General features: G+C 35.5%; 9 protein-coding genes across 19 annotated transcripts; 6 read left to right on the top strand and 3 right to left on the bottom strand.

Annotated features, from left to right (window-relative positions):
• Positions 1-121: 121 nt before the first annotated feature.
• LOC112795839 (mediator of RNA polymerase II transcription subunit 33A) lies at positions 122-6,782 on the bottom strand. 6 transcript variants are annotated; one of them, XM_025838020.3, is made up of 12 exons: positions 6,291-6,782; positions 5,927-6,037; positions 5,371-5,718; positions 4,891-5,210; positions 4,713-4,804; positions 4,035-4,401; positions 3,683-3,893; positions 3,126-3,240; positions 2,863-3,024; positions 2,100-2,748; positions 1,814-2,020; positions 122-1,527 (listed from the first exon to the last, which is right to left on the bottom strand). In XM_025838020.3, the coding sequence occupies exons 1-12, from the start codon at positions 6,584-6,586 to the stop codon at positions 410-412; spliced, it is 3,996 nt and encodes a 1,331-aa protein (XP_025693805.1). In that variant the 5' UTR covers positions 6,587-6,782; the 3' UTR covers positions 122-409. The 6 variants fall into 6 exon arrangements, with proteins under 6 accessions (XP_025693805.1, XP_025693807.1, XP_025693806.1 ...); XM_025838022.3 differs by having other exon boundaries at positions 5,371-5,609; positions 6,144-6,730; XM_025838021.3 differs by having other exon boundaries at positions 6,144-6,729.
• A 10,112-nt stretch (positions 6,783-16,894) lies between these two features.
• Positions 16,895-19,072, top strand: LOC112795838 (endo-1,3;1,4-beta-D-glucanase-like). The gene is made up of 7 exons (XM_025838018.3): positions 16,895-17,170; positions 17,353-17,374; positions 17,798-17,921; positions 18,021-18,111; positions 18,229-18,318; positions 18,411-18,511; positions 18,761-19,072. The coding sequence occupies exons 1-7, from the start codon at positions 17,023-17,025 to the stop codon at positions 18,899-18,901; spliced, it is 717 nt and encodes a 238-aa protein (XP_025693803.1). The 5' UTR covers positions 16,895-17,022; the 3' UTR covers positions 18,902-19,072.
• A 907-nt stretch (positions 19,073-19,979) lies between these two features.
• LOC112795837 (endo-1,3;1,4-beta-D-glucanase) lies at positions 19,980-22,236 on the top strand. The gene is made up of 7 exons (XM_025838017.2): positions 19,980-20,340; positions 20,439-20,460; positions 20,675-20,801; positions 21,165-21,255; positions 21,563-21,658; positions 21,734-21,834; positions 21,915-22,236. The coding sequence occupies exons 1-7, from the start codon at positions 20,190-20,192 to the stop codon at positions 22,053-22,055; spliced, it is 729 nt and encodes a 242-aa protein (XP_025693802.1). The 5' UTR covers positions 19,980-20,189; the 3' UTR covers positions 22,056-22,236.
• Positions 22,237-22,517: 281 nt separating this feature from the next.
• On the top strand, positions 22,518-25,370 carry LOC112795836 (small ribosomal subunit protein uS8z/uS8w). The gene is made up of 4 exons (XM_025838016.2): positions 22,518-23,405; positions 23,973-24,110; positions 24,215-24,375; positions 25,067-25,370. Exons 2-4 carry the CDS (start codon positions 23,978-23,980, stop codon positions 25,163-25,165), a joined length of 393 nt encoding a protein of 130 aa, XP_025693801.1. The 5' UTR covers positions 22,518-23,405; positions 23,973-23,977; the 3' UTR covers positions 25,166-25,370.
• Positions 25,371-30,617: 5,247 nt separating this feature from the next.
• Positions 30,618-36,047, top strand: LOC112795833 (mitogen-activated protein kinase 15). The gene is made up of 10 exons (XM_025838012.3): positions 30,618-31,568; positions 32,451-32,859; positions 32,995-33,122; positions 33,213-33,272; positions 33,617-33,766; positions 33,850-34,005; positions 34,092-34,303; positions 34,789-34,890; positions 35,011-35,171; positions 35,286-36,047. Exons 1-10 carry the CDS (start codon positions 31,545-31,547, stop codon positions 35,573-35,575), a joined length of 1,692 nt encoding a protein of 563 aa, XP_025693797.1. The 5' UTR covers positions 30,618-31,544; the 3' UTR covers positions 35,576-36,047.
• Positions 36,048-36,182: 135 nt separating this feature from the next.
• Positions 36,183-38,504, top strand: LOC112795834 (guanylate kinase 3, chloroplastic). Of its 5 annotated transcripts, none has more exons than XR_003198975.3 (3): positions 36,183-37,482; positions 38,242-38,292; positions 38,386-38,504. XR_003198975.3 is itself a non-coding variant. In XM_025838015.3 (2 exons), exon 1 carries the CDS (start codon positions 36,634-36,636, stop codon positions 37,480-37,482), a length of 849 nt encoding a protein of 282 aa, XP_025693800.1. In that variant the 5' UTR covers positions 36,183-36,633; the 3' UTR covers positions 38,159-38,504. The 5 variants fall into 5 exon arrangements, 1 of the variants encoding a protein (XP_025693800.1); XR_003198974.3 differs by having other exon boundaries at positions 38,371-38,504; XR_003198973.3 differs by having other exon boundaries at positions 38,159-38,292.
• Positions 38,505-41,283: 2,779 nt separating this feature from the next.
• Positions 41,284-44,427, top strand: LOC112795830 (uncharacterized). Its single transcript, XM_025838008.3, has 2 exons — positions 41,284-43,623; positions 43,726-44,427. Exons 1-2 carry the CDS (start codon positions 41,566-41,568, stop codon positions 44,149-44,151), a joined length of 2,484 nt encoding a protein of 827 aa, XP_025693793.1. The 5' UTR covers positions 41,284-41,565; the 3' UTR covers positions 44,152-44,427.
• Positions 44,428-44,565: 138 nt separating this feature from the next.
• LOC112795832 (elongation factor Tu, mitochondrial) lies at positions 44,566-47,700 on the bottom strand. Its single transcript, XM_025838011.3, has 12 exons — positions 47,433-47,700; positions 47,210-47,285; positions 47,043-47,135; positions 46,889-46,963; positions 46,705-46,809; positions 46,517-46,607; positions 46,187-46,392; positions 45,923-46,006; positions 45,761-45,826; positions 45,611-45,673; positions 45,252-45,492; positions 44,566-44,874 (listed from the first exon to the last, which is right to left on the bottom strand). The coding sequence occupies exons 1-12, from the start codon at positions 47,603-47,605 to the stop codon at positions 44,804-44,806; spliced, it is 1,344 nt and encodes a 447-aa protein (XP_025693796.1). The 5' UTR covers positions 47,606-47,700; the 3' UTR covers positions 44,566-44,803.
• Positions 47,701-49,233: 1,533 nt separating this feature from the next.
• LOC112795831 (uncharacterized) lies at positions 49,234-54,362 on the bottom strand. 2 transcript variants are annotated; one of them, XM_072233877.1, is made up of 15 exons: positions 54,167-54,350; positions 53,436-53,517; positions 53,142-53,245; positions 52,746-52,872; positions 52,304-52,398; positions 51,907-52,030; positions 51,717-51,797; positions 51,199-51,297; positions 50,680-50,838; positions 50,525-50,585; positions 50,358-50,428; positions 50,231-50,275; positions 49,980-50,129; positions 49,759-49,887; positions 49,536-49,675 (listed from the first exon to the last, which is right to left on the bottom strand). In XM_072233877.1, the coding sequence occupies exons 1-15, from the start codon at positions 54,202-54,204 to the stop codon at positions 49,673-49,675; spliced, it is 1,368 nt and encodes a 455-aa protein (XP_072089978.1). In that variant the 5' UTR covers positions 54,205-54,350; the 3' UTR covers positions 49,536-49,672. The 2 variants fall into 2 exon arrangements, with proteins under 2 accessions (XP_025693795.1, XP_072089978.1); XM_025838010.3 differs by having other exon boundaries at positions 49,234-49,887; positions 54,167-54,362.
• Positions 54,363-68,627: the final 14,265 nt, after the last annotated feature.

The following is a 68,627-nucleotide window of genomic DNA, read 5'->3' as shown; positions in this document are numbered from 1 at the left end:
TGAAGACTAGTTTGATCGACTCAAGTACAAGCTTAGCTATCAATTTGATCACCAATATAGTTAATTTTACTCTAGTATGGACGAATATAAGTCATGTCAGAGAACTAAAAAGACAAGTGTGTGCAAAAAGTCTGTGAAATGCACTTAAGATGAGCATTATGTTATAACTGATGCATACAATTTTGATGAAGACTAGTTTGATAGACTCGAGTACAATCTTTGGAGTTTGGACATGATTGATGCATACAGTTGGAGGTTAAAATAAAAGTTTACTCGGACTATAAGATGAGCAAATTGAGCATAAAACTAATCAAACAAAACTGTTAATACAGAGCTGCACAACTTTATAAACATGAAACTAATGTACAAATACCCTAAGATGGTGCCCTCGCGATGGAGAAAAGGTTTCTCACATTCCACTGTCAATTATGAGTTCAGCTGCAGCCCCCATTGTCCCTACACCCCCAGCACCCAACAAAGACAGAGCAAGCTCTTCCTCATTCAACTGCCTCAACCCATTGCTCAGTCTCTTCAACACACTTACATCTACTTCCAGCACCCAGTTTGGAGTGCAACCAACCATCAAGCTCACGAAGCCTGACACATAGGCACGCCAAGTAGCCGAATCGCAGCCAAGCGATATCTTACCATCAAGTGCACTGGCCAGAAACTCCATGTGAACTCCCAAGACTTTCTGACGTCGCTTCGAAGCAGATGATGACGAATCAACACCCCATGCAAAGGCTCCACATAGAACTGCAAAGTATGCAAGTGCATATCCACCAAGCATTGAAACCATTCCATCGGAGTTCTCCTGTTGGTTTGTTCTGTGAACTGATATAAACCATGAAGGCAGAGTTTCCTTTATTAGTAGTTGAACCAGCATCAACCCTCCTGATAGCCATACAAATGAAGCACCAAGCGCAGCCGCAAGCTTCACCCGAGACATTGATGCAGCGAGCGATACCTTTCCATATTTCATGCCATCTTTAGTTGCTTTCAGCTTTTCCAATCCCCCCCTCCGCTGTGTACCACATGCAATGTCTCTCACTGAGTGCATCAAGATTGAAACAATTTCTTCTGTCAAGAAAACCATATCTCTGATTGACCGATATGCGCGTAGATATAGGATTCCAGGAGCAACAGGACACATCCCTCCACAGAAATGTGACTTATATCCATGGCCAAGGAGGGCACCAACGCCGCCACTGCACGAGATAGGGGAGTTGCTCATGCCAAGGGTAGCTGTGAAGCAGCTTTTAAGAAGTTGGACTATGGCATCATTGTTGTGGAGTAAGACGGTTCTAGAAGCCGAGAAGATAAGGAAGTCAGTCCAACGTTTCGCCTTTTGTGTCCACAAGGAAGCCACAATTGGCATGCAAGGCCATGGACAACCTGCAGCAAGACACTCCAATGTTTGGCCGGCCAAATTAAGAAAGCGCTCTGATGTTCTGTCGACTTTGTAGGTAATGGTAAGGCTTGTGAAGGCAGCCAAGGGCAATGGAAGGGTGGCAGGAGAGCTGTCCCCTGAGGAAATGATGAGAATTGGTCACAAACTCATTGCTAAATTACATTTGATATTAGTGTTGGAAAAGAAATGGCATGCAATTTGATATTAATCTCAGTTTAAGTTTAAGCAATGTACTAAAGATGAGTATGATGAATATAGATTATAATTAATATATATTGGATAAAGATGCAGTCTGGAACTGTAAAACATATAGCATGTAATATAAACAATTTCTCTTGAAAAAATGCATCATAAGTCAGGGTTTTCAAAAAGGCATTCAGAATATAGGGCCATGAACAAAACCTGAAGCAAGGCTAGGCACATCAACACCGGTAGCAGCCAAAATTTTCTTGATCTGCTCCTCAACATTCAGTAGATTCGCAGCAGGGCTTGGCCAATCAGTTCCATTCATAAATGCAGGTTTCCAAACACCACGAGTTACTTCAGCAGAGAAGTAACTTATTATGGTAGCCAGAGATGCAGGAAGAAAATCAGCCAAATCTTTAAGCCCTGATGTTAAGAAGAACATTATGTTATGACACTGAATTAAAGTGTTAGTTAAGATTATGTGATCTAATAACTGACATACCTGTTGCCAACTCACGCGGAGATAACCGTCCATGATCACATGCTGTGAGAGCAGCATCAACTACAAAGGGAATGGCTTCCAGAATATCCCAAGCAGGCAACTTTGGCCAGGTATCTTCACTTCCAGGCCCAGAAGAGCTACTGCTTCCAGATGTAATAGAATTTTGGTTTCCTCTGTTAATCTTTCTAAACATCATGTTGAGAAGCCCCTCAACTATCTGATGAAAAGGGGTCCCATGAACAAGACCAGACAATGTTGCAGCAATGCATGCTTGATGCTGCCTATACCAGACTTTCAATTTTGGAAACGAGTCGACAAATACAGATTTAGGCGATGATAAACTCGCTATCTCTGAGAGCCTCCTCCTGTTTCTATTCTTGTGGACATTGCCAGCTGACATTAGGTGGTTGTTTCGAACTAAGAGTAGGTATTCAGGAGTTAGTTGAGAACCAACGGTGGGAACATCTCCAATTCCATATTCGATAGGAGGATGATTGAATCTCCAAAGCTTCAAGAGAAGAATAAATGCATTTGAAAACACAGCATGGGCAGATATTTCTTCCCCAGATGTTAGTCTCCATGAGATATTAGGCACACATGACCCAAAAACTTCACAGATAGGCATCAACGAACATGCAAGCTGCGGAACCTGATGAAAGAATTGACATATGCGAAGACTGAGTGTTTCATAATACAGCACTTTCAACTATGTATTTTGAACAGCATAATCATAAGATCATTTCCTGTATGTATTTAAACTTACCATGCCATGAAGTGAAAATATTTGAACGCAATCAACAGATGCAATTCCAACAAAGAGTACATTGAGTATTGGAGCATATTCAATCAGATGGCTGTTTCCTTCAACATTCTCTTCCGGAACTGGTGGAGATAGTAACCTGAGAATGAAATGAACAGTGTGCTCCTGCAACAAATAGAGATCCAAATGTAATTAAGGAGGATGTGCTTTACACACTGAGAAAATAATAAGGTTCTAAAGATGCTTTACTGTGTAACAGAATTTACCTGTATATTGTATCCCCGAATCAGGGATGCCCCACAAAGAATGGCAGCAGCAGATATCCTTTCATCTTCTGATCCCCCGATCGCAATTTCAAATATTTTCTCCAGTTCTGCTAAGCTTCCATCAAATCCAGGAGCGTAAATTCAGTTGCTTTTACCTTTTGGTAATTTACACAAAAAAGAGCATCTGACATACCTGGCTTCAGGAAAGAAAAAGAAAAACTGAAGACCAGGCCATGGAATTTTAAAAAGGGAATTTAAAGGCCACCAACTCATAGCCACCCTTAGTATATTACAATTTTAGTTCAACATGGATTCGTTTTGTACTAAGGAAATTATCTCAGGTTTCAGCATGTCAAATTCATCCATACGGTGATTGATGGATTAGACATGAGATTGAAATAAGAAAATCCTTAAATTTTTTGATAATAGTCACCAAAGGCTTACACAGACAGGAGTGCATTACATACTATGCTATAATAAATTTTCTGAGATGTGCACCAAAAGAGGTATATTACTATATTCACCAATTCACTGGGCTAAAAATACATAGAACATACCTTGTAGCAGGACTTGAAACCAGAGCATTAATCATCATCGAAGTAAGTGGTGCTCCCTTCATAAATGATGACCAGCCAGGTACTTGAGCTGGGATACACTGAGGTATTTGATTGATACATCCATTCACATAACCAGGCCATAAATAGGCAGATGTGTCGAGTAGATTTCGGGCAATACAAGCCTCAACTATCAAATGACGCATGTTTCCAGCTGAAAAAGAAGAACAAGGAATTCTTATTAAAATGTATGCCATAACTAATGCATTTTGTGAAATTACAAGTTACTCCAGTTGCTAAATAACTGAAGAACCATGCTCAATTTCTGAATTTCATTGAAAGTAAGACCACTTACCACAGTCATTTGGCATCTCTGTCATGCTGAGGCAGTCAAAATATTCACTCCCTATTGTGATGCCAGAAACAAACAGCATTGCTTTTGCAGCAGCTTGATTTGCAGCGGAAACAACAGATTTAGGCGGTGTGAGCAAGCTCTGATAGTCACCTAATACTTGGAGACTTGAGACTAAATCATTCCGACACTTTCCTGGAATCTTTTTATCTTTCCAGTGATCTGTAGGTTCACTATCTGTTTCATCAACTGGTGTCCCTTCCACCTCCTCCTCCTCAATGAGATCAGCAACAACAAGAGGTATGATACACAGGAGCATGCATAATCGAGTATCAAGATGAGGCATTGGGCCCTCAATAGGATCTCTTTCCTGTTGAAAAAAAAAATTGAGAATTACACTAGAGATCCATACCACTTGGGCGATTTTCTTAACTACAAAGATATAGTAATTGTATGTCCTTTTTATTATAGCTGAATCTATTGGCCAATTGCTAATAGCTAAACAATCCTAGATAAATGAATAAACATGTGTTGGGCAAGTAATGTTAGCATTAATAAAACTTATGATCTATTCCTGAAATATAAGGCCAAGAATCTGATAACGAAATTCAGAAGTAATAGATGTACAAGTTGTTTTGAAAAGCACATGAAAACACATTAGTAGCAGAGAAAGTGTTCTACCCTCTGAACAAGACGAAGAGTTGCTAACCAAAGGCCTAGAAAGGTATCATGCCATGAGGTACCGTTTACTGCTCGGAGTGTCTTTATCAAACCTGCAAAACACATGATTTTCCATTTCATTGGTGTCTAAAATTGAAGAAAAAATAATAATATTTTGTCAGATTCAAGTAGTTCTTACCCCCAATTACTTCAATTGCACTTGTTGCACTAACTTGATAGCCATCCATAGCATCTTCTAGCACCAGATCAAGAGGAATCCAAAGAGCAGAATGACTTGCACCATGACAGAGTGAAGCTGAAGAAGAAAGATATTCGAAATTCATAACTACATGAAACTTTTGTTGTGAACTTGTTCTGCATTCTCGAGGCAAGAAAATACGAGTATCTGAAGTCAGTTGTAGAAGTGCCTCAGGAATTAATGTTCTTGATTTTCTCAAAATTAATGAATTTGATGCCAGCAGCTGCAGCCTCTGAACAAAAGTTAACCAATGTGCAGGCCTAATAAAAAGGAAGAAAAGATTAAGAATCACACAGAACACACACACAGAGTAAGAGGAAATTTCGGAATGGATAAATAATTTGAGTCCACTTGATGTGCTATAAGTTAAATTAGACTGCAAGATGGAGAATAAAGAGAATACAATATAGAAATACTTACAAATTTTGGCTAGCCAAGTAAAGAATCTTCGAAGAAACTTTATCCTGCAAAAACTGACCAATCATCTCAACAGCCATAAGAGTATTCACAGTTTGCAACTTCTCATAATGTTCATTCCTTTTGTCATTATAACTATCATGCTCATCCAGTTCCATATCTTGATATACTGTGGCCCATCTAGACTTCTTTTCAGGAGTAAGTTCCAGCAACCCTTCATCATCCAACGATGCATCAAGCAACTGCCAGACAATCGAAAAAACAAATTCAACCACCAGAATGCCAGGCTCACTTTGTGATATGCCAAATATCTGGGAAAGATGAAGAACATCATCTACAGATTTCATGACCCTGTCCATACCATGAGCAGAAGAATCAACAAAGAAACGAATGGCTTAACTGGACATTACCCACCCATTATTATTAATAGTTCATATCTAATCTTTATAAGGAATGGCCAAAAGCCCAAAAAAAGTAAAGAAATCTCATTGGCATGTATACATTGGCCATACTAACTAATTTTCTGAAAGAGATAAATGTTATATAGACTGAAGCTTACTTTTGATAATCAGGCCTCTTTATCTGAGATTTAAGTTCAAAAGCATGTCTTCGGAGGAATTCCAAGTATAGTCTATATGCTGCAGGTTGGACATGTCTACAAGGAAGAACCCTGCAAAAAGAATAAAGATATCAACACCATAAATGAAAACACTAATTTCCTTTTATCAAATAAAATTACTGAGAAAGCTAGTAACAAACTGGAAGCTCATACTTACAAATTCTACAAGCTCACCATTTGAATCAACATTCGCATGCACAGAAAATGAAAACATAGGGGTATACGTTGCAATGGAAGAATGTTTAAAAAGTCAAAGTCAACAGAATACGGCAAGTTTTGAAAAGGAGGAAGAAGAGTTATTGACCTGAGAGAAAGGAGAGCGAGGAGAAGCATGGGAGGAACGATCTTAAGAGTCAAGGCTTTATCTAGAAACTTCCATAGAATGGGGACATTGTTGTCCCAGCAAATGTACGAAACGAGAAGCTCCGCCAGCTCCACCGACGGGAGTGCCTCTCCGGCGGAGTTCAAGTTCGAGTACATCTGAATCGCCCAAACCAGAGGGTCACTTCCTTTCTCCTGCGCCGCCTTCGTCAGCTCAACCACCCCGTTCCACGTAGGGCTGCTGCTGCACCTTCCTCCTCCGCCGCCGGAAACCTCCATGCTTCGCAGTTAGCAGCTTACCGCAGTTCAAGTGAAAAGCACAACGGTTGGAGGCTGTGGCGTTTTGTCGTTTTTTTAAAGTCAAAACGGCCAGGGGTAAAACGGGGATTTTTAGCGCGGGTATCTTGTATAATATTTTGTATAAGATAGCAAGACTCAAACATGCCACCTCTCAAATAAATATAGAGACTATGTCATTTGAACTATAATCCGTTAAGTATATAAATATATATTAAAAATAAATTAAATTATATATATTTATACATAAATATATTAGTGATTGATTTTAATTATTAATTTTATATCTAAATAACATTTTTACACAAATTTTATTCTTTATGAGGTCAGATTGTCAGACAGTTAACTAAATAAATAAATAAGACCACATCACCAACTTTCTTAAATAATTTTTTAATTTATTGAAATTTTAGTTTATGCCTTCTCATTTTTTTATTCTTTTTCAGAAAATTTATTTTCCTTCATAACGTATACAATTTTTATTTATATATTACTTAATAGTTATTCATTTGTCGTTTTTATTATATCTTCTCTTTTTTAATTATTTTAAAGTGATAAATTAATAACAAAATACTCGTTTTCCATGATATATATAAAAAATATATAAGGAGAAAAACTCTTAATTGTATTACTTAGATTAGATGCTGTTTTTGGATTTTGCTTGTTAATTATTATCCGAGTGAGATGATGGTAGTTGTTGAATGAAATGTCCACTGAACAGTGAACAGGTTGGCAATTTCTATTTTTGAGTTTAGTGTGTTAGCGTGGGCATTCCCTTAGCACAATTGTATGGGCAACTTCTGAGAATACATGTAACATGCTAATGACATTCCCTAGTGCTAAAGTATGCAACTTTTCGAAATTCAGATAACAAAGGTTTGGTGAATATATGGTTAGTTATATATGATCATACTTTATTTGGGTCCACCTATATACATGGAGTACTATTTATCCATATTTGGATATGAATATATGATATAAGATGAAGGCTCACGTAAAGTTGTTTTTTAAAATTGATAATTAAAAATTATTAAATAATAATTTAATTAAATTTATTAAATTATTAAATAATTTTTAAATATTAATTTTATATGAAAATAACTACATACGAATTTATGCTGTAATTTATACTTCAACCTAAATAAAATTCACACAATAGTAAATACATTAGTGTGTGTATTGACCTAAACTATTATAAGATTATGTTCATCAAATATAAGATGGAGAATATATGATTTATCGTGTGATTTTAGTTCAAATGACATTGTGAATTTGAATCTTTTTTATTAAAAAAAAAAAGAAAAAAAAACAGGCAAGTTGGTTGGAACTTCCACTGAAATTGAATATTTTTTTTTTCTTTATATATTTATATTTATCTAAAGTTGAAGTCTTCCATGATGGGGGTCTCCAAACTAAAGTGGTTAGGTTAGGTAGAGATGATGACTTGGTAGAAATATTATCCCCACCAGCCAAGTAGGTCCAAAACATCATTTTGTTTCATTTTCTTTTTCCTATCCCCACTTTTCCCTTAAGATAAATAAAGAAATTAAAATAAGTTCTTATATAGCGTTCTTATATTTTAAATTTTTAATATTAACTAAATGTTTTTCTTTTAATTTTATATTGAACGTTGATTTATTTTTAATCAATAATAATATAAGAAAGCAATTGTGCATCGTCAGTGACCAATCTCAATCATTTACTAGTGGAAAAAAGAACTCTCTTTTATATATATATATATCCCGCTTTTTATTTTGTGTGTTGCAGTTCAGGTGATGTTTTTTAATAATGTAAAAATTTTGTGCATTTTGTTTTAATATGAATACCATAAATTTGAGAATCAGATTTGTGGTATATTTTTTTTAATTTATAAATTTAAAGGTTAGATTTATATTTTAATGTTAAAAATATAAATCGATCTCTCTAATTTGTTTTATATGAAAAAATAATTGTATTTTTATCTATAAATTTGAGACTCTATTTTTTTTATCACAAATTAAATCCTAAGTTTTGTATCCTAAATAAATATGAGCTTTTGATTTGAGAATTTTAATTTTAAAAAAATTTTATCTTTATATCTATAAAAAATACACCACTTCTTTATAATTCGATATAACATATTCTGAATCTCTATAACTAAAAAAATTAGCCTATATATCCACCATCTTATTTTTTCCAAATTATATTGACTTGATAGAGTTATATTTGGTAGGTAGAATAGTGGCTTGATCAGTTAGGAGCTAAATTAGCCTTTTGGAAAACTATGTAGGGGCAAAAGACTTTGTGATTCAGCACCTATATATCCAAACAAATAAAAAATAATTATCGAAAAGTATTTTGGTTAAATAGATTAAAAATATGTTCTTTTAATCTTATAAAGAAAGAAAATTATATATTATAAATAAAGAAAAAAAATATCATTTCAATATTCTACAAAAAACATTTTTTTTTAAGAATGTTTAATTTGTCTCGTTAAAAAAAGGGGTAAATACGATTTTGGTCCCTTAAGTTTAGTGCCAGAATCGAATTCGTCCCTCTTGTTTTTTTGCCATTAAAGTCGTCCTTAATGTTACATTTGTATTTAACTTCGCCCTTAAAATTTTTTTCGGACATAAATGCCCTTTGCATCGTTAGGGTAGTTAGAAGAATGGTTATATAAAAATAAAGGCAATAGGCATATGTTAACCCCCAAAAAGAAGGGCAAGTTGGTTGATTCTGGAACTGCTACCGACACCACCGTCGTCGACGTCGAGGAGGGAGAACGCCATGGTTGTCGAAAGCTCGATGTCGTCTCGGAGCAAATCTCCCTCGCATGGTGTGTTGCTGCTCTGTTCCCATGGTGAGAGGCCGGTGCTGCGTACCTCGGGGACCAAGGAGAACTACGGGCGCAGATTTTGGGGCTGTGTTTATTATGGGGTTTGTTTTTCTTTCTTTTCTTCTGAGTTGAGTAATTTGGGTTGAGGAGTGGAGATTGAAGACGGTGATTTTGTGTAGGTGCATGAAGGCTGCAACTTCTTTCGTTGGGCAGAGCCGGAGACAGAGGTGGAAAACCCAGAAATTGCAAGGATGAAGAAGAAGGTTGCCTCCCTGAAATCAAGGACGAGAGCGGCAGAGTGGAAGTTAATGGTCGTTGCTCTGTTAGGGTTTGTTGGGTGGGCTGGGTTCCTATTTCTATTGCTGCATAATTTTTCTATGTCTAGGCCTAAGTGTGTAATTCCATTGAACCTGGTATGAAAAGGGTGTTTGGGTATGATGCTGTTGTTGTTGTTGGTAAATTCTTTTAGGGTTGGTTTTGTTGACTGTGTTTTGGTGAGAAGTGTTTTGGTGGTAAGTTATTAGGTGACAATGATGTACCTGGTATGAATGTGTTATGTTGAATTGTTTCTCAACATGTATAAATGACAATTATGTGAATTTGATTTCTGCTTGGTAAATACCTGTTTTTCATTACTGACTAATTTCCTAACAATATAACAAACCTGAATCAAAGACAATCTCATGTGAATATGGTAAATGTCATAATAACATAGATAATAAAAAGTGTTTCAGGCACATGGGTAATCCCAAAAGGGTTGGCTGGTCCAATCCAGCAACCAAGTACAACACATAGATGCTCATAGACAAAGTTGACAGAAACATAACATAGCAAGAAGTAGCTAACAAGTCACACTGCACTTTTCCAGCAAAGTTCACAGAAACATAACCCAAAATAAGACAACATGCACAAAATACCCAACAGAAGACACAAAAGACAACATAACCTAAAATAAAGCATATCCCATTTTCCTTTTCCTAAAGCATTCCTCATTTTCTTGGAGGCAACTTTGCCATTAACTTCAGTTTCTTTGGAGAGATGTGAGGTGCTCCAGAGAGCCTGGAAGAGAAGTGACCAACAGGTTGGCTTGAAGATGTGGTAAGGGTAGGCTGAGATGAAGGAATAATTGTGGTGGCTGGCTGTGATGAGGATGAAGGAGGTGTTGAACTTGTTGGGCTGGCAACCTTGTTGGGCTGTGGAGCAGGTTGGGTTGATGAATTGGGCTTAGTAGTTTCCTTGGGCCTGCCTCTAGGCCTTTTGGGCTGAGCTGCATTGTTGGATTGGGCTGTAGAGGGTGGCTGAGTTGCTGAAACAGCTTTCCTTTTGGGCTGGGAAGAGGCAGTCTTCCTTCCTCCCTTGGCAGGTAGATGGTTTGTCTTGGTGCTTCCCTTCTGCTGCTTTCCTTTGTTCTTTGACTGCTGGGTCACACAAACAAATACAATTTAATAATGGGATAGCAACAATAGCTGAGACTATAATTAATAGAAGAAAGACAAATTAAAAATCATACCAACTCCTCAATAGGTTTAGGGCATCTGCTTCTTTTGTGCCCAACAGATCCACACAAAGAGCACCTTTGCGTCTCTCCCTTCCTTGATAGTTGAGTGCGGCTGCTCTGCTCTTCATCTCCAGGAGCTGCTCTCCTCTTTTTCACTGGCCTGTGACTAGGCCTTCGATAGAGGGGAGGCATAACATCAGGGTGTGCAGTCCTCTCCCAAAGATCTACTCCATTCAAGGGATGTATGATTGAGTCATAGCACCTCATGTAAGCTTCTCTCTTATAACACCCAGCCACAAAAGGTTCTATGTCTAGTCCCTTGAACTTGATGCAACTGATAGCATGGACACAGGGTATACCACTCATCTGCCAAATTCTACATGAACATTCATGGGATCCTAAGTCCACCGCAAACTTCTCTAATCCGTTCACCACTTCATACTTCGAAGCTGTAGACCAGTATGGTCTCCAATCCCCAGCTGACCTAGATCTCTTCTCCAACCTGAATCTAATCCTAGGAAGAGTGTCCCTAAATAATTTTGTGCAAGTTCTCTATTTTCTGCCCACCTAGTCATTAGTTTTACCCTTATTTTCTCTAACATGGTGACTATAGGTTTCTCTCTAGCATCAACAATGGCAGAATTAAAGCTCTTGGACATGTTATTAACCAATGTATCTACCTTAGAGTTATAAGTGGACCTAGATCTAGACTAATACCTAGGAGGGATAGCAATTAGATACCTATAGGCCTCCTGATTCACAGCTTTCACCTCGGCCATGTGCCTCTCCCAATCCCTCCAGTGAGTTGCCTTAGCACACTTCCACATCAGTTTCTTCAATTGTAATCCTGGAAACCTCTTTCTGAAGTTGCTGTACAAGTGTCTCACACAGAACCGATTATCTACACCAGGTATAACCTCCTCATATGCTGGCAATAGACCTTGCACGCATGAAATCAAGGAAATTGTAATTAGGGAGAATTGAATGGAAGTGATTCACTCTATAAATTTAGTGTACTTTGCTTACTTTTTGTTGGTCAGACATGAAGGTAGATCTTCCCATCTTATCCAGCCCAACATCAGATGCAAGCTGACTTAGAAACCAACTCCATGAGTCCTTCGTCTCGGCTTCCACAACCGCATACGCAATCGGCAGCATTTGGTCATTGGGATCCCACCCAATTGCAGTTAGCAGCTGTCCTCCCTGGGGTGTCTTCAAAAAGCAGCCATCTAGGCCAATGAAATCCCTGCAATGCTGGAAGCTCTGCTTGCATGCTTCCAAGCACACATAGATCCTCTGAAAGATGCAATAACTGGTCCTTGATGATGCTGGTGCTTCACTGTCAAGATCTGGGGACCTCTGCACTTGTATGCGAACGAAGGATCCTGGATTTGTCCTCATCAGCTCCTGTCCATAATCGTAAATTCTTTTATACTGCTCTCGGAAGGTTCCCTGAATTTGATCAAGTGCAATCTACTTGGTCTTAGTGGCCAGTGACTTAGTGACAGTCAAGTTCCATTTCTTCTGTGCCTTCGAAACCAACTCCTTTATTTTCACCTTCGGATTTGACTCAACCTTCTTCTTAAACGCCTTGCCGAGCCATTTCGAATGTAAGATCCCCACCCTGTGTGCTTGTGTGCATGTGTGTGTCAAGTTCATGCTGCGTAGCTGCCAAGTTTCCTCACCCCTGACCTTTGCAGCATACACCCAGAAAGGACAATCACCCGAACAAACAGCCCTAACCCTCTGCAAGTCACACTTCCTAAACCTGATTGACCTTGCCGTATGCACAACATAAGCAGTTACAGTGTCCTTGAACTCATCCCGAGATGCATACAAAGTGCCAACTTTCCATTTGTATTGACTCATATCTTTCTGAAGTTTGTGAACTGGAAATGTGAAGCCCTCATGCTCTGAATCAGACCCAACCTGGTGATCGAAATCTAAGTCATTACTGTCTCCTCCCTCAACATTCTCAAACTGCTCATTTGCACAAGCATTCTTATTCATAGCACTAGGTTTTTTACTCATCACATTCACATCTTGAAACCCACTTACCTCAGGATCAACATCATCATCACTATCAGTAAAGTGCACATCATCTTCACTATCGTCCTCTTCCCCAGATGGATTGTACTTCGAATCGAGACTGCCACTGTCATTAGATTTATCATACCCAACTTCATTGTCGTCCTCTGCCCCAGAGTCAGCAGCAAATGGTTCAGATTGCTTTTCCCCCTCATCTACTCCCCCATACGGAACCAGCTCCTGCCCTTCACTAATGTCACCCATCCCATCTTTATCCCTAACATCAGGAAACATCTCTTCATCCTGAACCTTATGGACAACATATAAATCTACATGGTCTCTCAACTCTGCTATTCGACACATCTCAATGGAATCCGCATCAGTTTTAAACAATTTCAGATTTTTCTCCATATCTTCAGTAACTGGATCCTTGAACCATAATGATGGAATATTCTCCTCGACGTAACCAAGTTGCTTTAGCTCAGCATACGCTTTAAATACAGACCACCGATCACCGTCAATCTCTTCTATCACCGTTGTTTCTCCTCCCACATACTCTAATGGACCGTTCTTATACGTAAACCATCCTCCATGGTAAACCTTCACTCTAAAATAACCCATCCTCTTCTACCACACCCTGAAACAGAGTACAACAACACATACACATTAATATAGAATATGAAATAGACGGACCTACCTAATCCCTACTCTCCACATACATGGCCTCATTCCAACGATAAACACATCCCCAAACCCTAAGTTATCTAACCCGAGAATACCTACTACAGCGAGAGCTACCAAACTGAAAAGAAGGAACAAAAACATACCTACTCAAATCCTATCGGTAATGCTCCAGCGACTCCTCACGTCCCTTTCTTCCAGTTCCTCGATCTCGCCTCCTATCTTCAGTTTTAGTCCATTAAAATCTACGGTCTTCTCCGATTCTGGGTTAGGGCACAATGTATTGATTTCCTTTACGAAGCCTTGTGAATAACAAACCAAGCGTTGTGAATAAGAAATGTTAAGGGTTTCTCATCCAAGGAAAGAAACCAAGCGTTTCCCGCGAAATGAAAAGAGTATAATTGTCACTAAAAAGAAAATTTAATTACAAAGGACGAACTTAAATACAAATGCAACATTAAGGACGACTTTAATGACAAAATAACAAGAGGGACGAATTCGATTCTGGCACTAAACTTAAGGGACCAAAATCGTACTTACCCCTTAAAAAAATAATTTGGCTAGAAAATTTAGCATACATTAATGGAAAATAATGTTATTTTGGTATGTAATATTTAATGTTATTATATCATTTAACCAAAAAATGTACGTGTTGATAAATTTATCAAATGATATTAGAATATATTTTTAGATAATAAATAATAAACGTTATTTTTGTATTAAATTATTAGATATATTTTAATAAAAATATAGAGAATTAAGACATATTAAAATTTTCAAGAAATTAATATTTAAGATTTATTCTGATATTTATAAAATATCAACTATCGACTATACCCCACCAAGAAAATATTCTTGATCAAGAAAAGGAAAACTTTTCTTAACTACTACTCTAGAGTTTAATGGTAAAAAATTTAAGTCACAAAAATCTTTTAATATTTACTCATCAAATTATGTTTTGAAATTTAGTTATTACTTTCACGTGCTTTTATGTAATGGATTTGAGTAAATAGTAATTGAAAATTAGAAGTGAGACCGGACAAATATACTTGTTTGAGAATTAATTAAAAAGTAAATACTAAACATAAAAGAGAGTGCTTCAACATGTAACATGGTTAACCTATGGTTTTCAATTCTGGTAAATAATCAATGAATCATAACCTCATATATATAAATCTATTAGGATATAAGTTTGGTGACATAAGTCATTTCCATCCTTAACAAACTTACACCATATGAACATTATTACACAGCTGTGATGATCTGATTTGAAGGTGAAAAGGTTAATTAGGATTAAATATAGACAACGAGGAATCATGAATACAAAAAAAAGAACATATGGGCCAGCCATAATCTAATAATTATCTTGGCCTGAGTGATTCCTAGTTCAATGCTAATTAACCTTATTATGAAGAAATGAAATAAATTTAAATACTAAAATTCGGTTTCTAATCTAAAAAATATTTTTTAAATGTATCACTTTAACTAAATTATTTAATATAATATTTATTTATATTTAATTATCGTCTTTACATATAAAAATATTTTTACATAAATAACTAACTATTTTTTAGAGGACCATGCTTAATTATAAGGAAGCTACTTAGATAAAGATGTTAAAAATATTTTTTTAAAAATATTTTTAAAAAATTAAAATTTAATACATATAATCAATTAAATTATATTATTTTTATTAAAATTAGATTGTACAAATCAGTTTAACAAAAAAATTAATAAACTAAATTTTGAATCGATATAAATTAATATTTTTTAGAATTTTTAAAATTAATATATATAATAAGAGTATTTTAGTCATTTTATATAATAGGAGTATTATAGTTATTTAAAAAAAATATTAATTTAGACCAATTTAAAATTTAATTCACTATTTTTCGATCAAATTAATTTGTCTAACTTAATTTTAGCAAAAATAATACAATTTAAATGATTATATATATTAAATTTTAATTACTAAAAAATATTTAAAAAAAAGCGTTTTATACATCCTTATGGATAACACCCCCATTTATATTTAATTAGATCCAAACATACATTACTTTTCAAAGGATAGTGCTTTGCTACCAAACTAAGACGGCAAAGGCAAGCAAGAATAATTGCGGAAGAAGAAGAAGCCGCCGCCAATATATTTAAAATGTGAAGCAAATAATCTTAGCCATGACACACTATATATGATGAAATTTATGTAATTAAATAAGGGCGTATAGACATGGTGTGTGACATTCAGAGTTTCATACTGACGATATATTGTTTGATAGAAAGCTATTAATTAATACACATTATTTGGGAAACATTAAGCTATGAAGGATGATAGTTACGTTCATCGTTTTTTAAATATTGAGCACTTGATATATAATACTAACATAGTCAATTAAACACCAATGAGGTTTTGGTTTAACACAAAAAATCATGACCTGTTGTTAGGTGATATTTTTTCTGTTAAGCCACGTAACCAAGCCCAAAGCATGGCCCTTGGTTCTGTCATATCTAGCAACACATCGTCTTGCTTCAGTTTCTTGTTCGCCATTTATTTGTCACTTGGCAAGGAATAAAACAACATTCTTCTGCTTATTATTTTAATGTTTTTTTTTATAAATTATATATATATATAGAAATAGCAAGTGTGAAGAGTATAGGAATTAGTCTCAGATTGAAAAACAAATGAGATGTTTATAAAATGAAAAATTTATTAATTTAATATTTGAAAGTTTTGAGTTAAATATGGTATTTTTTTATTCTCTTACTTGATCTTTTTCCGAAATGTCGATAATATTTTTGTTTTTGTTGTTTAAATTTTTATTTGTTCTTTTATTGTTCCACTTTATTTAATTGAACTCTTTTATTAAAAAAAAAAGTTTGAAGTAAATTTTAGCGTAAATCATAGCTCCATCTAAAAGGAGATAAAATTTCTGCTTGCATTAAGTAGGATTCAAACCCCCAACACTTGCTTAAGTCAACAAGTGACCTAACCACTCAACCAACCGAAGTTGGTTTGCCCAATAGTTTCTTTATTACTTTTTTTTTTACGGATATGGTTTCTTCCATGTTCACCTTATTTTTTTGGGTATACGGGCCTTCGTTTAACTTTATTTTGGGCTTTGCTTTTACTTCTCCATTGTGCATCCCAAAAATAATAAACCCGTTCGTTCACTGAAAAAAACACGCGTTCTAACTCCAATATAATTGGATTGTTTTGGTCAACGTATAAATATTTTCTCTGTTGATAATCAATTTTTTTAAAGAAAATGTAAATAAACAACTATATTTACATTCTATTTTTGGTCAAATCTTTGACATTTTGATAGGATATTGACGTTGACGTTGACGTTGACTGTGTGATATAATAAAAGTAAGATAACCGTTTCATGAGAAAAAGCCATGGCGGAATCAGCGTGTCTTGAGAATCCTAAAATCACAAGCCTGATCTCGAGAGTTGGAAGTTTGCAAGAACTGGGAGGGGTAAGATGCTACATCACTGGATCCGATAACTCTAAACGTGCTCTCATTTTTGTTTCCACTGTAGTCGGTAATCCACAATCCCATCATCTTCAATTATTATGGATGTTCATGTTAATTTTGATTGATTGATTATATTGCTTACAATTTAAACTCATGATCATGTTTAATTACTGGTTGGTAATAGTTTTTGCTTCAAGATTAATTATGGTGGAGATTCTGATGCTTTTGTTCTTTAAATTATTTTTGCAGGGTTTGAGTTACCTAGTTTAAGGTGGGTGAAATCTTGTATACTGTTTCAGTATTTCACATTTCCTCATTTTGTTGTTTGGAAATTGTTCTGGATTAAGTGGCTAAACATAATCTCTAGAACATAATTGCAGATTGTGACTAATGATCTTATGAATGTAGTATGAAGGAAATGGGTTGTAATAATAAAAGGAAATTATAGGAAGGAACTAGATTGGGGAATTCTAGCAGTACAAGCTTACAAGTTCTTTTGAAATTTCAATTGATTACAAGGAGTATTTTGGAATGATTAATATAATAATATCAGGTAGTAAAATGTACATATACTTTGAGTCTGTGAATTTAGAACTGTATCTCCTTGCTGAACTCGTTCAACTAAATAAACTAGTTTGTAGTATTCTCCTTTAATTTTCAGCTGATTTAGATTTGACATTTTCTCATTGCAAAGGGAACTAGCAGACAAGGTAGCAGCAGCTGGATTCTTGGTTGTAGTTCCTGATCTTCTGTATGCTGACTACTTTAGTTATGATCCTCAATTTGATAGAGAAGGATGGTTGAAGAAACATGGAGAGGTTAGTTGTAACTTTTACCATTAGAACATGTTTATTATGTAAAGCAAAATCCAAAAGTTGAATTTTCTGACCATGCTTTTGACATGTTTGTACTTTTAGGCTAAGGGATGTGAAGACACCAAACCTATTATTGCTGCTCTAGAGAGCAGAGGTGTTACTGCCATAGGTGCTGCCGGTTTCTGCTGGGGCGGTAAGTCATCTAACTTACCAGAAAGCATTAAGATCTCTTATCTCTTTCGAAGAAATTTTCGAAAGTAACCATTATATAGATCGCATTGAATAATTGAATGTTTCAATTTTGTTCCAGGGGGTGTGGTTACAAGATTAGCAGGTTCTGGTAACATTCAAGCTGCAGTTGCATTGCATCCAGCTCGAATTACACATGATGATATTAATGGTAGACTATTGTTTCTGTCATTCCAATTCATAGAAGGAAAAGATATACCATGGTGATCATTCTAAATTATAACGATGTTTTCTTTTTCTCAGAGGTAAAGGTTCCTATTGCTTTATTAGGAGCAGAAGTTGACCAATTTTTACCACCAGAACAGTTGAAGCAACTTGGAGAGAAGCTGGCTTCAAAACCAGAGGTGATAACTGATCTTTCAGCAAAAAATGTGATTTTCTAACTAAATAAGCTATATAACAAAATCCCCTAGATGTTCAAACATTTATTGTTAAGAACTTCACTCAACAAAAAGCTTCAAAGGACAATGAAGCATTTTGTTTGCTTAGTAGATTACCATTTTCTCACTTTTTACATGGATATTCTGGCTACAATATTCATTAGCAGAAGTATGGATGACCAAAAGTTATTCATTGTTTATAATTTTTTATAGTTTGAGAGCTATGTGAAGATATACCCAGGAGTTGCTCATGGATGGACTCTGAAATACAATGTTGAAGATGAATCAGCAGTAAGGAGTGCTGAAGAGGCTCATCAAGAAATGTTGGATTGGTTTACTAAGTATATCAACTGAAGTTTATTGTAACCAGTGGTAGATAAATATAACTATAAATCTTTGTTATTACTTACCAGTAATGTTGTTAGAAACCCTTTATAGTTTCATGAGTTCCATTCTTATTTGCTTATATTCCATCAAGTGGGATGTATTCGATTTGATAGATGGAAATCAAGATTTGATTGAAAATTCTTGTACTAGTGATTTCTAAATTGTTATAGGAACTCAATTAAACGTTTTGTAAGGATCTTTAGCTAAATTAAAACTATATACACAAAAAAAAACCTAAATTTAGCCTTTATAAACTAGATCAAATCATGAAATCAACCTTCTAATAAGGGATCAAAGTCCCTATTATGTTGATTAATTCCTTTCAGTTTCACATAACTAAATTGCAGTTTTATATTTTTCTTTTATACCGGGGAAAAAAATTGGTAGAAAATAATAATATTTCAAGTCTTTAGCAATTGCTTTTTCACTCAATCCATGAACGATAGACAGAGACACAAAATTGTGTTTGAGACATAGATAGAGACAATGTGTCCAAAGACACTGAATTAGTGTATTTTGTGTTCATTCTGACAGGAATGACACAGAGACACTACCAAGAGACACAACTTATTCTTTATTTTTTCTTTCATTATTCTTGTTAATTTTTTATAATTATATTTTTTATTATTATATTTTTAATCTCAAATTTTTTGAATGAAAAAATTGAGAATAAATTGAATTTTATAATTTGTTCTAATTTATCACCAAATAGAATATAAGAATACAAAAGTTTGTGTCTTTGTCATTTATGTCTTGTTCTTAGTGTCTTGTCAGAAACAAATGCAGTCCAAGGTACATGTAACATATTGCTCAATTAATGTTGTATCCTTTACAACCTATACACAAAACATTTTCCCTAAAGAATTGAAGATAAATAATCTGGATTAGCTATTTGTTTGTTATTTGGAATTTGTTTTCTGAAAGGATAAAACTAAAATATTAGGGACAGAAGCAAAAGATATTCCTATTTTAAGTTTTACAGAGATAAAAAAAAGGTTTTATAATCATGAATTTCATATATAATACTAAAAACTTATTGGTACACCTCTTTCCATTTTTGTTTCTTTTCCAGCACACATTAATATAAGAAATCTGACTATATAGAAATGAACAAAGCAATGACGTATTCAGTGACGCTCTTGTTTAGTTAAGAAAAATCTTACTAAATAGAAATGGCTTTTATATATAGTGCCTCCCATTCCCTGTTCTATTAATTAGCTTCATCATTAATTGTTTAGCATAGTTTAAAGTAGAGATGTCAAGTCCTCAGTGTTTTGAGAATCCACCAAACCTGAACTCAGGTGTCCATGGCTCAGGGAATATCCAAGAACTTGGTGGTGTTAAATCCTATGTCACTGGTCCCCATGATTCCAAGTTGGCACTTATACTAATCTCTGATGTATTTGGTAATAACATCTTCAATTTCTTATCCTTTTAACTTGTTTTCTTGTTTAGACTAATTGTCAAGTGTGTCATTATTTACATATATATGAAATTGTTTCAGGATATGAAGCACCAAATCTAAGGTAATTGAAAGTTTTCAGCACCATGATTTTTATTTGATCAAGCAGATGACTAAAGAATAGAATTGTAAGCTTCTAACTTAGTTGCAAGGAATGAACAAGTTTTGTCCAACAAGGATCTTAGCTTTTATGGTTTGGCCTTTATCAAATTTGCATGCTCTTATGGAACTAACTAGTTGCAATTAGCTTTGAGTTTGACACTCTTTCACTGATAAAGGAAACTCGCCGACAAAGTGGCGGCTGCCGGATTCTTGGTTGTTGTTCCTGATCTTCTGTATGGAGACTACTTTGATCTTGAAAATCCTCAATTCGACCGAGCTGCATGGCTACGAGCTCATGGGACGGTTAGTCTCCTACTCATACGCGTGCAATGTTGTTTTTCTCATCTATATCGAACGGATTTGGATCCTCTAAAGTTTGAAATTCACTTTAGAGAGTAAAGTGTGATCTCTCACCATTTATTTCATAGGTGGGACCAATAATAAATATGAAAGAGAAATTATTCAAGAGTAGAATATCAGACTTTACTCTCTAAAGTAAAATTCAAACTTTAAAGAATCCAAATTCGTATCGAACTCTAGACTTTTAAATTATAAGAGTTCTGATATCATATTATAATGTTTCTTAACTCTATCACTTGATATATAATGTTTAACTATTACAACTTGCTTATGAAAATATGCAATCTTACTATCTTTTCCTCATAGGATAAGGGATGTGAAGATGCTAAACCTTTATTTTCTGCTCTAAAGAGTAAAGGTGTTACAGCCATAGGAGCTGCAGGCTTCTGCTGGGGAGGTGACACATTTTCACTCTTTATCAATTAACAAAATAAATACTTTATTGGTGGAAACTCAGGTGTAGTCGACTTCACGTAAAGTTTATAGCTGAGAGCAGTTAGATAATTCGACTGATTTGACTAAATTTTTATCTATCAGTTCTCAACTATTAACTTCATGTGAAGTTGACTGCAACTGAGTTTTCACCTACTTTATTAGTCTCTTAACAAGAGATCTTGAGTTCAAAACTTTAAAAATAGGAAAAATTAAGACTTAATAAGAAGGGATTTGGAATAGAGTATAACTATAGCTTTAATTTGTTACAGGGGTGGTGGTTGTGAAATTGGCAAATTCCAGTGACATTGACATGAAGGCTGCAGTTATTTTGCATCCTGGTCCAATCCCAGATGATGAATACAGTGGTAAACTAAATTTAATTATATTATTTCTATCTTAAACAAATATTCATGGTGACAAACTTCTTCATTTATTTTCAGAGATCAAGGTTCCTGTAGCTCTATTGATGGCTGAAAATGACAATTGTTATACACCAGAGAAAGCAAAGCAAATTGGCGAGATGTTGTCTGCAAAACCAGAGGTGAGAATTTTAATTTAATTTCTTAGAAAACTCTCTCTCAATGAGAAAATGACTTGTGTATGTGAATATTGTGTAAACAGTTAGAGAGCTTTGTGAAGATATACCCGGGTGTGTCTCATGGATGGACAGTGAAGTACAAAGTTGATGATGAAGGAGCTGTGAAGAGTGCTGAAGAGGCACACCATGACATGTTGAATTGGTTTATCCACCATGTCAAGTGAAGATATTAAAACAAGAAATCGATTGGGATTGAGGAGAGAGTCTTGGATTTTTCTACTTAGAGTGGTGATCAATCATTAGAATAAAGAATAATGCTCTGGGATTAGCTTTATAATATGTTACTATTGTATATGTAATTTCTTGAACAAAATAATTTTCAACAGAAGAATGTTTGCTACCAAACGTCCAAACCATTGTTTTTGGGCACGGATGCATGCAACAAAATTTTTTTTCAACTATACTAAGTGTATATCAAATTAGTTATATATATAGAATTTATTTTAAAATATAAAACATATATTAAAAATATTTAAAATAATATATATATATATATATATATATATATATATATATATATATATATATATATATAATGTATACATAATATTTTAACGAGGAGTGCTAGAGGACCAGCAAATTTTGTAATTTGTAGTCATCAATTAGCTATCATTGATAATTTTAATGGTGTGAGATTTAATCCAAGAATGTAAAATTACTCACTTTACTTTTACTAGTTAAGTGTTGGCTAAATTTCAATAAAATTACTGGCCCTTAAACTTTTTCTATTTTTATTTTGGCTCTCTTATAGCATGTAACATAAATTGCCAATTTTACAAGAAGAAAGAAATAATCCTCATAATTATATCTTTATAAAAGGACCTAGTATTTTATTTATGTAGTGTCTTTTCGGTTGATATGTTTATAGTTTTGGGTAAAAAGGTACATGTATATTAAAATTAGTCGCCAAAGTCAGTCTTTAGTAAAAAATACATGTTAAAATATAAATACACATTAAAAATTAAATTAAACTACACAAGTATTTATACACAAATATATTGATAGCTGATTTTAATAGCTGATTTTAATGTACAAATAGTATTTTTTATATAATCACCAAAAAAAATAGTATTTTTTGTATAATTTTTTATCTATAATTGTGAATTTGTGATTAAATTTTTTAGAAAGACATTACTCGAATATTAAAAAATAAATACATAAAATTGTTAAATAAAAACTAAGATTCACCAATATTAGCAAATAACAGAATAAGGCTTTTCCGGAAAAAAAATAATTTTAATTTTAAAAATAAACGAACAGATGCATTTATTTCATCTTTCCATTTAGAAATAAAAACAAAATTTGGAATAAAATAAAAAATATTTGAATTTTTTAAATAAAAATAAAATAACAGAAAGGCCCATTAGGGTTGAAGCCCAAGAAGGCCCAAAACGTGTGAAGCCTCTTAAAAACCCTACGCAGAGTCCCATGCTCGTTTTTATACTCCGACTCTCCCAAATTTCGTTTCCTTCTTCTGCACCCGGCGCCGTTTCTGAGGTTTCTGTTTTACCTTGGTAAGATCTCTCTTCCTCTTCATGATCCGTGCTATGCTTACAAGTATTGAATCTCGTTCTACGTTTTCTTATATTAGTTTAATTTCACTTGTTATTTTATAGCCTATGATGCTAAGAAGGACGAAGAAGCCATTTATGGCGTTCGATTGTTTTTGTCACTATTTGCTTGTTGTTTTTATGTTGCATTTAGCTTATTTGAGGATACGCTATTATAAAAACCCCGCCTTTGATTTGAATCTTAGCTCTCTATTTTTTTTAAATTTGTTTTATTTTGTTATATAATCATGTTGATACATGTACATGTTTAGTTTCGTGATTTATGATACTTATAGTCTTACTGAGCTGATTAAAGAGCTAGTGTCTAGTGTGACATATCTTGTGATAAGGGATTAGTTACCGTTAAGATGGAACTTACAGTTTTAGATTGTTATGTAATGTTGGACTGTGCAATTTCAAACCTTTTGCTGGGAATGTTCCTTTCTTTTTTTCAATTTTAAATTTGGCTTTTGGTCTGCACAACCTTGGTTTGTGTCAATATGGTTAATTTTTTTATGAAATTGTTAACAGCGACAATGGTGAGGGTTAGTGTCTTGAATGATGCTCTCAAGAGCATGTACAATGCCGAGAAGCGAGGGAAGCGCCAGGTCATGATTAGGCCATCATCAAAAGTGATTATTAAGTTCCTTTTGGTGATGCAGAAGCATGGTATTTCCCAATCTTCTTTACCTCTTACTGACCACTATTGGATTCTTAAGTTTGTTTTATTTTATTTTTTTTATCTTGATTTGTTATACTTTTATGCCTGCTAGGGTACATTGGCGAGTTTGAGTATGTTGATGACCACAGGGCTGGAAAAATTGTGGTTGAATTGAATGGAAGACTGAACAAATGTGGGGTTATCAGTCCCCGTTTTGATGTTGGTGTCAAAGAGATTGAAAGCTGGACTGCTAGGCTGCTCCCTTCAAGACAGGTCTGCTTTTGAACTTTGGTTAATCTGTTTTGGTTTACTTGACATCTTGCTGTCCTTTGGTATCGTTAACAAAATACGTGAGATGAAATTGGAGCCTTTAAGACTTGTAGAGTTGGATCCAAGTTGCTTCTGTTTTACAAAATTTAAATTCACTGAGATAAGACAATCATGTGTTTTCACCTAACAACTTAAGTATTTTGGGTTAGATTCATGAAAGTTTTAGAAGTTAATTTGTGAAAAATACTCACAACTATTGAGTTCAATTTTGCATTATTGTAATTGTGAGTATTTTTTGTTCAAAATGTTGCTTAATATACATACATTATACAAATGAAGCATTGGCACTTTAGAAAGCATCCCATATTTGTAAATCTTTATTCACTATCCTTAAGTTGGTTACTTAGGATGAACCTTAAATATAGGCATATGGACAAGACCAATTTTCGTTTTCCATAGCGATGAAAATTGTCTAGTATCTTGGATTTGCTGTAACAACCAAAAGATCTCGTGTTCGGTGCTAAACGATCAAAGCTCCTAGCTTGAGATACTTATCCCTTTATAGTTTTGCGATGTAATACAATTTTGTGGTAAAATGCTTATGTCAATTAATTAATAATTTCCCTAGATATACTTTGATCACGTGTTTTGTATTGTTGCTCCTAACCATATGTTGTTTACAAAAATGTTGCAGTTTGGGTACATTGTGTTGACTACCTCTGCCGGCATCATGGATCATGAAGAGGCAAGGAGAAAGAATGCCGGTGGTAAAGTGCTGGGTTTCTTTTACTAGGCTAGTTTATTTTTGCAAATTGCACTTATTTCAGTTTTTAAGACTCACATGCTAAATGGAAGATATGCTAATCCTGTGTTAATGCCAAGTATATCATAGCAGGAGCTATTTTTCTTATGTGCTTTTGGTTTTGTTTAAACAGAAAACAATTTTGCTGCTTTATTTAATCAGATTTTATTATATTATTAAGGCTTATTACCCGGAATATTTGCCAATATATATTTCTGAATGATGTGTTAAAAGGAGTGTACTTCATTACCATATTACATGATTAATATTAATACACAATTTCTGTATTTTTTTTTTCTAAAAATAAATGGCCATTGATTTGAGCTCCAATATTTCTTCAATTCTGAGAAATATAACGTGCAAGGTGCAAGATTTTTAAGATTTCAAATAATCTGAGACAAACTCATGAACAGAAATGGTCAAATAGAGGTAAAGAAAATAGTTGTTTCGTATCTATTAAGAGGAAAAAGATAATAAAGAAATGTCACATGTTCAGTCACGACGTATACGTGATCAATTGTGTTTTGAAGTACATGTGGTTCCAACATTGTGGTTTGGACTTTGAAGCAACAGCATCAAACAACACAACATTTTTTCTTCCTTTTCCAAAATTGTGGACTTCACTAAGAGATGGAGATAGATCTGTTCTCCAACTTTGGAAATTCGAACTAAAGACATTTCATTTTTCGGAAGCATGAAAGCAAAGGGGACAGGTAAGGTATCTTGAGTGCTTGGCTGAAAAGAGGTTTGGGAATTTATGGAAGTCATCATCATAAGCGGAAAATAATAGTTCAAAGGAATTTATGCATCATGATCATGTCTTGTGGCCTGTGGGAACTTTTCATAAACGTGTATGGCTATAAAAAGTTAAAATCATAGGGATCTTGCTTGGCATGATTTAAATAGTTTAATTTTGATAAATTGATAGTATAAAAAAAATGCAACAAATGGAATATTATACAACCACCTCATAAAATTAATAAAGAACGGTGTATATATTTATAGATATGGATGAATAGTGCAATGTGATTTAGTCACGGATATATAAGTCCAGGTGATAACAATATGATAAAATATTTGCATGGATAATAATAACCTGTAAGCTCTGAAATAAAAGTCAATAAAAATTGGCACACTTTTAATGGTGTCTTTATTACAATAATAGTTCAAGATCAGAGTTAGACGGTTGAGTGATAAACTTGGTTGAGTTGATAGCAGCTAGCATGCATAAACAAAAACATGAGAGTATTTTGAGAAGAGACCTAAATGCAATTGACAATCACTTCGGAACTCTATGCCACTTGGATCAATAAAAAGGTCATCAGTAGCTTTTGATTTTAAAAACAGAATAAGATATAAAAAATAAAAATATAAAAATTAATGTTTTATATTTTATTTAATAATAAACTGAATATAAAAGAATAAATAATAAAAAATTATTTTTTTATACAAAATTTAAAATAAAAAGTATAATTATTAAAATTTGATATAATAATAAAAAAATTATGTTTTTATTTAATATTTTTATATAATATTTTTATTAAGGGTAAAGTATATTTTTTGTTCCTAAAATTGACTAAAAGTGTTAAAATTACTCATAAGTTTCAATTTATTTTAATTTTATCCAAAAAATTTTTAATTTGTATTAATTCTATCCCTAAGTATTAACAGCGTTTAAATCACTAACAGACGTTAGTAACGTGACAAAAAAAAAGTTCTGATGTGACCATTAGTATCTAAGTCATTTTTAAAACTTTTTTTAAATATTTTTTGTTTTTTTGTTTAAAAATTTATATTACAAAAATTAAATGAATAAAAATCTTAACTTGAAATCCTAAAATTTACTTTTTCATCTTCATCTTTATGTTCATCTTCTACACTCTCTGTAAAAACAAGAAATTCTAACTAATGGCTTCCCAAGGTTCTATATCATCACAAAAAAGCAGTTGGCGATGACACACGCTTACATGCAATTGTGGTGAACCTCTACTGAGATGGTCGAAAACATCAGAAAATCCCGGCCAGAAATTTTGGGGCCGCGTATATTTTGATGTAAATTTCAGTGCTTTTATTTTAATGTCTTCATGGTTTCTTTAAGTTTTTTTTTATATTGCAAATTGGGAAAGAGTATACTTTTTTTGCTTGGGCAGATGGAGTTGCATAAACAAAAGAGACTTAAGTTGTAAGATTGAAGATGAGAATTTTCACCTTAAAGACTAAATTAATTTATGCTAAATGCAAACTGTTGGTGACTGTTATTTTTAGTGTTGTGGGTTGGTTTATGATGATTTTAAAATAATTTGGATTTAAAATTGGCATTAAGACCCTATTGTCACAAATTATTTTACGTGATACAGACAAATTCAATTAATGAGAGACAATTTCAATAGTGCACAAATTAAAAATTGCATGAAAATATCCATCACATTAGTCATTATCAAAATAACATAAGTCATTAATCAAGATAATTTCTAATTAACATAAGTTATAATCATAGTGAAAACTAAATAACATAAGTCACTAGCAAAATAATTCAGTAACAAAGGAAGAGTTGATCTCACATAATTTAATACAAAATATTAACATTTTTTATTCTTCCAAAAAAAACTAAGCACAAGATGTGATATAACTAAGATCCAGTGAGAGCACTTTGAGTTTGACTCTCTTACGACGAGGGTTGTCCTTGTATACTTGAAGTTGAGTTGCTCTTAAACATTCTAATTGGTTTTGATGGCTGGAATTTTTTGTATCCTTTTGATTGGGTGTTAGGCCTTGTAGCAACAGTGACCAACCTGGATTGGCCATCTTATGCACTGACCGAATAGATTCAGCATTTCCAACAGTGTTGTTTTGGACTAGTAATGTTATAATAGTTGCAACAGTTCTAGCATTTTTGTGCTAGATTGGCAATGCTAAGAAAGTTGTAACAGTTCCAGCATTGATATTTTGGACTGACAATACTAAGAATGTGGCAGCAATTGTTTTCTATCATGGACATCAACAAAAAACAGCAACAATTACAATATGATGAGGTAAATAACACAAGAAACAGTGCTAAATCTGGAACCATAATTAATGAACAAGTACTCACACTTGGCCTTTTAAAAAGGTAGTCTTGCTTGTTGCAATGAAAGTATTTTTGTTGTAATCCGAGTTTAGATGTGCTTGGATCCTGTGGTTCTTCACCCTCCTCTCTTACTCTTTTCTTCTTGGACCTTCCAATGGAGGCATCACATCTGAATGAGTAGTTCTCTCTCACATAGTGTATCCATTACAAAGGGTAATTATGGGGTATAACAAGTCACATAAGTAGCTTTAGTGTAACAGCTTGCAACATATTTTTAAATATCATCTTTAATACAATTAATTGTACTAACTTTATATGAACAAGATATATTAGTCATTTGAAACTTTTTACAAGTACATTTTTTGTTCCGAAGATCTATTACAAATCGATGTAAATTGAAAATTTTTGAGATAAAATTAAAACAAATTAAAATTTAAGAATAATTTTAAAATTTTTAAAAAATTTCATAAATAAAAAAATATATTTTACTTTTTTATTTATATCTTATTTATTAAACACAATTTTATATTTTTATGTTTGTGTATGTCGTGTCATTATAATTGTAACTTTGTTGAAACTAAAGACATAATGACTGATCCTTAGTTAAAGCAAACAACAAAAGTTTCCATGGTTTAATAAAGGAAAACCGAAAATGACACAAACAAAAATCTCGTTCCCTAGCCATAAGTCCACAGTACACTTTCATTTTTTTTTCTCCTCCTTTACAATGTGAGTCCTTCGATAGTAAGTTTCCTTAATTTCTTATTGAATTTTTCTGTGTTCTTTTTCCAAACTTAATGGAAGAAGTGAAATTATAGATAACTTAAAATTTAAAGCAAATGCTTACATCATATATATAGAAAATTAAGTAAATAAACAAAAGAGTTCATAAGGAATACATGCCACGGAAAATGATGTGCTAATACAAGCAGTAATAATATTATTTTAAAATCCATTTAGCATTTTATGGAAGGGAAATCACATTATTTGACATTAATTAATAGCAACTTAATTGACTCATAATGACTAGAATCACGGTTGTTTACTTGTTTGTTGTTTTCCCTAACCCTTCCAACATGAAAGGGACGTAAAAGGAGACATCCACATCAGAATATCACTTCTAGCTTCTAAGCAAAGCAGGAGGATGCAGTTTTGTTTAAGGAAATATCACGCTCTATATGAACCACAAACACTTTGTTAAGTTGTTGTATCTGTATGTCGAACACATTTTAGACACAATATTTATCAACATTCGTCTGACACGTGTGTCTGTTGTATCTAATTTGTCTTAATAAAAATAAAAAAAAATTTTCCGGACACGTCTTAGACACACTTAAATACTATTACGTGTCAGTGTGTCCAATATTATTTTTAACATATATTCTTAAAATAAATTTAGATATAGTATATATTATTATTTATTAAAACAAAAAATATTTTAAATACTTGATATAATTAAAATAAGACATTAAAAATTTTAATTTATATTTTAATATCAATAAAATATCAAAATATCATTATAATTTGTCTAAAAATACTTTATATTTTATATGTAAATGTATCCCGTGTCATGTAAGATTTTAAAATTCACATGTCGCCGCATCCCGTATCGTGTCGTGTCCCATGTCGTCCGTGCATCATAAAATTTCACACTTAATTTTTTTTTAATGAAGAACCAATCACTATTATTGCTCTATCTACTAGATTAATCACGTCTATTGTTGTAAATTATATCACGATGATCTAAAAATAATTAAGATCTTACATTCTCAAAATTAATCAAGTTAAATATGACAACTCAGCCTTCATGCACCAAATAATTCAGCCTTCAGCATGCACTTCTGCTTTTGGATTTATAAACTAAAAAGTTCCCATTTAATTATTGAATTACCATTTGTTAATTAAATTCTAGTTAAATTTTATATAAGGATTAACTATTGACAATGAATGTCATTAACAAACTCCCAACACTCTCCTCAAAAAAATCCTCTCGTACTTCTACCCTATCCAATAATTTATTTTTTTAAAATATAGAACAAAGTAAATAAATAAAGGAAAAGTATAAGGTATCAATATATTATCTGTCAACTTCTGCCAACTCTTATTTATATTTATGTTTCATAAGAGTGTGTTCGTAGATGTGTCTAATAATTAATATATTTTAAACACATATATAAAGAGACACATCCAGAAAATATATCTATAAAGACATTTCTATTAAATACAGTTATAAAAAAGACATTTTTATTAGATACATCCACGAACACACTTCCATAAAACACAATTATAAATAAGAGTTGGCAGAAGTTGGCAGATATGCTGTTGATAACGTAGCGGAACCGATAAATAAAATAGAATAAATCACTAAAATTGGTCAAGGTTCATCGTATTCATATAACAAAATAAATAAATAGAAAGAAATCGTGTGGCAAATATGATCCTCTCAGTCTGCAATAATGGTTTCCAAGTTTCCATTTTAAACCACATTTTCGAATATTAAACATTATTTATTTATTTATTTATTTTCGTATATTCGTCCCTTTATTTTATTCTTCTCTCTACTTTCTCTTTCTGAGCTCACCACCACATCCCTTCTTCTTCTTCTTCTTCTTCTTGAAGAAGTACATGGCTTCTCTTCAATTCTCTCTCTGAGATCCACAAGTTCTTGTCTTTCCACTCCCAATTTCCCATTCCACAAAACCCCACTTTCGAGGACCTTCTCTTCTTTTCTCCCATTGTTCATAAGCTCATATATATTTATCCATTTCCCTTTTAGTTGCGTTAGTGATTATCGCCACAGTAGATTCTCTAAAAGATCAGTTTTTTCCGCTGATTTTCCTTGCAGCAATTCATACTCCAACCTGATCTACTACTTTGCCCTTTCCAGCTAGATTTTGAGACTTCCAACAGTATTTTTCCCCCTTTGTTTCCTCTTCCACTTTTGTTGGATTCTGACATAGTCGTATTCTAGTTCATGTTCCTGTTTTCTCAATCGTAGTTGTTGTATTATCTGCTGAAGTTTATTGGGTATGTTTTCTTATTGAGCTCTGTTGGGGTTTGAAGTAAAGGTTTTTCCTTTTACTTTTCTTTTATCTTATTTATTACTTCTTTGGGATATTTCTTTGCATTTTGATCATTCCCTCTTGATCTGGGAGTTCTAGTGCAAGTGTGGTTTTCCCTTTTTTCTGGGGTTTTGAAGTGGAAGTGGGAGTTCGGGTGATTTGGATTATACCCGAGAGAAGGGGCTGGTTGATGCAGCTTTTGCTTAAATAATTAAAAGTTCTTTTATGCTCAGTTTTGAAGATGCTGCCTGATCAGAGAAAAAAGGTAAAGTTACTCAGCTCATATGTATATTTAGATTTACATGTATATATCTTAATATGTTTTGGATTGGTGTTTTGTATTTTTTGGGGAGGAATTTAGTGGATGTTGAGGGGTAGGGAATGATATGTGTGGTGACTTGTGAATGTATCTATTGCCTATGTATGAATTTATACTCTTTTGGTGATTGAAATTTTGTTCTTTTATACAATCTAGTATTCTGTTTTTACTGTTTTAGTTGTGTGCTGGATATGGGGCTTGTGTGTGGTTAATAAATAATAATTGGTCTTGCAAATGTTTATGCTTCCCTGCCATATGCTAAATACTTTAGTTGGTTTATGAGAGGTCCTACAGAAAGTTTGTTTTCCACATAATTTAAAATGTTGTGGAGTGCTATTTTGGTTCCTGTGCTGTATCTAGACTATTGCAATGGATTTTCTATGTCTTTTTTTGGGGATGTTTTAAATCTTCATTTTAATATGCTAAATCACTGATAACAAATTCCTATTATCCAAGTTTTAATCATATTATGCAAGTAAATACAATGATATTAGAGTTAAAGATGCCGAAGTACCCAACCACCTCCATTTTTGCTAAAGAGTGATCAAGTTTAACATATCCTGGGTGGTAATATAAATCATTGTGTAAATTTACTACATGGAATGTGGATATGACACTGAGAATTTGGAGCTACTAGAACCTTTGATGTTTATGAATAGGTCCGAACCTCATAAAGTTCTTGCAAATTTATGATATAAGTATTTGGACTAGAATACCTCTATTTCAGAATACAACATGCATGCATCGTGTGGAATGGTTAACTCTTAGCACAGCGTTTGGTTTTTCTTACTATCTTTACTAAATAGTGTTTGTTTTCTTTTAATCAAGTCATCTGTGGAAGTAGACTTCTTTACTGAATATGGTGAAGGGAGCAGATACAGAATAGAGGAAGTAATTGGTAAAGGAAGCTATGGTGTTGTTTGTTCTGCATATGATTCTCACACAGGAGAAAAGGTCGCAATTAAGAAAATCAATGACATATTTGAACATGTTTCTGACGCTACTCGCATTCTTCGTGAGATTAAGCTTCTTAGACTCTTACGTCATCCGGATATTGTGGAGATCAAACATATTTTGTTACCACCTTCTAGAAGGGAATTCAAAGATATATATGTTGTTTTTGAACTCATGGAATCTGATTTGCATCAGGTCATCAAAGCAAATGATGATCTGACACCAGAGCATTACCAGTTTTTCCTCTATCAGCTTCTCCGAGGCTTGAAGTATATACACACAGGTTCTGTTCTTTACATATAGTTAATGGGTTTGTTTCGGATTCTTCTTGTAGCATATTTGCTTTTGTTATTGCATAAAACTAGTTGCTTAATTATGAGCATCACAGCTGATTTCAAACTTCTCAATGTTATTGTAGCAAACGTTTTTCACCGAGACCTAAAGCCAAAAAACATTTTAGCAAATGCTGACTGCAAACTGAAGATTTGTGACTTTGGTCTTGCTAGAGTGGCTTTTAATGATACACCCACTGCCATATTCTGGACAGTATGATTATTCTTTTCCTTGAAACCTTCACCTTTAACATATCTTGTCGTTTTACTTCATCACGACTGAGTCCATTTTGTTTGCTCACAGGATTATGTTGCAACAAGGTGGTATAGGGCCCCTGAGCTGTGCGGATCCTTTTTTTCGAAGGTTTGATAAATGTTATCACTTCTATTTAATATACTTGATATATTTATATGACATTTACAATTGCTTGATCCAGAAAGTCTGGATGATTATTTCTTTGAAATAGATTAACCAAAAATTCTAATACATGCTAATACAAAATTCTTCTTCTAAATCTAATTTAAAACATTTTTGTATGCATCCTTATTCATATTGCTGTGGTACTATTCAATTTGCATTAAAAGCAAATATTAGATTGATCATGTTTGTGAATAAAAATGAATAGTGTGTATCTACTTGTGTGTCTTTCACTGATCTGTTATCTTTCACTCGGTAAATCACTATTGCCTGAACCATTTTCTTTTCAGTATACACCAGCTATAGACATATGGAGCATTGGCTGCATTTTTGCAGAACTTTTGACTGGAAAGCCTCTTTTCCCTGGGAAGAATGTTGTCCATCAATTGGATCTCATGACTGATCTTCTTGGAACACCATCTCTTGAAGCCATTGCTAGAGTCTGTTCTTCAGTTTCGCTTCCTCTTTGCAGTCTTGTGTGTTTTGGTTTTTACTTAATGCAACCTTGGTTGCATATTAATAGGTAAGGAATGAGAAAGCTCGGAGATACTTGAGCAGCATGCGCAAGAAGAAGCCAGTTCCTTTCTCCCAGAAGTTTCCTAATGCAGACCCCCTTGCTCTTCGTTTATTAGAAAGAATGCTGGCCTTTGAGCCTAAAGATCGGCCTTCTGCTGAAGAGGTTGAATTCTGAATTTCCATCCGTCTTTGGTTCAGTTTCTTTGGTAATCTTTTATTAACCTGGTATCTTGTGTATGATATTGTTAGGCGTTAGCGGATCCATATTTTAAAGGCTTGGCCAAGGTTGAGAGAGAACCTTCTGCCCAGCCAGTTACAAAGATGGAATTTGAGTTTGAGAGACGCAGGATAACAAAGGAAGATGTACGAGAACTTATATACCGTGAGATTCTAGAGTACCATCCAAAGATGTTAAAGGAATTTCTAGAGGGAGCAGAGCCAACAGGTTTCATGTATCCTAGGTATTGTTGTCTATGGCTGTAGCCGAACTTTTGTTTCATCCTTATTCTTTGCATTTCGTTAACCACTCAATACAATTTTTTATAATGGGCTATTCTCTAAATATCTCTATGTAACAGATTGAATTATTAACCATAAGCCATGCCATATTTGCTGGCTTTTTCTTAGTATTTAATTCCCCATGCAAGTGGACTTTGAAGGTAGAAGTTCTTTTGTAAATAATTAATGCTGAATGAGTATTTAGAGTTGATAAATCTTTTTTTCTGTTACTTTACTCGATTGTATGTTTGTTCAAATGTAATAACCAAAGTTTTGTGCTTCATGGGATTGTAAATTTGACTTTTCAATCTGTTTCTATTTTGGTTAGATGTCCTTTGTTCATTTTTTATACCCCAATTGGTCCAACATGTCATGTTAACCTTTGAATTTTGTTTTCCCTTTTGTGCTTTGGTGCTGTATTTTTTTACCCTAACACCTTTTTCATCAGTGCTGTGGACCACTTCAAGAAACAATTTGCATATCTTGAGGAGCATTACGGCAAAGGTGGAACTGTTGCTCCACCGGAGAGGCAACATGCATCGTTACCCAGGTATCTTAATCTTGTTTATACTTGGGAAATGTTGATTTGGATATTGTAGTTTTACCTCGTCAGGTCACTCGTTCAGCTGCTCTTCAATTGCCAACTCTTCTGACTGAACTCTGCTTGCAGACCATGTGTGTTGTATTCAGATAACTCGGTACAGAATACGGCTGAGGTGGCAAATGATCTATCCAAGTGTTGTATCAAAGAAGTTGAGAAACCACCCATGGATAGGAGCAGCGCTGTCCCTATGACTCGCCTTCCTTTGCAAGCTCCTCAAAATATTCAAGGTGAGATAACTGACTTTACCATGCAACTTTTGTTTCTACATGGTCAAATAAAACAGTTTGTACCAAAGAAATAGATCCTGCATGAAGGTTTAATGTTTCTTATCCTCTCTTCAGGTGCTGCGGCAAGGCCTGGAAAAGTTGTTGGTTCAGTAATGCGCTACAACAACTGTGGAGTAGCAGTAACAGCAGAGACTGAGCAGCGGAGGGTTGTTAGGAATCCAACTGTTTCAGCTCAGTATGCTGCTTCGAGCTGCTCATATCCGAGGAGAAGCAACCCTAGCTGTAAAAATGAGAGGGCGGAAGATGATGGGATTGAAGGCTCGAACGGACTGCAGCCAAAGCCTCAATACATGGCAAGAAAAGTTGCAGCTGCTCAAGGAGGACCCGGTGGTCAATGGTATTGAACATTGGAGATGATGAACATGTAGCCAACAACAACTGCATTGCGCTATGAAGCTCTCATATATATTTATATCTATAGGTTCATGTCCTACACACTTGATCTTTGATTATCTTAAAACAGCTGAAGAGCTTTAAGAGACTCAAGATTTTAAGAAGTTTGTAGCTCTTAGGTCATGCGAAATTTGCATAATGAATTTGAAAGTTAGAAGGGGTTCTGCCCATGATCCAATTGATGGTTTACTTTGCACTCTAATTGGTTGATTACAGATAACTGAAGCCTGAAGCTAGAGTAGTTGCATCACTGCAGAACAGAAGTCTTTAGTTTTGTATTATTAGTATATCATTCATTTGGCACAATTCCAATGATATATGTATTATTTTAATCTAATCTTAGTCAAGATCAAGGTACCCTCTTATGTATGTTCAACAAAGTGGCTAGAGAATTTTAATTCAACAAATGCATTCTCTTCTCAATGAATGACTTTTTATTTTGGTAGCGAGTGAATATTTCTATATGCCTAGTAAATGTAACCTTTTTTATGTTATCATGCATTCGATCTTTGATCGTCAAATAACCACAAAATAAAGAAAATAAATTACTGCGGGAAATATTATTTTATTTGGTTTTTCTATCAAAGCTCTTGGAGTTTTATTGAATCCAACAAAAACCCAAAAGAAAACTACAAGGACTTTTCCTAATAATAAGAGAGAATAGAAATGCTTGTGAAATCTAAAACTAATTCTAGATAAGATGGGGTTTTTTTCATAAATAAAAGAAAAAAATTCATATTTCGCCAAACATTATTTTTAAAAATTAATTCTCCAAATACAATTTTTTTTGTTTAGAACAAGTTTAGACTTTGGCGAGGTGGTATTTGGGGAAATATAATTTTTTTTTTAATTTTTGAAAAAAATCCCAAACGAAGATGATAGGGAATCTAAGAAAGAGAGTGAGTAGGAAATACCTGTGAGGGAGGGAGGCAAGCAAGCAAGCATCACGTTTGCTGCTCTTTACAGTGAGGGACAATTTTGCCCTTGACTCTCCTAAGTCCCCAATCCCATGTTCCGAAGGTTGTTGTGTACCTCTCTCCCTCACTCCCTCCCCACCTTCCCACTAATAACCGCCAAACCCAAACCCACGCGCCTCTCCATCTCCCTCACGCGCCTCTCCATACCCGCGCGCCACTCTTACTCATCTAGAATGGGCGACACCAACCGGATCCCTTCCATTGACAAAGCCGACCGCTCCGAACTCCTCCGCTCGCTCGAATCCTCACTCGGATCCTCATTCAGCTCCGAACCCCTCCGACCCCAACCGAATCCGCTCATAATCGTCATCTGCGGCCCCAGCGGCGTCGGCAAGGACGCACTCATCCAACGCCTCCGGGACTCCCGCCGCAACCTTCACTTCGTCATAACTGCCACCACGCGCCCAAAGCGCCCTACCGAAGTTCACGGCCAGGACTACTACTTCGTCTCGAAGGAGGAGTTTCTCTCCATGGTGGAGGGCGACGAGCTTCTCGAGTACGCGCTGGTGTACGGTGACTATAAGGGTGTGCCGAAACAGCAGATCAGAGAGTTCATGGCGAAGGGTTATGATATTGTGCTTAGGGTTGATATACAGGGCGCGCAGACGCTGAGGAAGGTGCTAGGGAAATCCGCGGTGTTTATTTTTCTGGTGGCGGAGAGTGAGGCGGCGATGGTGGAGAGGCTGGTGGATCGGAAGACGGAGACGGTGGAGTCGCTCCTTGTGAGGATAGCGACGGCGAAGGAGGAGGTGAAGCATGTGAAGAATTTTGATTACTGTGTAGTGAATGCGCAGGGGAAGCTTGAGAATGCGGTGAAGCTTGTGGAGTCTATTATTGATGCGGAGAAAGCTAGGGTTAGACAGAGGAGTGCCGTCATATAGGTATTATTACTAAGCAAATATGCAACGTTTGCTTTCTTGCTTGTGTTTTGTGTTACTAATATTGTGATTGTGGATTTGTGATTCCTGTGTTATGTAAATTCCAGAATGCACCATAGAAATTTGTAGGGTTTGATCTACTGTGATTTTGCTATGTTAGTGATTGGATTCTCTATAGTGAGCTCAATGAGTTGTTTGCGCAGGTTGTATAGGTGTATGTATGATTGATTGATATAGTTTATTCATTACTCTCTTCATTTTATGTTAATCTGTTGGGTTTTTTATTGCATTCCTTTCAAGTTTAAAATTTGTGTGTAAATACTGCAATTTGGAGAATAAAAAACTTCCACAAATTGGAGATTTTCTCTGCTGGAATGTGTTGACTTGTGTGTCATTCATTTGACTATTTACTAGTTCTGTTTGTGTACCTGCCTTTTCTTGATAATAATCATGAAGTGACAAGGTTTGCTATTTTCCTATTTTAACAAGAACTGCTGCATCCTTATGGATTGATATCATTATCAACTATGATAAAATCACATGTTATGTTGTAACCAATAGTAGTATAAGCGATTTGCAATACTCGGTGATTAATCTTTCACGAGTAACACTTCTTTTATTTTCTTTGCTACCTGAAGTGAAGCTCATATGCTGTCTCTCCGTTTTTTATGTATAACAGCTGATATGCTGAGGAATCTACTACAATTTTCTTCTGCTTGTCATTGACAAGTACTACATTCTTGATGATATCTTCATGTGCAGAGACATGTCATAATGCTGTTTCTGATTCTTGCCGCAGCAGCATCAGATGGAGTAAGTGTTGAATTCTTGGTGAATAGAATTTAGCAGTGCCTAATATGATTTGTTTAATTTTGTTCGTTGATCTGGTAGGATATTTTGATGCAGACATTCAATTGAATTCACTGGATGAAAAAGTGCACTGATCTGATGTAAGCTTTCAAACTGATCATGGAATTAATCAGAGCTGTATTCAGCTCAAACTTAAATGCAGTTTTTACCTTTTATATACTCTGTTAAGATTTGGATATGCTTAGTAAGGATATGGAAAATCTGATGGAACTTAACTTCATTTTTACACCTTATCTACTATCTTCTAGAGTTCCAATTTTATAAAATGCATATCATAACTAATGCATGACTAAAATTAGAATGACAAGACAGAATAAAACCAAATTAAAAAAGTTATATACATAGAAAAAGTATATTTGTAAGAAATGAAAAACCATTGGCTTAAGCTTGTAAGTTAAGTCCATTCTGTTTTTCGTGTACGCTAAATTAAAACCAAAATATTTCGCAAGCTAAATCTGCTCAAGGTGTCACAATATGGTCCTTTAGTTAGTTATATTCCCTTGCTTTCTTTTGTAGCTTCTATTTTTTCCCTCTCCACCGAACCCCTTTCTCTTTGCGCATACGCTTTCTTTCTGGGATGGGACCCAAAATAAAACGAAACATGGTTTTGCTAAGACCCTATTACTGTTGAATTCTTAAATAAGTTTTATAATAATGTAATCATTCTCTTAGAATAATCAACTAACATATTAATATTGGTTACTTAATTTAAGAAAAATAACAATATATTAACTAATATTTGATTTAAAGATTAGATAAGATGATTAAAAATCAATATAAACAAAGATCAATGCAGCATATACTTTGTTAAGATTGGTGTATTCCCATTGTTCATTGTACAAGATGGCAGCATGTATATATGAAACATTAGCTATAAGCTGTAGCCTTCAAAGTAACTCGTTAATTATTTAATCAATCATTAGTATTATCTTATTAGTAGTATAATTATTTGTAACAGGCAACTCATTTTGATATAGATTTTTAGTCAGATAAGTACGGCAACATGTACATTGTACGTGCACTCCAAGCGTCTCACATGGGTTATTTTAATAATCAGATGTGCATATTAACTCAGAATCACGATAATAACAATAATATTTCTTGTATTTCTTTTTTTTTTAATTCTAATTTTTATTATTTATTTACTTTTAATCATGCTCTAGTTTTTTAATGCTCGGACTTGTATGGATTAGGATTACTCTATACTCTATGGTCTATACATCCGAAACAATTTTTGCAGAGTTTTTAATGGGAAAAAAATCGGCGTGAATGAAAAATGATACTTTTTGTTTTTGATATTCGGTAGCAATGACGTTTTTTTGAAATGTGAATTGTTGGGTGTTATTCTCAAAAGTTGAACCGATTTGTAAGGAGGTACAAAAATTGAACCGTCCAATTTGTGAGAAGTATAAAAATCAAATCGAAAAATTGTTATTAAAAAAAAATTGAGGTACAAAAATCGAACCTGCCGATTTGTATACTTTTCATACTTAAAAAATACCAAAAATTACAATGTTAGGTTATATCACTGTTTTTACTTCTATACAAAAAAAACCGAAAAATGATGGGCAGAGTTTTTTACTATTATTATTATTTTTGTATTAACCACTAGGGACCAGGATGCTTGTTCAATTGTTCATTCATACATCATAATTATTGACTAACAATAATGATATAAATAATATTGTTCAACGAAAAGTTTGGGGATAAAAATTATTAGGTCAACTCAGGAATAAGAACAACTTGTTTTGCTTCTCGAGTTCTTGATATACCAAATCAAGTTCATGCTTGAATAGATAATAGATTACTATATGTATGGTGGGATTTGGTAAATGAAGAGGGCTAATTCCAACTTCTAAATCATAAACCATGTTGTAATTATTTTTTGGGCCAGAACTCCCCTATTCAAAGACTAAACAACTAGAACAGAAGTACAAAACTATAACTTGTCTTTTTAATACAATAATAAATTATTTTCTCCTTTTTTGAATGTCAAAAAGGTTTAGAAGACTAAACTAGTAGTTAACAAACATATTAAAATTGATGACCCTGTACGGAGTGGTATGTATCTTTAAGCCTATCAATTAATGTCAAAGCTTGTGAGTTGTGAAAGGAACCATATATTGGTAAAAGACAACCTAATTTCTTAATATAAATGGCTGGTTGATTTTTTTCATGTTAAAGAATTTATAACACAAGAAATTATATTTCATTAATGGATAAGTCTTCCAATTATATTTAACAACTTATAATAGATAATAATATCTATTTATAATATATAAAAGCTGATACCAACTTTTTTCACAATGAGTTTAAGCCATTTTTTCTTTGTTAATGATGTCATATCAGCAATTTTAATGACTTGGCAAAAGATGAAAATCAACCAATCACTATTTAGTAAAATAAAATATTTTAAAAAATTAAAACAAAAAACTCTTATCTATTATTATTCAATTGAAACATTAAGTACTAATTAAATGCAATAAACATACATTAAAAGTGTTATCATAATAATAATTATAAAAAATTTCAGTTACAAATATTCAAATTTTACAACAAACATGTTAAGACTCTTATTATTCTTCATTTCTTAATCTCTCATACTGATCGTAAAAGATTTCTTAAATTTAATATAATATTTTTATTTACAAACAAACAAAAAACAAAAAAAAAAGATAAAGTGTAGCAATTAATGCAAAACGAAAAATAAAAAAAATGAAAATACAGTTTTATATAACTCTAATATAAATAACCTATGTCTTTCTTAAAAATAAATAAATTCAAAATCTATTTATAATATATTCTCTAACATATTTTTAACATAACATTTATTAAAATACATTATATAGTATAAATCATCTACTTCTCCGCGTATTGTGTGGATCCCACTCTAGTTTGATTATAAATAATGAAATTTCATGGAAATAGAAAGCAATCCAATGATTACAGAAAAGTTACATGGAGAAGAAAGTTAACCCTTTCCCCAAGTTACTAGGATTGCCAGCAAAGCATAAGCAACTTGTTCAAACATTTCATGGCAAGAGAAGTTTGGCGTCACTCTTCACCCAACATTCCACATAAGAAACTTACCCTCTAAGCTCTTCCATTTCATTCATCTATAAAATCCACATTTTCCTCAACAAAATCTCATTTCTTTTTCAACATTCTCCATCACATGTTGTAGTATATATATATATATATTAGTATTTTTTTCCCATGATGGAACATAACCGTTCTGAGGAAGGAGATGGAAGCATTCATGTACAAGTTGGTGAACTCCAGAGGCTCAGCAATGCCTACAGCAGCACAAGCAACACAGTTTTCGAGCCGCGAAGCAGCATAGGAACGAGGGACAGCAATGGTGCTGATGTGTCTTCAGCAACTTGTGGAGTTGCTGCACCAGAAAAGAAGCTGACCCTTTTTGCTCTAAGGCTTGCAGTGCTTGAGAAATCAGCAACTGGCCTTGGAACTCTTGGATTCATTTGGGCAACCGTTGTTCTCCTTGGTGGCTTCGCCATCACGTTAGAGAAAAGCGACTTTTGGTTCATCACAATCATACTATTGATTGAAGGGACTAGAATCTTCAGTAGGAGCCATGAACTTGAGTGGCAGCACCAAGCAACATGGTCTATTACTGATGTTGGAATCAACAGTTTCAAGATTCTAAGGTCAACTTCAACCTCAATTTTTCAAAGCATCAAGAGGCTCTTCATTAGGCCTATCATTGGATCAGAACAGAGCAAACAGAGGATTGACAGAGTAGTTAATCCAGAGGAGAAGAATTTCGCAAGGACGGCGACACGAGTGTGGATTAGCTCTGATGTTCCTCTTCTTCCTTATGTTGAATGGTTTTCCCTTTCAAGGAATATCAGCAGGATTCTCTATTGGCTTCAGCTTCTATCTGCAACTGCTTGTGTTGTTCTCTCATTGATAAAACTCATCAGTCATGATTATGGAGAGGTGGAAAAGGGAGACACTGATAAGAGGAACCGAAAATCTGCGCTTTTTATATTCTACTCTTTGGCTCTGGCTGAGGCATTGTTGTTCTTGGCAGAGAAGGCTTATTGGGAATGGAAAATAAGTTACTGCAAGTTGTTGGAAGAGGTTAACAAAGAGTGTGAGTTGGGGCCAACAGGCATGGTTTCTATTAGGAGATTCTTTTATGACTCGTATTCGAGGTGTGTCAATGGAAGCATATTTGATGGCTTGAAGATGGACATGGTTACTCTTGCTATGGATTTCTTGGCCTCAAATTCTCCTGATGAGCAGCTCATTGGGGCTAGGATACTTCGCCGGTTCGCAGTGAGTGCACGATTTGCTGATGACACTCTTCAGAAGATTGGAATTTCTGTAATTGTTGTGGAGAGACTAGTTGAGATGTTGAATTGGACAGATCAGAATGATGAAGAGATTAGGCTTTCGGCTGCAGAGATTTTAGCTGAACTAGCAGGCAAGAAGCAGAACTCGCTTCGCATTGCTGGGATACCTGGAGCTATGGAGTCAATATCAAGTCTTCTCCAAACTAACAGGCATTCTAATCCTGCAGCTGATGAAATTGGAGAAAAGAAGCTCATATTTGATCATCCAAACTATGGATTCTGGACATTTAACCAACTTGGACTCCGGATTTTGAAAAAACTCGCACGCGATCATGACAACTGTGGAAAGATTGGAAACACAAGAGGCCTGCTACCCAAGATCATTGAATTCGCACATGCCGAAGAAAGATTGCTGAAGAATGTGAATGTCACTCCTTCACAAGTTGTGACTGTGAAGAGATCACTTCAGCTTATGAAGATGCTGGTTAGCACAACAGGCTCAACTGGGAAACAACTTCGAAGAAAGATTTCCGAGATAGTTTTCACAATCAGCAATATCAGAGATATTCTGAGGTATGGAGAGAACCACCCTCTTCTACAGAAACTGAGCATTGAAATTTTAACTAGTCTTGCATTGGAAGAGGATGTGAAGGAGCGAATTGGAGGCACAGGTGGAATACTTAAGGGATTGTTCAACATATTCTTCAAACAGAACATTCCTGAAAATCAGATAGATGTAACAACTGCTGCTGGAGAGGCCTTAGCAATGCTGGCATTAGAAAGCAAAATGAATTGCCATCGAATTTTGAAGTTGAAAGTACTCGAAAAGCTTGTAGATTCGTTGAAATCTCCGATGCTTCGTGTCCATGCTGCTAGGATTCTTAGAAATCTATGCTCCTACAGTGGATCAGAATGCTTCAACCAGCTAAAGGTTGTTACGGCCGCAGCACCAACAGTAAGTTTTACTCTCATCATTATGATCTTGTGTTATCAGAATGTGAACTTCATATTATGTTTCTATGCAGATAGAATTTTAACAAATTGCTGAATTATGCAGATACTTCTGGCAATCAAATCAGAAGAAAACAAGCTACAAGAAGTCATGGTTGGATTAGCAGCAAATGTTTTCACATTCATGTCCTCTCAGGATTCAAGCTATGTATTTCAAGAAGCTGGAATCACTGAAGTTGAACTGGCAAGTATACTAGTACATATTCTCAAGAAGCACAAGTATCCAGCAACAAAGGTGCCGAGGATAAGGAGGTTTGTGATAGAGTGTGCAATTTCGATGATGAAAGACAAAGCAGAAAACATAGATACCTTCAAGCATATGGGAATGGAGAAGGTACTGGAAGGTGTATTAGAAACCACATCAGAGCTTGAAAGCTTCAATGTTTTCTCTGGTACTGTTGGATTGAACAGGCACAATCTAACAATTCACTCACTGGTTGAGACAGCCTTGAAGTTGCTGGAAAACAGGTGAAGTAATACATCACTTTTGAACCATATTGTAAAATCAGTAATCCATGTTAACCTTGAGCAAAAATTGTAAATTTGTAACACTGTACACTGTTGTTTGTTTTGTGTAAATGTATATTATCCCACATTAATTTTGATTTTGGTTTTTGGTTCTTATGGTTATTTATTTATTTTTTCCTCTAGATTTTGATTCTTCAGTCAAAGAATCAATGCTTTATTGATTTGTATCAGTAAGGACCAATTATTAATGAAAATCCAGGAGGAACACTTTTCAGTGCTATACCCCATGGCATCCATATTTAGACCAGAATCATAGTTAAAGTTGTAATCTTCAACAAAGGTTCACAATTAAATAGCAGCCCTTGTATCTTGGTGATGCAGCCAATAAAAATCTAAGTGAAAATGAGTCAGAAGAATCTTGAAGAAATTGGCATTATTAACCAATCCAAAAATTTATCAACCACTTTCTGTCCTGAGGTAAAAAATTATCCAAATAAAATAGTATAATTCTCTGACTAATGAACAAAACAAAACGCCTTCAAATGGAATAAGTAGTCACATAATGGAATTCTCCTAAAAATGCTGCTCAGTTCCTACTCCTGAATTATTTACAAATCAATGAACAAAAAATTGTAGAATCTTCTTAACCCGGGATCTTAGGCAATCACTTTGGAGACCACTCCTGCACCTACAGTTCTGCCTCCTTCTCTCAACGCAAATCTTTGTCCTGATCATACATAAATGTGATTACGGTCTGATCGTATCGTTAAATTTAGCTACAAGAAAGTTGCACATATGAACTTAAAGTAAATAGTAACTATAATAATTTGCAGTTTCTATAATGACTAGATTATGAGTTGAATCATAGAAAATGAAGAATGGTTATATGATATATTTTGTTTAGATAACATTAGTTCATCCAAAAACTGAGCTATATGCCTGATTTCTTAATATCTTGGTAGAACTTTCTATTTTGACCATGATATCAATTTGCTTTAATAGTTAGTAGTCAATGACTCAATGTCAGTAATTGATTCTACGAAGACGATATCACAGATGATTCAGGATCTTTGTCAACTATGGCATATCTAGTGTTCAACATACCTGCTTCAAGAGGAACAGGTGACATCAGCTCAAAATTTGCAGTCACATTATCACCAGGCATGACCATCTTAACATTTTCAGGTAACTGCACCTTTCCGGTAATATCTGCAGTCCTCATGTAAAACTGAGGCTTATAATTAGAGAAAAATGCAGTATGACGACCTCCTTCATCTTTAGAGAGGACATAGATCTCTGCTTCAAACTTCTTATATGTTTTCAATGTGCCAGGCTTGGAGATAACCTGTAATTTTAACAGAGAATAAAAGTTTGTTAATTCGCGCAAAGCAAATACACAAACCTAAGTGAAATGGTGAAACTACAGCCTATTCTTAGTTATTTTCTTTGACTTGATCACTCACCATTCCACGCTGTATATCGTCACGCTTCAGGCCACGAAGAAGCAGCCCCACGTTATCACCAGCCTAGAAATACTCAGATTAGGATAACCAATTTATCAATCCAATCAAGGGAAAAAGGAAGGTTTATGGAACTTAAATGATTTTACTCACTTGCCCTTGATCCAAAATCTTCTTGAACATTTCCACACCAGTAACAGTAGTCTTCATAGGTGCACCCTGTGGACAAAAATAAATGAATAGTAGAACATATATTATTAAGAAAACCACTCATGGACATGATAATAGTAATTCATGTTTAACTCCCCTATGTACCTGTGTTAGTCCTAAGACTTCAACCTCCTCACCGACTTTGATGGTGCCTTGTTCAACACGACCTGTCGCAACCGTTCCACGCCCCTTAACATTCAAGAAAGAAGACAGTAATGAATGTTAATAATGACATTTCAAGTCCCTCATTTTGCTCTTGCCCCCTTCATATATTGGGAATTATGAACATCACCACCAAAAATTTCTGTGCAATATGAATGACATACTTAATAAGAATAATTATGATACATATGTGCCATATGTACTTACCTGAATAGAGAAAACATCTTCTATTGGCATTAAGAAAGGCTTATCAAGTTGCCTTACAGGATCAGAAATGTATGCATCCACAGCATCCATTAATTTTAAGATAGCCTTCTTTCCAAGTTCTTCATTTGTCCCCTGCAAGGCAGACAGGGCTGAACCTCGAACAATTGGAATCTCTTCCCCAGGAAACTTGTAGAAACTAAGTAGCTCTGCTCAAAAAGAAAGGTTGTTTTCCGATAGATGCATATCCATTGTATAGATAATCAAGAAATGAAACATTATTAAGTGTGTTAAGAATTCAAATAAAAAAAGATATGACATAATGCTTCATACCGCGAAGCTCCATCTCAACAAGTTCAAGTAACTCTGGGTCATCAACAGCATCAACCTTGTTTAGAAAACAAACCAATGATGGCACACCAACCTATCATAGCAAAAACAAACAAAACAACTTATGGTTTTGCTATTCAGTTAGATTCTAGGAAAACTTGGTTTTTTACTTGTGTATGAAGTATATGAACCTGTCGAGCAAGCAGTATATGTTCCTTGGTTTGAGGCATGGGCCCATCCGGAGCAGAAACCACCAGAATTCCACCATCCATTTGAGCAGCTCCAGTTATCATGTTCTGTAATTTGGCCAAATCAATTAAAATGAGATCAAAGTCTTACACAAAGACAAGAGCATTCATTATGCATAAACACTACCTTAACATAGTCTGCATGCCCCGGGCAATCAACATGGGCATAGTGCCTCTTTGCTGTCTCATACTCTACATGAGCCTGCAAGTTCAACATCAGAAAGTGTTGGCAAAATTCACAATATGCATTGAAGAAAGACATAAAAAGAACTAGTTCTCACTGTAGCAATAGTGATTCCTCTTTTCTTCTCCTCAGGAGCCTTGTCTATCTCCTCAAAGGCAATGGCCTTGGCTTTACCTTCTTCAGATAACACCTGTTTCCACAGCACAAGAACTGAATCACACACACAAAAATCCATGGCTAGATTAAGAGAAATAAACCCCAGACCTTTGTAATTGCAGCAGTTAGTGTGGTTTTTCCATGATCAACATGGCCAATGGTTCCCACGTTAAGATGAGGCTTTCTGTAACACAAACAATTGATAGATTGATCCTTGGATACAAATGGTATGTCATTTCATAACTATTATCCTCATAAGCAGTTGAAGCATTGAACTTTCTTTATATATGCAATGATGAAAATTGAAGGAAAGATGCAAAAACAGACTTACGTTCGAGTGAAAGTGGCCATAGATCTCCGAAGAGAAGAAACAAGGGACAAGAAAGGAGATGATTCATCAGTGCTGTAGAGGGAAGAAGGATCATGGGATAGGACACGATGGAATGAAGAGTAAGAGAGAAGAAGGCGCTTAGAATTTGCGTTTCTGAGAGCAAATGAAGCCATTGACAGGAGGATTGAAGTGCACACACTCACTGAGTGTGAAAGTGAAGAGTGTTAGGTTGTTATGTTACTTGGGAATGTGTTTAACTGACACGTTCTTCAACAGAATCCGCAAAAACCTGCGTTCAAATCAACATTAACAAACTCTACACGTCACTTTCTTGCTTTTAAAATACAACCATCCTTGTACCTCGTATAAACCTTTAAACAAAATTATAAGGATTTCAGGCTACATTTTTTAATTTAATTTCCATGTATCGTGTATTAATATATCAAGAGTAAAAGTATCGTTTTTGTCCCCAACATTTGGAATAAGTTTAAAGTTGTCCTTAACATTTCAATCGTCCTCCCTAATGTTTTAAAATTGACTCAATATTGTCCTGTCATTAGGATCCGTTAATAGAATTGACGAAGAGACAAAATTGAAACGATTTTGAAACGTTAGGCATTTATTAGGACGAAAACGTCGGAGACAAAAATGATACATAGAAATAAAATTTAATTTTATCCTTTAATAATATCAATTTTTTACTATACATAATATTCAATTATTTTTTAATCACATCTAAGTAAATTACGCTTAATCATATTACTTTCATTTTAAATAAATTAATTTTTTATAATTTTACTCTTAAAAATTTTTAGTTATCGTGAAATGTTTATAGAATGACTAGTATATAAACTTGTAGAAAAGAAAAAAAAATATATATATATAATAAAATATAAATTATACCTTTTGTCTCTAATGTATCGAAATTCTTTAAAATTATAAAAAAATAAATTTATTTAAAATAAAAGTAATGTGATTAAGTGTAATTTATTTAGATAAAATTAATTAATATTATTGAAAGATAAAATTGAATTAAAATTTAATTTTATGTATCATTTTTGTCATTTAACGTTTTCGTCCTATTTAAGTCCCTAACGTTTCAAAATCGTCTCAATTTTGTCCCGCTGCCAATTCTGATCCCTAATGGCATGACAACATTGAGTCAATACAAATAAACTAAATTTCAAATAAACATGCGGGACAAAAATGATACTTTACTCATATATCAGTACAAATAAACTAAATTTCAAACCCGTTAAAATCATCTAAACTTTAAACTTATGAACATGATTCGTATAAAATTCTTTACTCTTAATATTTATATATCGAAATTTTATATTTATCTAAAACATTTCATAATAAATAAAATAAAAAATAATTTAAAATATTAATAGTATAAAGTATTTTTTATAATCATTTAATTATATTTATTTTTTAAATAATTATTTATATCGTAAATATAAAAAATAATTATTTTTATTACCGTGATAATGTATAACTGAATTGACACTATTTCTTTACCGGTGGTATGTTCATGAAAATTAAATCTATAAAATAATACATTATAATTTAGTAAAAACACTTGTGATTTTTCACATGCATAAATTCCAGTTAAAAATATTCATTTAAGCGATGACGTATTAATAAAAAATTAACTATCAAATCAGTCACTATTTATTTGTATATAAATATATATTATTTAAGTCATTTTTAATGTATATTTTATATTTTAATATATATTTTAACTGATTTGATAGCTTATTTTTGGCATTGTCCCAGTATGGCTGTTAATAAATAACTGTTTAGAGTAAAATTTGTTCCATTCCAATACAAAACATAACAGATTCTTTACCACCCTGTAGTAGTTGGATATAATTACAGAAATAACATGATGCATAAGCATGATTCAACAATGAGGAAAGTTTTCATCACAGATTCTCTTTTACACCTAAGAATATTAGGTGATTGTTAGATTAAAATCTCAACACACTAAACTTACAAACCATTTACCTATTTCTGATGTCAACCATTTCAACAACTATACTCCTTGTAGTTACAAAAGATTAAGTATAATGCCAGAAACTCATCATCGGTTTAAATCGTTTCTGAAAAGGTTGAAATTCCAACGGCGCATTAAGCCGTTGAGGACGTTGGCTGTCGGAGTCCTGACGACAGTTAATGTGGCCCTTGTGTTATGTGATATGTCAGTTTCTGATGAACTCTGTACACTAGTAGAACTATCACTACAAACAGAAGAAGCACTTGCTGAATTGCCAAACTCAGTGCCTGAAATGGAATTTGACTCAACTTTCAAGGGTTTACATACATCATCAGATGCAGTGGAAATTGTTTTGTTTGTAGCATGTTCTTTCTGCAAAGGATTTGAAGATTCATCCTTTTGTGGATTTGTTACTTCCAAGTCTTCCAGTGACACCATAACTGCTTCCTTAAGCATCTGAATCATGCATCAAAGTTCATAAAGAAAAAACAGTCATTTATCTTTTATTGTATTGGAAATTTCAAGTTTAAGCCAATGACTTGACATACTCTTTCTTCTTCCTCTGCACTGGATGGAAAGCCTGTTAGGTCTTGGAGTTGATATTCTACAAAATCGGCATCATCATCCAAAGTGGCTGGAACAGTGGCACCACCATTTGATAGTTCAAAGCTAATCATTGATGAGGAGGAAATACCATCCTGTTTTATGCATCCATCATTCATTTGTCTCCCAAATATGGCATATGAATAAGTAACATTCTTTATATATGTGCTGGAAAAAGAAAAAGTTCAAGCAATACCTCATGGTCGCAACGTTCATCTTTCGAAGGGGTATGTGATGGAACCTAAAATGCATGATGATAAACTTATTATCAAAACTCAAGCAGTATTCATAGGATAAACCAAGTACAAATAAAAATGACAAACCTCCATCCTACTCATTGGTCTTCTTGAATGGACTTGCCTAATAGCATCCACAGTCCAGCATGTTGATGATTCTGCAACTAGCAACAAAACAAGTAAGATTTTGAATAAAAGTGATGCTACCAAAAGCAGATGAAATAGTCAGGAGACACTAGGTACTTGAGCCATGCCTTTGTTTTCAGACGATTGTTCAAATTCATAGTCTAGTTCTTGCATAGATCTCCAAACATCCTGAGTAAAGACAAGTCAATTTTTTAAAAATACAATGGAGATTTGTGTTTTGACTGAAACAGTACTAGAGTAGGGGAGCATGGTGAATTTTTACCTTACCAAATAATTCATTAGTGAAGTCAAAGAATAATTCCCCAACCTCATCCTCGGGAGGTTGCAGAACATTGTTGAAAAAGATGTTTATAGAATCAAAATAAAATTGAGGACGAGGAGAGTTATGATCTCCCTCAAACTTGATTAGGTTTTTGTCTCCCTGCAAAGCATGGAAAGTCATATTAAATATTCAAAAGGCAAGGAGAAGATGGAGGGGCATATAAAGTGCAAACATGAATAAGAAATGCTATGTGCAACAAAAGATCAACCATTCAATTTGAGACCATGTATTTGTGATAAATACATGTGTTATTCGTACATTTTTAATATGTATTTTGTATTTCAATATGGTTGAATATGAATATGGTTCCGAAACCTAATAGTTGCATCTTCAATCTAGAAGACATGTTATAATGCAGCAAACTGAGACTTACAAAATTTCTCAACTTGGTCTACCCAACATAGCCTAAAGAAGATGTGAATCAGTCTTCAATTGAATAATAACTACAGACATACTTACCATGTAAGCCTCAAGAATACGATCCGAATGATGAGGTTGTATAAAATCATCATCAATGGCATGTCCTAGTAGTGCCGGAACGAAACAAGATTGAGCTGCCTGCAATCAAATAAACATAACAAATGAATATAATAATGTACCAACAACAAAAACTTGTGAATGTTCTCCCAGATAAACATTTCCTATAAAACTTCTTTTGCTACATATGTAGGAAGGATCAAGAAAAATTTATGCACTGTTTTCTTTTTTGGATGCTCTGCCTCTTTCCTTATATACTTTGTTAACAAATTTGCACTCTAACTACCTGACTGATCCGTTATCAAGTTGCTACATGCATGCTAACAAGCAACATAACCAAGCTCAATACTAGCTGCGGATTCTAAATTGAAGTTACATAAAAACAAAGTGGGTGAAGGATAACCAACTCCTTTTCAGTCAAACTAATCAGTCACATAACCAAGCAAATAAGAAACCATTTCAATTAAAACCCTTAAACAGGGAAAAAAAATTAAATTAACCTTAATGGTGTTCAAGTCTGTTATGTCAAATTTTGCCTTCTTCTGGATTGTTTTTTGCATATATCGAATTGCAAACTTCACCTGCAAAAAGAAAGAGGAGGGAGAAATCAACATAACAGTTCTGCTACAGAACCATGAGCCATAACTAAGAAACCATCTCAGTCTATAGTCTACACACACACTCTCTTACAGTGAACTTTGGCAGTCGGACTCTGTATGAATCTACAAGTTCCATCATCAAATCAACCAAGTCAGAGAAGGGACTGTCCAAAACCATCCCTGCTATTGAAGGATCCTCAGCTCCATACATAAGGCTGCAATAGATCATACCACCAGTATGCTAAGAAGAAAAGCCATGTGTACTGGTAAAAATGAACTGCTATAATAAGGAAATTCATAGATTGTCTTTTAAGATTGCGAAATCACATGGACAGTGTGCTGCATAAGAATGTGATTGATTTACAGAAGCATGAAATATTCATTGCAGATGGACATATAAAAACATGGGAAGTAATGCTGTACAAGCTTTCTTTGATCACATTCAAAATGCAAAATCAAATGAATAAGTGACAAATAAAAGAATGTACCTAGTCACAGCACCCATTGAGCGGCCCCATAATCCAATCAGAGAGACGTTTTCATCTGCCCGCAAATAGTTAACCACAGCTCTCAGATCATCTTTCTGAAAACAATCAAGATTGTTAACTAATCATCTTAGTAAAAAAAAAAAAAAAATTGGCAAAAACAAAAAGCATCTACAAGTTCCTTCTACAGACAAGACAAAACAAACTCAAGCTCTTTTAATACTTTGATATACACACTTTATGTAAATGACAAGATGACTACACTGCCTTTGGCATATGATGACAGTAAAATCATGATTAATAAAAGATAGTAATTGAGGTACAGGATCTACAAGGATCCCATCAAGAAAGTAATTATGGTAAGACATTAATGAATAATTACTTTGCACAAAGCAATATAGCTAGATGTGATATTTTTCAAATTGTTTATTGAGCAAATACATACTTCATTCCAACCTAGTGTGACATGATCCCCTCCAGAAATTCCGGATCCTGAGAAATCCAAAGCAAAAACTGTAATATTTGATGGAAGTAAAATTATAGCAGCTTCACCGGCATCAGCCCTGCATCCACTGCAACAAACATTACAGTACAAACAGTGAGCAAGACTATATAACATTCAATATATTAAATCAGCATGTCCCCAAACAAACAACCACCAACTAAGAACCTCATAAAAGATATTGAAACTTAAGAACACCTAAATTTGCATAATTTAGTTAGAAAAGGAAATAATTGGTTTGGACTAAATTAAAATAAGTATAAAAGGAAACTATACAGGTTAAGTAAAACTCGTTTATCCATTAATTTGCATGCTAAAAAAGAGAACTCCCAGAGTTACCTGTTGCCATGGCAATATATCACACACGGCAGAGGCTTTCCTCCAGGACTGACTATAGGCACGTAATGACTGCATCGAAGCACGTTGCCGCGACTGTTTTTTATCTGAAGAATGTCAAATATTGAATTGTAAGTTCATAATAAGGATATCAACTACTAAAACATGATGTAATCAACAAGAAAAACATTTCCCTTTTAAATTGTACAACATCAGAACATCATACAAACTGATAGTACTATATTGTGATAAGGATTCCGATAAATCCAATGCATGAACTCTATTACTCAACCTTACCTCCACATCTTTCCGTTGAAACAACTTCCCTTTCAGCATGAACTCTTGCTCCAGTAAATCAGTTTTCGGGTCATATTCAGCTCTGCATGCCAATAACACATTCAACCAAAAAAATTTAAGTAAAACTTGAAATGAAAATATTGCAAAAAGATAATGCAAGCCAAGAATTTACAAACAGCCAAAAGATGAATCTCACTCTCATTTGCATTTATTGTTCTTGGGTATAAAAGCCATACATTCATCTGTCCTACTCACACACACACACACACAATTGCAAGCCAACATTTACATAATAGGCCAAAGAAGAACTAAAGAGTCTAATCATTATTACATTATTTTCAGAAAGCAAAAGGCTAATTGAGCTTGGTTAGATTGGTCTAAATGACCACTATTTCCTATGCTTGTATGCAAGAGGAATTGATCTGTAATGCAAGATTGCTATGCCTATTATTAGTTTCTTTCATCCCAGCATTACAGATACTAAGTTCACAATGGTAGCTCAAAATCAAATTTTGATAAAACATAATGCAATGCTCCTTCTTTGGCCAAATTCTTAGATCAATGCATCCATCAAAATACATTGATAAATGAATGTACCAAAAATGACAGCTAAAAGGAGTTAATTCTATGATTCTCATGAACAGAAGTTTTAAATTAAAAAAAAAGGTATTTTAATCGTAAAAAGTGAATATATATATAAAGAGAGAGTAAGAAGGAGGAAAAATTGATACCGTGGTGGGCGAATGATGAAGTTGACAAGCTGCTCCATATATGGAAACTATCAAGCAGCAAACATTGATGACTCTGTTTTCTCGAAAATATTTGAAGTTACAAAATGCAATAAAAGGAAGAAGGGAGAGAGAGAGAGAGAGTGAAGGGACAAATAGAAGTAAAGAGAATGAAACAGAGCGTAGTGTTGTTGGTCTTTGTGTCTCCTTCGGTCTTTCCAACCATGCTTCTTTTCTTTACTTTACTTTTCTTTTCTTTTCATTTTTTAAAAAATGAAAATAAAAATAAAAAGAGAAACATGAAATTGTTGTTGTTGTCACCTTGCTGCCTTCATGCTGTTGTCTCTTCCGTCTTCATACTGCGACACTACCCATGCACATTTGATTGTGGAAACTCAAGTAAATTCGACTTCACGTAGAGTTGAGAGCTGAAAGCTGTTAGATAATTTGACTGATTTGACTAAATTTTCATCTAAAACTCTTAACTATCAACTTCACGTGAAGTCAACTGCACTTGCCCATTTTATAAGATATATAGCTGTAAAATAAAAAATTAGAAAAGTATAGGTAGACAATGAAAATATTAAACAACGTAAATAATAAATATTGGATATATCAGATGTTCAATTTACACGGATAATTATCCTAATATTAAAATTTAGGTAGATAATTTAGGGGTATAATATATTTTTATTTTATTAGACTAATTTTAGAGCTCATTATTCATATTGTTCGCAAAAATTATTGTCTACCTAACAAAATCCTAAAAAATTAAATGTTAGTTATCAGTTATCAATATTTAAAAATATGAAATAAAATATATTATTAAATTACTAAATTAAAAAAATTGAGTTGGCCTTAATATTTTTTTTTCTTTTGTATACATAACATTTTTTATAATAGGAATTAATATTTTAATAATAAAAAAGAAAATTAATTTGTATTAATTTAAATATAAAATAAATATAAAAAGTGTTAATTTCTTACTATTTTTTTAAATTAAAATAATTAATTTTTAAATGATTAGCTAGTCAATAATATTGACAAAAAGAATTGACATATCATTGAATAAGTTTACATAAATATTTTAATTAATTTGGTCTCTCAAAACTATTTTAATCATTGGATACAAAATTAGAATACATATTACTACTACTATTTTTAAGGGGAAAAGGTAAAACTAGTATGATTCTTCAAAATGTTATAAACCAAAAATTGTACTAACATTCCGACCATAATAACTCATCTTCCCGATATTTAATTTATTGTTGATCTCTTGGAACCTCAAAAGTAATGATTGGGACATAACCAACTCAAGACCCTTTTGATCAGTTCCTCTAACTTTTATGAAAATAAATTAGAATCAGATGGTATCTGAGGTATAAAACCAAATACTATTGTTCATATCTTGCCCAATGATAAGGTCCAGGACCCAACGAAAGGTCCAATTCAAAGGATTGAGTCTCACTCTATACCGATCTTCTCCTTACGAAGTCGGTTCTCACCACGACTTACCCCAAAGAAGTCGGGGACGAAGATTAGCTGGCCGATAAACACTCATTCAAATGAGTAACTGCCCCTAAAATCTATCTACCCACTTCCAGAAGCCATATCGTAACCTCCCTAAGATAAAGGAACGGTTATACACCCTAAAAAGTGGAACTACTCCAACGGTGGTTATTGGTTCACCACTATAAATACACTGACATCCCTCAGGTATCTCTAAACCCCAATACTCTCTAGACCTGCTTGCACCCTTATTGACTTAAGCGTCGGAGTGTCTTTGCAGGTACCACCCCCATTCACTCGTACTCACAAGTCGGATGGAAGCCCAGAAGCATGATTCTCTTCGAAGGTTTCTCTTCACTAACGATTGGGCCAACCTAACAAGTCAAGCCCATTACCTCCGGTTACCCAACGTAACATTGGCGCCGTTGCCGGAAAATCGAGAGATCAACCAGTAATGGCGGACAACTCACCAGAAGATGGACATACAGCGTCTGATTCCGAGCAAGAAAATCCAGATACCGGAAACAATGACGCAGACCTGACCCTTCATCAAGGAACCAGCAGCCAGCATAAAGAAGGCACCTCTGAGCTCAAAAACCCAAAGGCAAATTTCTCGGAAGGACGAGAGTCCGGAAAGGAAGGGCCACCCCATGCAACCGAGCTAATGGGGCTGGTCCACGACCACCAAGGTCGTCTGGAGCAACTGGAACAGGAACTAGAACGACAACGAGAGGCAGAGCAAAACCTCAGGGAGGAAATAGAACAACGAAAAGAGTTGGAAGAAAAACTCACAAAGCTTGAATCCTCCCTTAAAGGCCGAAACTCCCGCGGCAACCGAGAAGAGTTGCCGTTGGGAGGAGAGGACCTGTTCAGCGAGGACATAATGAGGGCGAAGGTTCCAAGAAACTTCAAAAGCCCTGATATGAACCTCTATGACGGAACCACAGACCCAAAGCATCATTTAAGCAATTTCAAAAGTCGGATGTATCTGGCTGATGCTTCTGATGCAACACGTTGCAAGGCTTTTCCAACCACCCTGTCAAAAGCGGCGATGAAGTGGTTTGATAGCCTCCCTCCAAGGTCGGTTACCAGCTTTGAGGACCTCTCAAGAAAATTTCTGATGCAATTCTCCATCCAAAAGGATAAAGTAAAACACGCACCGAGCCTCCTGGGAGTTAAACAGGAGGTCGGGGAACCTCTGCGTGATTACATGGAAAGGTTCAACAAAGCGTGTTTAGAAATTCAAGATCTACCCACAGAGGCAGTCATCATGGGAATAGTAAATGGACTTAGGGAAGGACCCTTCTCACAGTCCATATCAAAAAGGCACCCGACCTCTTTGAGTGATGTACAGGAGAGAGCGGAAAAGTACATCAACATAGAGGAAAATGCCAGATTGAGAGAGTCGAGTTGGCGACCTGGGCACCCTCCCTCGATAAAAGAGAGGGAGAGGGAGCCCAAGAAGAAAGAAGACCTCGGTCTCGACAGACCCAGGAAATATCACTCTTATACTCCTCTAAAGGTTTCTATAGTGGACGTATACAGAGAAATTTGCAATACTGAAAGACTGCCGCCTCCCAGGCCCATTAAAAATAAAAAAGGGGGAGTCGCAGTGATTACTGCGAGTACCATAAAATATATGGTCACTCAACAAACGACTGTTACGACCTCAAAAATGTGATAAAAAAGCTGGCCAGAGAAAGCCGACTTGACAGATATCTCATAGAAAGGTCGGACAATCATGGGAAGAGAAAGCGAGATGACGCTGATAGAAGAGACCCACCACCGCAGACTCCGGATAGACATATACATATGATCTCAGGTGGATTCGCGGGAGGGGGACTCACCAAGTCCTCTCGCAAGAGACACCTCAAGCGAGTCTACCAGGTCGGGAGCGAATCGCCCGACCTTCCCACCATCTCATTTACAAAGGAGGATGGGCAAGGAGTAATCCCTGGACACGATGATCCAGTGGTGATAACCATGATCCTAGCCAATGCCCATCTCCACAGAACTCTAGTGGATCAAGGAAGCTCGGCGAACATCCTTTTCAATCCCGCGTTTGATAAGCTAGGGTTGGATAAGAGGGAGCTAAGAGCCTACCCCGACACCTTATACGGGCTAAGCGACACGCCAATAAAGCCACTGGGATTCTTACCCCTTCATACTACCTTTGGAAAGGGGGAAAAATCCAAAACTCTGAGTATAAACTTCATAGTCATCGACGTGGGGTCAGCATATAATGCCCTAATCGGAAGAGCTACCCTAAATCGACTCGGAGCGGTGGTATCCACCCCCCATCTCTGCATGAAATTCCCGACAACAGCGGGGGTAGCAACGGTGTGGGGAGACCAGAAATTGGCAAGAAAGTGCTACAATGAAAGCCTGAACCTGAGGGAAAAAGGCAAAGAGGTTCACACCATAGAGTTCGGCGATGCAAGGGCCAAAGAAGAGTTGTGACCACAGCCAGGAGGAAAAACTGAGGAAATACAGGTCGGCAAAGAGGAGGGGAAAAATACCAACATAGGAGCCAACCTAGGGGAAACCCTGAAGCAAGGGTTGACTAAGCTCCTAAGAGACAATTCTGACCTCTTTGCCTGGAAAGCCTCCGACATGCTTGGGATAGATCCCGAGCTTATGTCCCACAAGCTCTCGGTGTATCCAGGATCCTGACCTGTACAACAGCGAAGGCGCAAGCTCGGCCCGAAACGAGCCCTAGTGGTGGAGGAGCAAGTACAGGCACTCTTAGAAGCCGGCTTCATCAGAGAAGTTAAATATCCAACATGGCTAGCAAATGTAGTGCTAGTCAAGAAGCAAAACGGCCAATGGAGGATGTGCGTCGACTACACCGACTTAAATAAGGCGTGTCCCAAGGACCCTTATCCACTCCCAAGTATTGATACTTTAGTAGACTCTAGCTCGGGGTATCAATACTTGTCGTTCATGGATGCCTACTCGGGATATAATCAAATCCCTATGTATGAGCCAGACCAAGAGAAAACATCGTTCATCACGCCCCGAGCAAATTTCTGCTACGTGGTCATGCCATTTGGATTAAAAAATGCAGGGGCCACATACCAAAGGCTGATGAACAAGGTGTTCACCCCCACCTCGGGAGCTTAATGGAAGTCTACGTAGACGACATGCTAGTAAAAACTAAGAAAGAAGCTGATCTCTTGACAGACCCCTCGCAAGTCTTCAACACCATAAGGTTACACGGGATGAGGCTAAATCCCACAAAGTGTACCTTCGCAGTGGAGGCCAGAAAATTTCTAGGGTTTATGTTGACGCAAAGAGGGATTGAAGCAAATCCCGATAAGAGTCAAGCTATACTGGAAATGAAGAGCCCAACTTGCTTAAGGGAGGTTCAACAACTAAATGGCCGACTTGCAGCCCTCTCCAGGTTCTTGGCAGGATCAGCATTAAAATCCCTTCCACTGTTCTCTTTATTAAGAAAGGGATGCCAGTTTGAATGGACTCCAGAATGCGAAGGAGCGTTCCAGGAGTTCAAAAGGTTCTTGAGCCAACCTCCAATCCTAACCCGACCTCTAGTTGGGGAAGATCTCGTCCTATATCTGTCCGTAGTAGACAAAGCTGTCGCATAAGCCCTGATAAGGGAGGACGAGGTCGGACAATATCCAGTGTACTTCATCAGCAAAGTTCTACAAGGCCCCGAACTAAGGTACCACAAACTGGAGAAATTTGCTTACTTCTTAGTAATAGCCTCACGGAGGCTACGGCCTTATTTTCAAACTCATACAATAAGAGTCCGAACGAACCAACCCATGAAGCAAATCCTCCAAAAGATGGATGTTGCAGGGAGAATGGTTCAATGGGCAATAGAGCTCTCCAAGTTCGACTTGAAGTATGAAACTCGGACAGCAATCAAAGCCCAATGCCTCACCGACTTCATAGCAGAATACGCAGGAGATCAAGAGGAAAAGCCAATTGCATGGAAACTTTATGTAGATGGATCCTCAAACAAGACAGGAAGCGGTGCAGGCATAATACTGGCTGACGAAAGGGGAACCCAAATAGAGGTATCCCTCAAATTTGAATTCCCAGCTTCAAATAATCAGGCAGAATATGAAGCCCTGATTGCAGGATTGAAGTTGGCAGAAGAAGTCAGTGCAACAAAAGTGATGATATACAGTGACTCTCAAGTGGTGACCTCCCAGATAAATGGAGAGTATCAGGCTAAAGACCCGAACATGAAAAGATACTTGGAAAGAACTCTGGAGTGCCTCGGGCACTTTGCAGAAACCGAGGTTAAGCACATAACCCGGGATCTCAATAGCAGAGCAGACGCCCTCTCCAAGTTAGCAAGTACCAAGCCAGGAGGGAATAATAAAAGCTTGATCCAGGAAACTCTCCAAGAACCCTTTGTGGTAAAAGTAGAGGACAAACGAGATGTCCTTGAGGTAACTGGGCTAAACCTTGGATGGATGAATCCCTTGGTCGAATACCTAAAATTCGACATCCTCCCCAAAGAAGAAAAAGAGATTAAGAAAATCCGGAGGGAAGCACAACATTACACTCTAGTGAAAAATATCCTTTATAAAAGAGGAATATCAACACCATTGTTGAAGTGCGTACCGACCTCAAGGACCACTGAAGTACTAGAGGAGGTTCATAATGGGATCTGCGGAAACCATCTCGGAGCCAGGTCGCTAGTTAGGAAAGTAATCCGAGCTGGATTCTACTGGCCGACCTTGCAGAAAGATGCCACAGAATTTGTAAAAAAGTGCCAACCATGCCAAATGCATGCAAAATTCCATGTGGCTCCCCCCGAGGAGCTCATTAGTATAACTTCTCTATGGTCCTTCGCAAAGTAGGGAATGGATTTGTTAGGTCCTTTTTCCCAGGTGCCAGGACAAGTCAAATACTTAATCATGGGAATAGATTACTTCACAAAGTGGATAGAAGCAGAACCATTAGCCACCATCACAGCCCAAAGAAGTCGGAGGTTCCTCTACAAAAATATCATCACAAGGTATGGAATACCTTATTCCATTACTATAGATAACGGAACCCATTTCACCGACTCCACCTTTAGAAACATAGTGGCCAGTATGAAGATCAAACAACAGTTCACCTCGGTGGAACATCCCCAAGCAAATGGACAAGCCGAGGCAGCCAACAAAGTCATATTGGCAGGGCTAAAGAAAAGACTACAAGATGCAAAAGGAGCCTGGACAGAGGAGCTCCCCCAAGTGTTGTGGGCTTACCGGACGACACCACAATCTGCCACTAGAGAAATGCCCTTCCGACTTGTCTATGGTGTAGAAGCTATGATACCAGTGAAAATCAGTGAACAAAGCCCAAGGGTGATCCTCCATGATGAAATCGGGAACATACAGGGGCACAAAGAGGAACTTGATTTGCTCCCGGAAGTCTGAGAGAAAGCCCAGATAAGAGAAGCAGCATTGAAACAAAGGATGACTATCAGGTATAACAAAAAAGTCATTCGAAGGAGCTTCACCCCAAACGACTTGGTCTTAATCAGAAATGACATAGGAGTCAACAAGTTTGGGGAAGGAAAGCTCGGCGCTAATTGGAAGGGACCATACAAGATTAGGGAAGTCCTTGGAAAAGGCTATTATAAGGTGACCGACCTAAACGGCACCGAGTTACCAAGGTCGTGTCATGCTTGTAATATGAAAAGGTACTATAGTTAAATGCGAACTCTACTCCCTGATGTACTCTTTTTCCAACTTCACGATTTTTTCCCAAAAATCAAAGGGTTTTTTCTGAAGAAGGGTTTTTAACGAGGCATCACATTAGAGACTAAGGGGGAATAGATTATTAAAAACCCTTAGTAGCAGTAAGGTACCTCCCAAATAAATAAAGATATTTTACAATATCTCTTATAAATTCCTTCTCGTCTGTTTTTCTTTCTACGAAACGCGCCGACTTAAGCTCGACAAAGCGTGAAAATCCCATGAACCGACCTAGATGGTCGTCAGGATAAAACGACGAGGTACAAGTCGGTGTAAAGAGGTTATAAAAGTTGATCGTGAGAAACTCGGAGACACTCCGACTCATAAGTCGAGATGAAAAATTGAGTAGGAGAAAAATGCATCGCAAAAATAACTTAAGTCATAGGAACTCAATGAATCAAAAAATTGAGTATAAAGAATACCAAAAAGAGATCGAAAAACCTATTAAAAAGCCAAAGTTAAAGGCTGTCCGAAGCCCTTAAAACAAAAAGGCTCAAAAGGGACAGACAACCTAGAAAAAGGTTTTCAAAAGATCAAAGGGATTTTTCAAAAACGCTAAAATCAGAAAAGCATGCACACCAAAAGGAAACTAAAACCCTTATCCAAAAAAGGGTATTTTTTGTTAAACTTAAACCCTTATCCAAAAAGGGTATTTCTAAGTATTTTTTGTTTACGGCCTTAAGAGGCTAAGGAAAATGTCAACCAAGTCACCACCACAAACATAAAAAAAGAGTTTAAAAAAGAGGGGACCCACAGGCCGGGCCCCCGTATCACCAACAAATTTTTTAGAGAACATTACCACCATAGTCGGGAAGAGTAGACGGAGCGCCATCAGGACCAGGGAGAGAAGTATCCATAGGAGACGGAGAGGAGGTTCTGTGAGACCTTGAGGAACTCAGAGCATCCTTTGAACGAGGAGGGGACTCAATGATTCTCTGCCCCTGAGTCTTCAAATTTGACTCAGAGACAACCTCGGGAGTAGGAGGAGAAACTATGGCACCATCAATGACGACCTTGTCAGGATCCAAAGGAGAGAGATCCAGGTCGGGAGCAAGGACTCCGACCTGCTCCTTAAAAATCCTCCAGGGCTCCTTGGCTCCTTCAGCAATAGAGTCCTCCAACTCGGCGTAAGCATTCCGAGAATTCAACAAGTCCTTCCTCACCTCCACGAGGTCCTCGAACAAGCTCGAATAACTCTCCTGCGCCTTCTTCCTCAAGCCCTCCTCCATATTGCATTGGGCTTGTTTCTTGCTTTCCTTCTCCCGAAGGCCATCCCTCTCCTCCTTCAACTTAGCGACCTCCTCCTTCAACTCCTTCTCATGTTTCTGATATATGAGAAGCCTTTCCTCCAACTCTTCAACCCTCGAGGTTGAACCCAGAGAGCTAAGAGGAGTCTTCTAAAAAATATCAAGAAACTTGGTGCACACCGCCGCCGCCCTGATATTCTCCTGAGCCAGAATAGTGAGGTGGTTCCGGATAGAAACATCATCCATACCTATACGGGTATGGGGATAGATGTATTTTCGGATAAATGCAGGAGCATCCACCTTAGCCTCACCTTCAAAAGAAGAGCTAGACTCTAAAGTCTTACGCTTCTTCTTCTCTGGCTCAGGAGAAGGTCGGGGGGATTGGGCAGCTGAGAAGAAGCCGGGGAGGAAATGACGATGGGTTGAGAAGGAGTCCCCAAACTTCGGGAAGAAGGGAGAGGAGCAGGAAGAGGAGAGCTAGTTACCCTGGCACCGCCAGCCCTGGCACGGGACCTCGCCTTGGCCTCCTGGACTCTCTGGTAAGATTCACTGGAATTCTTCTTCGCCATCTCTGTAAAAAAACAATTAGTAGCCAAAAAAGTCAGACAAGTCGACAAAAACAAGTCGCAAGTCAGAAACAAAGCAAAAAAATAAAAGCTACCTAGTTGTGTCTGGACAAAGGTCGGCGACTGACGATTGGTTTTTTGACGGTATAGAATTTCACTATTGAAGTCTCGTTGCAAGTATAGTTTCTAAACCAATCAAAAATCCTTTCATACAAAAGATTGTTTGTCACAAGTAACAAACCCCTAATTTTATAAACCGAAGTATTTAAACCTCAGGTCGTTCTCCCTAGGAATTACAATAAAGTATCTTGTTATTGGTTGTGGTGTGTTTTGGGGTTTTGGATAAGAAGCATGAAAAGTAAATGGCAATGAAAATAAACTAACAACTAACAAAGCTCTTGGCAGGATATGAGAACTAGAAGTTCTATCCTAGTTATCCTTCTCAATTGTGATGAGTATTGTTCATTGCTACCACTTAGTTAACCCTTACTAAAGAAAGGAAAGTCAAGTGGATGAATTGACTTGAGCCACAAGTCCTAGCCAACCCCCAAGGAAAGACTAGCTTTAATGCACTCCAAACCAATTAGCAATCTCCCCAATTATCAATCAACAAGGGAGTTAGATAACTCAAGTGTCACTAATTACTCTACCTAGACCAAGAGGAACAAATTCTACACTAAAACTAAAAGAGACATTTCAACAAACACATAGAGTGCAATAGAAGTAAACATTATTAAATGCAAGAATTAAAGAAATCTACAACTACAAAAACAAGAGATCAACAATAGAAAAGCAAAGAAGAACAATTATTATGAATTACCTCTTATTGAATTGAAAGGAAATGGAAGGAACAATAGTAGATCTACAACAAAGTATAAGAACAATCATAAAGGAAATTACAATAAAAGAATGGAAGAAGAGTGAATGTAACAACAAGGAATTGAGAAGATAGAAGTAGAAGAAGATGAATTAAAATCTAGATCTAAGAACTAAACCTAATCCTAATCCTAATTCTAGAGAGAAGTGAGAGCTTCTCTCTCTAGAAACTAATTCTAACTACTAAACTAAACTAATGGTAACTAGATGTGGTAAAGTATGAAAAGTATCTTCATTCCCCCTTCAATCCTTGGCTTAAATAGCATTAGAAATGAGTTGGATTGGGCCCACAAGGCTTGAGAATTCGCTGGCCCACGGATTGCATTAAGTGAACCAGGTGGCACAACGGCGCGTGCGCGTACTTTGCGCGCGCGCGCCACCATACGTGTAGCAATTATGGCAAATCTTATATCGTTTCGAAGCCCCGGATGTTAGCTTTCTAACCCAACTGGAACCGCATCATTTGGACCTTTGTAGCTCAAGTTATGGTCATTTAAGTGCGAAGAGGTCGGCTTGACAGCTTTCCGGTTCTTTCATTTCTTCATGAGTTCTCCAACTTTACATACTTTTTCTTCATTCCCTTGATCCAATCTTTGCCTCATAAATCTGAAATCACTTAGCAAACATATCAAGGCATCTAATGGAATCAAGGTAAATTACATTTAGCTATTTTAAGACCTAAAAAGCATGTTTTCACTCTTAAGCACAATTAAAGGAGAATATACAAAACCATGCTATTTCATTGAATAAATGTGGGTAAAAGGTTATAAAATCCCCTAAAATCAATACAAGATAAACCGTCAAATTGGGGTTTGTCAACCTCCCCACACTTAAACCTTAGCATGTCCTCATGCTAAACCAAGAATGAGATAAGGGTATGGCATTTATTCAATGGAAACTAACTAAATGCAATCTACCTATATGCAACTATCTAAATGAATGCAATTGCTTGGTCAAAATAAATTAATTCCCAAGAAGCATATATAAGCACAAGGGCAAAAGGTATTAACAACCATGCCAAACCACAATTGAATTGAGCTATTAAATATTTTTACAAACTTGCATGAAAGGAGATGATCATTGGTGGAAACATGTAATTGAGCATCAAACCCTCACCGGATGTATTTGCACTCTATTCACTCAAGTGTTTAGGGTTGATTCACTCAATTCTCTCCTAATCATGCTTTCCAAAATTTGTTTTTCTTCTAACAATCGACATATATTTCATGCAATGCATACATATATCATGAGGTCTTTTCTTTGGTTGTAATGGGGCTAGGGTCAAGGTAGGATGCATATTTGGTCAAGTGAGCTTGAAATTTGAATCTTTGATAAGCTTAAACTTCCCACCTACCCTATGACATCCTATACAATTAAGTTCTAACCTAACTACCCATTTTTTACTTTTTCACATACTCATGTATCCCTTTTCATTTCACAACACTCATGCATTGATTTTACTGAGCTACACTTTGCTTTGGGGCATTTTGTCCCCTTTTTATTTCTTTCTTTTTCTTCTTTTTCTTTCTTTTTCTATTTTTTTCTTTTTCTTTTCCATATTATTTTTCTTTTTCTTTTTTTTTCTTTTGTTTTTCTCATTTTCTTTTTTTATACAAGAGCATCAATGCATAAGGTTTATACATTTGATCAATACATGAGCATGTACCCAATTCCCAATATTTTCAATAAAAATACAAAACTACCCTTTTATTCACCCAATGTCCTAAGATTCCCACACTTGAATGGTACTCACACACATTAGTCTAAGCCAATCAAAGATCCAAATAAAGGACATTCATTGTTTTCCGCTTTAAGGCTTGTAATGTGCTAAATTAAAGAACAAGTGGGTTAAGCGTAGGCTCAAATTGGCTAACAAAGGAATATAAAAGGTAAGGCCATTTGGGTGAATGAGCTAATAAAATGATGGCCCCAATCATATAAATGCATGAATACACAAAATAATGGACATAAAGAATCAAACAAATCAAAGATTACATTCATAGAAAGAGAATAATGCACACAAGAAGGAAAATAAGTGGTTATAGGATGTAACCACACCATTAGGCTCAAATCTTACTTGCTTGTGTTCTTAGCTCAAAAATATGATCCACAAGATATATAATTCAAGCAAGTTTAATGAAAAGTTTTTCACTCAAATCAATTGGTTCCCTATAGATAGAATTCTTGAAAATTTTCATTATTTTGACTAAGCTTATTGTGTATATATATGCAAAAATTAAGAAAATGCAAGTAAAAATCCTAAAATCCTAGAATGAAATGCAAAAGTGTTGGAATTAGAAACTTGTCACCTAAAATTGCCGACCGGTCAGACGACCTCCCCACACTTAAAAGTTTGCACCGTCCTCGGTGCACTCAAAGATGAGCAAGGGGGTACGGCGACTCTCCGGATTGCTACGTGTTCTTGGTCTTGCTTCCATTATTGCTCGTGGTGCATTCATCATGAAAAACAAAAATATAACACCATAAGGTAGGGTAATACAAAAGCAAGGAAGCATAATTGTTGGAATGAGGTAAATCACTAGAGTTGAGTGAGTGAATTAGTGTGACATTAAGAAATATTAGGTGTGTGAATTCTAAATTACGCGGTTTTGAACACACATTAGTATAAAAAGCTATGTCACCAAAGAAGCATGCACTTTACTCATTCTAGTATGCTTGAGATGCTTTAAGTAAACTTGTAAGGTAAAACAAGCATTAAAGAAGCATGAAAGCATTCAAGTCAAACACATATGGATGCATATGATCATGAAATACCATGCATTAAGGTAAATGCACATCATCATCCATCATCAAGAGGTTGCCTAATCACAAAATAAGGCTCAAATCACATGGTGGCCAAATCATGTAATTCAAAAGAGTTATAAGTTCAAAGGCAATTTTCATCACTTGGTATTTTTAAAAGGTAAACATGAAAAACTCAAAACCAAGTAGTAAAGTATAACCTCAATCATAGAATCCAACAAAGATTATCTAAAAACATTAATGCTAAATTAGCATTTAGGCAATAAGGGAGAAGCAATGCATAATAAACAAAGTCAATAATCCAACACTTATGATGAAAAGAGAGAAAATAAAATGAAAACTAAACTAAAACTAACTAACAAACTAACTAATTAACTAATTAACTAACTAAAATAAATGGTTATCCATGGTGTTTGGAAGTGTTGGATGAGGGATTGGAGGAGGGAAGAAGAAAGGAGAAGGAAAAGAAATGGAAAGAGGAGAAGAAAAGGAATGGATGGAAGAAAGGGCATCCACGCGCACGCACGCATGGCGCGCGCGTCGATGGCTTATTTCGAGAGTGGCGCGTACGCGTCATGTGCACGTGCGCGCAAGTAGGTTTGTGCCTCAGGCCCAATTTTCGCACAGTGCAGGCCTAACTCTTGGGTCAAGGTATGGAAGGTGGAACTTCTCAATCCACGCGTACGCGTGCATGGCGCGCTCGCGTGGATGGTCCAAAACGCTTGATGCACGCGTACGCACGCAGTGCGCATACGCGTGGATGGTGCTCTGTTTTTCAAAATTTTTCTGTGTTTTTACACCAATCTAAGCATTCCAAACCTCCAAACAGCTACCAAAACACCATAAAACCTTATTTAACATACTAAACTATCAAATGCACTTAACAAACTACCAAAACATGAAATTAAACTAATTCTATCCATATATACAAAAGAGAAAATGAAAAGATTTTACCATGGTGGGGTGTCTCCCACCTAGCACTTTTGTTTATTGTCCTTAAGTTGGACTTATGGGGAGCTCCTCTCAAGGTGGCTTGTGCTTGTATTCATCTTGGAACATCCACCAATGCTTGGACTTCCAATAAGCTCCATCATTCAAGATTAATATCTCCAAGCTTTGATGGAGTTCTTCACAAACCATGGGCTCCCAATGTTGATCCTCATGTGTTCCCGGATCCCATATTTTGTCTTCACACCCATCTCCAAGTTGATTATCATTAATCCATGTGGGTGGTGAGCAAGGTGAATTCTCAACAAAGTGACCAAACATCCTTCTAGACCCATGTACTCTAGTTATACACCAACCTTTGCTATCAAGCTTTGGACATGTGACCATAGTGAACCTAGAATGATGCTTCCAACCACTAACCATCTCCTTTTTACTCTTAAAGCCACAAATATATCTAAGTTGACCATCATTTTCAATCAAACCATATTCAAGGGGGATAATAAAGCTTGAGTATAAGGAATTTACCCACTTGAATAAGAGAGTGGATGGTGGTGGCTTGGGGAGAGGTATCTCCAATGTGCTTGCAAGCTCTACTCCCTTGTTTGCTTCCTTGATTGCCTCCACCTCCTCAACGCTTTCAAATCCAACCGGAGAAGGTTCTTCATGCTCAAAAGATTCTTCACCACTAAGACTTGATGCTTGATCTTCATCACCAAGGGAACTCAATTCTTTCTCTATCCCATCCAAGTCTTCATATGGAATATGCCTTGGAAGGTGTGCACTTTCCTCCCTAGCATCAATTTCAATCATCTTGGAGGGATTTTCTTCAACTCTA

The sequence above is a fragment of the Arachis hypogaea genome, chromosome 4 (assembly GCF_003086295.3).
Source record: "Arachis hypogaea cultivar Tifrunner chromosome 4, arahy.Tifrunner.gnm2.J5K5, whole genome shotgun sequence".
Taxonomy (NCBI): Eukaryota; Viridiplantae; Streptophyta; class Magnoliopsida; order Fabales; family Fabaceae; genus Arachis; species Arachis hypogaea.
The sequence above is the reverse complement of the archived record's forward strand: the minus strand, read 5'-3'. Positions and strand labels throughout refer to the sequence as shown.

What these genes read in the sequence shown, in the direction of transcription:
- LOC112795831 (XM_025838010.3), bottom strand. Translation starts at nt 54,204, where the DNA reads ATGGAGCAGCTTGTCAACTTCATCATTCGCCCACCACG. An exon ending in GTATTCTTGAGGCTTACATG is followed by an intron (nt 50,839 to 51,198) that starts GTAAGTATGTCT and finishes CATGCTTTGCAG; the next exon opens with GGAGACAAAAACCTAATCAA. An exon ending in GTGCAGAGGAAGAAGAAAGA is followed by an intron (nt 49,888 to 49,979) that starts GTATGTCAAGTC and finishes TGCATGATTCAG; the next exon opens with ATGCTTAAGGAAGCAGTTAT.
- LOC112795837 (XM_025838017.2), top strand. Translation starts at nt 20,190, where the DNA reads ATGTCAAGTCCTCAGTGTTTTGAGAATCCACCAAACCTGAACTCAGGT. An exon ending in TATGAAGCACCAAATCTAAG is followed by an intron (nt 20,461 to 20,674) that starts GTAATTGAAAGT and finishes TCACTGATAAAG; the next exon opens with GAAACTCGCCGACAAAGTGG. An exon ending in TGCAGGCTTCTGCTGGGGAG is followed by an intron (nt 21,256 to 21,562) that starts GTGACACATTTT and finishes AATTTGTTACAG; the next exon opens with GGGTGGTGGTTGTGAAATTG.
- LOC112795833 (XM_025838012.3), top strand. Translation starts at nt 31,545, where the DNA reads ATGCTGCCTGATCAGAGAAAAAAG. An exon ending in CTCTTGAAGCCATTGCTAGA is followed by an intron (nt 33,767 to 33,849) that starts GTCTGTTCTTCA and finishes GCATATTAATAG; the next exon opens with GTAAGGAATGAGAAAGCTCG. An exon ending in ATCGGCCTTCTGCTGAAGAG is followed by an intron (nt 34,006 to 34,091) that starts GTTGAATTCTGA and finishes TGATATTGTTAG; the next exon opens with GCGTTAGCGGATCCATATTT.
- LOC112795839 (XM_025838020.3), bottom strand. Translation starts at nt 6,586, where the DNA reads ATGGAGGTTTCCGGCGGCGGAGGAGGAAGGTGCAGCAGCAGCCCTACG. An exon ending in CTCTTCGTCTTGTTCAGAGG is followed by an intron (nt 4,402 to 4,712) that starts GTAGAACACTTT and finishes TTTTTTCAACAG; the next exon opens with GAAAGAGATCCTATTGAGGG. An exon ending in TTCGGGGATACAATATACAG is followed by an intron (nt 3,025 to 3,125) that starts GTAAATTCTGTT and finishes TATTTGTTGCAG; the next exon opens with GAGCACACTGTTCATTTCAT.
- LOC112795830 (XM_025838008.3), top strand. Translation starts at nt 41,566, where the DNA reads ATGATGGAACATAACCGTTCTGAGGAAGGAGATGGAAGCATTCATGTA. An exon ending in TTACGGCCGCAGCACCAACA is followed by an intron (nt 43,624 to 43,725) that starts GTAAGTTTTACT and finishes TGAATTATGCAG; the next exon opens with ATACTTCTGGCAATCAAATC.
- LOC112795832 (XM_025838011.3), bottom strand. Translation starts at nt 47,605, where the DNA reads ATGGCTTCATTTGCTCTCAGAAACGCAAATTCTAAGCGCCTTCTTCTC. An exon ending in TAACTGCTGCAATTACAAAG is followed by an intron (nt 47,136 to 47,209) that starts GTCTGGGGTTTA and finishes CTGTGGAAACAG; the next exon opens with GTGTTATCTGAAGAAGGTAA. An exon ending in TGTTGAGATGGAGCTTCGCG is followed by an intron (nt 46,393 to 46,516) that starts GTATGAAGCATT and finishes CTTTTTGAGCAG; the next exon opens with AGCTACTTAGTTTCTACAAG.
- LOC112795838 (XM_025838018.3), top strand. Translation starts at nt 17,023, where the DNA reads ATGGCGGAATCAGCGTGTCTTGAGAATCCTAAAATCACAAGCCTGATC. An exon ending in TTTTGTTTCCACTGTAGTCG is followed by an intron (nt 17,171 to 17,352) that starts GTAATCCACAAT and finishes TTATTTTTGCAG; the next exon opens with GGTTTGAGTTACCTAGTTTA. An exon ending in TTTGAGTTACCTAGTTTAAG is followed by an intron (nt 17,375 to 17,797) that starts GTGGGTGAAATC and finishes CTCATTGCAAAG; the next exon opens with GGAACTAGCAGACAAGGTAG.
- LOC112795834 (XM_025838015.3), top strand. Translation starts at nt 36,634, where the DNA reads ATGTTCCGAAGGTTGTTGTGTACCTCTCTCCCTCACTCCCTCCCCACC.
- LOC112795836 (XM_025838016.2), top strand. Translation starts at nt 23,978, where the DNA reads ATGGTGAGGGTTAGTGTCTTGAATGATGCTCTCAAGAGCATGTACAAT. An exon ending in TTTGGTGATGCAGAAGCATG is followed by an intron (nt 24,111 to 24,214) that starts GTATTTCCCAAT and finishes TATGCCTGCTAG; the next exon opens with GGTACATTGGCGAGTTTGAG. An exon ending in GGCTGCTCCCTTCAAGACAG is followed by an intron (nt 24,376 to 25,066) that starts GTCTGCTTTTGA and finishes AAAATGTTGCAG; the next exon opens with TTTGGGTACATTGTGTTGAC.